This window comes from Hemiscyllium ocellatum, chromosome 30 (genome assembly GCF_020745735.1).
Source record: "Hemiscyllium ocellatum isolate sHemOce1 chromosome 30, sHemOce1.pat.X.cur, whole genome shotgun sequence".
In the NCBI taxonomy this organism is placed as follows: domain Eukaryota; kingdom Metazoa; phylum Chordata; class Chondrichthyes; order Orectolobiformes; family Hemiscylliidae; genus Hemiscyllium; species Hemiscyllium ocellatum.
The window spans coordinates 52565522-52620153 of record NC_083430.1 but is presented as its reverse complement, the minus strand read 5'-3'; the positions used below and the strand labels follow the sequence as shown (position 1 = coordinate 52620153).

General features: G+C 42.6%; 3 protein-coding genes across 3 annotated transcripts; 2 read left to right on the top strand and 1 right to left on the bottom strand.

Moving 5' to 3' along the window:
* The first annotated feature begins 24105 nt into the window (after positions 1 to 24105).
* Positions 24106 to 34209, top strand: LOC132829940 (gap junction beta-2 protein-like). Its single transcript, XM_060847365.1, has 2 exons — positions 24106 to 24195; positions 32088 to 34209. The coding sequence occupies exon 2, from the start codon at positions 32099 to 32101 to the stop codon at positions 32870 to 32872; it is 774 nt and encodes a 257-aa protein (XP_060703348.1). The 5' UTR covers positions 24106 to 24195; positions 32088 to 32098; the 3' UTR covers positions 32873 to 34209.
* A 10-nt stretch (positions 34210 to 34219) lies between these two features.
* On the top strand, positions 34220 to 38192 carry LOC132830053 (gap junction beta-2 protein-like). Its single transcript, XM_060847520.1, has 2 exons — positions 34220 to 34310; positions 37513 to 38192. The coding sequence occupies exon 2, from the start codon at positions 37524 to 37526 to the stop codon at positions 38190 to 38192; it is 669 nt and encodes a 222-aa protein (XP_060703503.1). The 5' UTR covers positions 34220 to 34310; positions 37513 to 37523.
* A 3633-nt stretch (positions 38193 to 41825) lies between these two features.
* On the bottom strand, positions 41826 to 53299 carry fabp10a (fatty acid binding protein 10a, liver basic). The gene is made up of 4 exons (XM_060847366.1): positions 53233 to 53299; positions 43857 to 44029; positions 43380 to 43469; positions 41826 to 41904 (listed from the first exon to the last, which is right to left on the bottom strand). The coding sequence occupies exons 1-4, from the start codon at positions 53297 to 53299 to the stop codon at positions 41854 to 41856; spliced, it is 381 nt and encodes a 126-aa protein (XP_060703349.1). The 3' UTR covers positions 41826 to 41853.
* Positions 53300 to 54632: the final 1333 nt, after the last annotated feature.

Genomic DNA, 54632 nt, shown 5'->3' with positions numbered 1-54632 from the left:
GGTTTAAGAGGAGAGATGAAAAAGGGTCCAGAGAGGCAATTTTTTTCGCACAGAGGGTGGTGATAGTCTGGAACAGGCTGCCAGAGGTGGCGAAGACAAATACAATTTTATAATTTAAGGAACTTGGACATAGATGGGCTAGGTATGGAAGGATATGACCAAATACAGGAAAATGGGACTAGATTAATTGTCAAAACTGGGCAGCATAGACAAGTTGGACCAAAGTGCCTGTTCCATGCTGTTAACCTCTATGACTCTATAAGTTGACAGTCAAGCTGGAACCAGTAGAATGGAGCAAATTGATGTGTGGTTTTAGATGCTTTACCTGGAAATGGTATCAGTATGATTTATGTCAAAATATTATCTGAGTAAGTCTGCAAGGCAGTGGCTTGTCAGTACACATTGTGTTTGCATCATGCTTGAGTACAATGGTATTTATTTCTACACTTCACGTTTTTCACTACATTACAAGTTTATTAGTGCTGTGCGTTCACTTGTTATTTTACAGGTTTGGGTACAGCGATAGTCTCAGGGTTACACAGTGGCAAAAGAAAGTGCATTATATTGAAAACCTCTCAGGATGAGATAAACAGATCAAAGTCATGTTTTCATCAAGAAACACCATGAATGCCATTATAGGATTAGCCATTTCATTCAGATGCTGTGATATAATGTCAGTCAGAACTCAACAGCACTGTCCCTTTGAACTTCTGGAAAGAGTTCAAAAATTTTTTCATTTTCTCTAAATAGTCCTGTTAGGAATGAATAATTGATTGAAAAACCTGCATGGACATAACAGCTTGAGCTGAGAAAATTGGTAGACGCATATAGAATAAAATGAAAATAAACGAACAATATAAATGAAAGGAGGAAGAAGTTAGTGCAGATGCTGAAATTTGTACTGAAAAGAGAAAAGAGCTGGAAATCACAGCAGGTCAGGCAACATCCATGGACGGAGGAAGCTAACATTTGGAGTCTAGATGACTCTTCATCGGAGCTAAATACAAGAAATATACAAATTAACAATATTCCTTTGTTGCCTGAATAGCTTTCCCTGTGTGGACCATCCTGGCTGTTTCCGCTCTCCACTATGGTCGCATTCCTGTCACTCCCATTTTACCTGCTGCTGCTTCTTGATGCTCAATGCCTCTCTCCACTCCTGCTCAAACCCAGATGCCTCTCTCCTGCTGCAAGCTGACCCCCCTCTCCCTTTTGGTGAATCTCTTGTTGCATTTCTTGCAATCACACTTTTGTTTACCTGCTTCCTTGCAGCAAGGCCTCTGGAGACAAACAGAAGCATGGCAAGCAAAGCAATAAGAGGCTCACTCACCTGGAGGAGATTAGGCAAAGGCAGAAGGCAGGCACTGGTGATCGAGTGGGAACTCCGTAGATGAATTGTAATGCCAGTTTATGATCCTGTTTGTTTTGGGGAGTGGAAAAAATCATATTGGGGAGTGGGAGGATAGCAACATCAGGTCTGTGAAGCTGCTTGGAGGCAGTGCCATTTCTGTGGAATTGGAGGGAGTGAGGTAGTGGCAGTAGCAAGTGAGAATGAGAGAGTATGAAGGTGGAGGAAGTTCCGTCCCTTACCTCCTAATTATTGTCTTTAGAGAAAATTGCTCATTGATTGTCACTGGTTCTAATGTCTGGTTCATCGATTTGGAGTTAACACTTGGCTCTTTATGCTCCTGTGAAGCTTCATGGGGTGCTTTGGTACACTGAAGTACTATATTATTGAAAATAGATTTTGCTATTATCTCACACATGGTAATTCATGGACAGATAACTTTTCTTGAACTGATTATTGTCAATGTGTAAGCTTTTTCTTCTGTCTTGAGACCATGATCATACATCTTAGGCAATATGCAAGAAATCAGAGCAGATAACTTCATCTTGTTATTTATCAGCTGAAGAAACGTCATGCTTTGTGATACAGGTATTAGCATGGACATATCATGCCAATCGAACACTAGGTGTCACTGTTCATTAATATAGTGCATAAGAATATAAGACAAACAGGATCATAAACAGGTATTAAAATTCATCTACTGAGTTCCAATACCTTGGAAATGTCATAGGATATATCCTATACTCTTAATATATTCCAATGAATAATCAATCAACTTTGGCCTTCCTGGATTCCATTTCATGCCTTTTCTATGTAAAGTTTTGATCATGGAACAAAATTAATCATTGCACCCGATCATTATCTAACTGGTTCCAGATGCCATGCCATTAGCTGGGTCTTTTTACTTGAAAAAGAAACGATGCAGAAGCATGACCTAATAGATAGAGGGCTAAATTGAGGTTAAACATAGAACAATACAGCACAGAACAGGCCCTCCGGCCCATGGTGTTGTGCCAAACATTTGTCCGAGCTTAAGCACCTATCAATGTACCTATCCAATTGCCGCTTAAAGGTCACCAATGATTCTGACTCTGCCACTCCCACAGGCAGTGCATTCCATGCCCCCACCACTCTCTGGGTAAAGAACCTACCCCTGACATCCCCCCTATACCTTCCACCCTTCACCTTAAATTGATGTCCCCTTGTAACACTCTATTGTACCCAGGGAAAAAGTCTCTGACTGTCTACTCTATCTATTTCCCCGATCATCTTATGAACCTCTATCAAGTCACCCGTCATCCGTCTCCGTTCCAATGAGAAAAGTCCTAACACTCTCAACCTATCCTCGTATGACCTATTCTCCATTCCAGGCAATATCCTGGTAAATCTCCTCTGCATCCTCTCCAAAGCTTCCACATCTTTCCTAAAGCGAGGTGACCAGAACTGCACACACTACTCCAACTGTGGCCTTACCAAGGTCCTGTACAGCTGCAACATCACCTCTCGACTCTTGAATTCAATCCCTTTGCTAATGAACGCTAATACACCATAGGCCTTCTTACAAGCTCTATCCACCTGAGTGGCAACTTTCAAAGAGCTATGTACATAGACCCCAAGATCCCTTTGCTCCTCCACCTTACTAAGAACCCTACCGTTAACCCTGTATTCCGCATTCTTATTTGTCCTTCCAAAATGGACAACCTCACGCTTGACAGCGTTGAACTCCATCTGCCACTCCTCAGTCCAGCTCTGCATCATATCTAAGTCCCTTTGCAGCCAATAACAGCCCTCCTCACTATCCACAACTCCACCAATCTTCATATCGTCTGCAAATTTACTGACCCACCCTTCGACTCCCTCTTCCAAATCATTAATAAAAATTACAAACAGCAGAGGACCCAGAACTGATCCCTGCGGAACTCCACTTGTAACTGGGCTCCAGGCTGAATATTTACCATCTACTACCACTTTCTGACTTCGACCAGTTAGCCAGTTTTCTATCCAATTGGCCAAATTTCCCACTATCCCATCCTCCTGACTTTCCGCATAAGCCTACCATGGGGAAACTTATCAAATGCCTTACTAAAATCCATGTACACTACATCCACTGCTCTACCCTCAACCACATGCTTCATCACCTCTTCAAAGAATTCAATTAGACTTGTAAGGCAAGATCTACCCCTCACAAATCTGTGCTGGCTGTCCCTAATCAAGCAGTGTCTTTCCAGATACTCATAAATCCTATCCCTCAGTACCCTTTCCATTACTTTGCCTACCACCGAAGTACGACTGACTGGCCTGTAATTCCCGCGGTTATCCCTATTCCCTTTTTTGAACAGGGGCACAACATTCGCCACTCTCCAGTCCCCTGGCACCACCCTCATTGACAGTGAAGACAAAAAGATCATTGCCAGCGGTTCTGCAGTTTCCTCTCTTGCTTCCCACATAATCCTAGGATATATCCCGTCAGGCCCGGGGGACTTGTCTATCCTCAAGTTTTTCAAAATGCCCAACACATCTTCCTTCCTAACAAGTATCTCCTCTAGCTTACCAGTCCGTTTCATACTCTCCTCTTCAACAATACGGTCCCTCTCATTTGTAAATACTGAAGAAAAGTACTCATTCAAGACCTCTCCTATCTCCTCCAACTCAATACACAGTCTCCCACTACTGTCCTTGATCGTACCTACTCTCGTTCTCGTCATTCTCATGTTTCTCACATACGCATAAAAGGCCTTGGGGTTATCCTTGATCCTACCCGCCAAAGATTTTTCATGCCCTCTCTTAGCTCTCCTAGTCCCTTTCTTCAGCTCTCTCCTGGCTATCCTGTATCCCTCCAACGCTCTGTCTGAACCTTGTTTCCTCAACCTTATGTAAGCCTCCTTCTTCCTCCTTACAAGACATTCAACCTCACTCGTCAACCAAGGTTCACTCACACGACCATCTCTTTCCTGCCTGACAGGTACATACAAATCAAGGACACGTCATATCTGTTCCTTGAAAAAGTTCCACATTTCAACGACATCCTTCCCTGACAGCCTATGCTCCCAATTTATGCTCCTCAGATTCTGTCTTGCAGCATCGTATTTACCCTTCCCCCAATTGTAAAACCTGCCCTGTTGCACGTACCTATCTCTCTCCTTAGGGGGCAATGCTTTCACACAGAGGGTGGTATGTATATGGAATGAGCTGCCAGAGGAAGTGGTGGAGGCTGGTACAATTACAACATTTAAAAGGCATCTGGATAGGTATATAAAAATAAAGGTTTGGAGGGATATGGGCCAAGTGCTGGCAAATGGAACTAGATTAGATTAGGATATCAGCTGAAAATGTGTTGCTGGTCAAAGCACAGCAGGCCAGGCAGCATCTCAGGAATAGAGAATTCGACGTTTCGAGCATAAGCCCTTCATCTCAGGTTGGCATGGACGAGTTGCACCAAAGGATCTGTTTCCATGCTGTACATCTCCATGAATATGACTCTGTATGGATCATAATGGAATAGTGTAGGTAAGATAGGCTTCAGATTGGTTTCACAGGTCAGCACAATATTGAGGGCTGAAGGGCCTGCACTGTGCTGTAATGTTCTGTATTCTATGTTCTACTGGAATTTTTCGAGATGTAATTAGTAGAGTTGATCATGGGGAACTAGTGGATGTGAAGATAGTGAGGACTGCAGCTGCTGGAAGTCAGAGTCGATAAAATGTGGAGCTGGATAAAGCACAGCAGGTCAGGCAGCATCAGAAGAGCAGGAGAGTCGATGTTTCAGATAGGACCCTTCATCAGGTGTAATGGATGTGCTTTACTTGGACTTTCAGAAAACTTTTGATAAGGTTCCACATAAAATATCAGTGTGTAAAATTAAAGCAAATGGAATTGAGATATGTATTGACATTGATAGAGAACTGGTTATCAGATAGGAAACAAATTAGGAATAAACAGTAATTTTTCTGATTTATTTCTGATTGGCAGCCAGCGACTAGTGGGTGCTGCAGGGATCAGCGTGATATATATTCATGGAAAGTAAATCTCCTCATCTTGCAGACACCACAAAGCTGGGTGGGAAGATGAGCTGCGGTGAGGAGACAGAGAAGCTTCAATCGGATTTGTACAAGTTTAGTGAGTGAGCAAACACATGGCAGTTGCAGTATAATGTGGATAAATGTGAGGTTATCTATTTGAGTAGCAAAAAAGGGAAGGCTGAATATTAGCAGGAAAGGGGGAGGTGTCCTTTTACACCAGTCATTGAAAGTAAGCATGCACTGCAGTAGGTGGTAAAGAATGCAAATGGTATGCTGTCCTTCATAGTGAGAAGATTTGCATAGAGGAGCAGGGATGTCTTGCTGCAACTGCACAGGACCTTAGTGGGACCACACCTGGAGTATTGTGTACAGTTTTGATCTCCTTATCAGAGGAAGGATGTTCTGGTTTTGGAATGACTGCAATGAAGGCTTGCCAGACGGATTCCTGTCAAGACTAGCACATGAAGAGAGACTCGGTTGGTTAACACTATATTCCCTGTTTAGAGTTTAGAAGAATGAGGGAAATCTTATTAAAATGATAAAATTCCAACAGGGCTCTACCAGGGGCAGAGTTTAAGGATAAGGGGTAGGCCATTTAAGACTGAAATAGGGAGGACTTTCTTCACACAAAGAGCAATGAGCTTGTGAAATTCTCCGCCATTGAATGAAGTACATGCCAAAGCATTGAATGTTTTCAAGGAGAAGCGAGGTATCGTTCTTAGGATGAAAGGGATTAAAGGATATGGGAGAAAGCAGGGACAGGGGACCTAGTTGGAGGATAAGCCATGATCATGTTGAATGACAAAACAGGCTCGAAGAGCCAGATGGACTAGTCATAGAATCATAGAACCTCTACAGTATGGAAGCAGGTCATTTGGCCCATCAAGTCCAAATCAACCCTCCAAAGAGCATCCCACCCAGACTCAATCCCCTACACTATCCCTGTAACCCTGTATTCCTGCTCCCATTTTCTATGTTTCTCATTATGTATGTTAAAGATCAGTAGATTGATGTAAAACATGTCAAATTACAACAGGGACTATATTTCCAAAACACTTCATCGGCTATTTGAGACAAATAGTTTTGAAGTGACAAGGAATTTCAGTCCGGGGTTATAATGCTGTTTGGTAACTTTTGAATGACAACACTGTGGGAGAGACTTCATTTTGCTGACATTCATAAATTGAATACTTATGACTCACAAATGCTGTAAACAAACATTTTAACTTTTTTGTTGTGATTCAATATTATTTCCAATGCTTTGGCCATGTCTGAGTAGGTCTAAAACATTTTGGTTAAACAAACACACTGAGACCTGAACAACAATATTGGATCAGCTCTCATCTAGGCTAATGGTCTAAACCACTTCACCTTCAAATTATTTATGCTTTGTGAGGAGCAGCTGAAAGAATTGTGCTTGGTGAATTACTCGTTCAGAGATCTGCTGCGAACACACTGTGCTCTAAGAATTCTGTAATTCTCTGTGATCTGATTGTAAAATTTATCCATTAATAAATGCACTGATAAGGAAAGAACCCAGGACAACTTGCCTTTGAATAAATTCATGTTATCCTGTCAGTGTCTTTTGAGAAACAAGTTGAAGTTTATATTTACTCTGATTGTTCGGGAATATAATGTTAAAGCAATTGGCTATAAAGCTTCCCCTTCGGTACATGAGAACAGGGCTCCAGGAGATGAACACGAACCTGCCATGGTTCCATGTATAATGGCCACCTCCTATGGAAAGCCATTATACTTGTTCTATCTGAGGAGTCAAGGAGGACAATTTGCAAGAAGTGCTGGTTGTCAGGGGAGTGAGGCAGCTTCATAGGGGAAACTTCCTACCAGAAGGTGTCACTAATGGGTTGTTGAATATGGCAAAACTAAACAGAGCCTGAGAGGGTTACAGGGAGATAGAGCCAAGATATTGAGTGAACCTACTGCCTAAATTCTGAATTAGAGATGGGCATTTATTTGCTAGGTAACTGATTTATAGTTGGCACAAATGCCACAACACAAATCAAAAAATTGATGCACACATTTTAAAGAGGATGCTCACATGCCTCAATGGTGTGCTTGCCTAACTCTTAGGCGATGGAACATTTGTCAGGAGAGCCAACTTTATTACATGCCAGTTGAGAGTAAAGATGCCGAAAATGAATTTAACTCATGGAGAAAAAATATTTTCGAGGTGATTGGAACAATGACAAGGTCGTTCTACGAGTAAAAATGATAGTTTTATTTAATTGTGTTTTGTTTTCCTGATCTTTGATATTCCACTTGTATATTCCATTGGATTCTTGAGAATTCATATTTGAATACATATTTCTTGAAGCTATTATTTCTTCATTCCATTTAAGTTCACCAACTGATTACAGGAATAGTATAAACTACTGACGAATACTATTGAATATTATGCCAATAAAACTGGTGTATTTGAGTACTGTCCCTTTAATAGAACATTAGGAGCAGGAGAAGACCAATCAGCCCATCGAGCCTGCTCTGCTACACAATGAGATCATAGATGATCTGTGGCCAAACTCTATATATATACCTTTGGCCCATATCCCTTAATACCTTTGCTTAACAAAAATTCTCTAAGATTTAAAATACAGATCCAGCATCCATGGTCATTTGTGGAAGAGAGTTCCAAACCTCTCCCACCCTTAGTGTGTGGAAGAGCTTCCCAGCATCTCTCCTGAATGGTCTGGCCCTAATTCTTATATCTCTAGTTCTAGAATCTCCAACCAGTGGAAATAGTTTATCTTTATATATCCTGCTTTTCCTGTTAATATTTTGAAGATTTCAGTCAGATCACTCCTGCAACCTTCTAAATTCTAGAGAAGATAGGCCTTATTTGGATAATCTCTCCCATAATGTAAACCCAGAAGTCCAGGTTTTATTCTTGCAAACCTACATTGTATTCCCTCCAAGGCTAACCTATCCTTCCTGAGGGGTGGTACCCGGATCTGCTCCCAGTGCTCCCAGTGGGGTCTAACCAGGGTTTTCTATAACTCCAGTCCTCTGTAGGTAAAGGCCAGCACTCCATTAGCTTTCCTCATTATTTTCTGTTCATAGCATTTTAAAGATCAATGCACCTGAACCCCACCAAGTCTCTTTTCTTTGATAGTTACATGTAGCTGAGGAAAGTTAATGAGATCAATGGATCAGCTTATGCAACTAAAGTTTTTACAATGTCCGCACTATTACTTACTAATATATTTCTATCCATTTCCTTCTTGGTATATCATTACCTAGTAAAAATGGTTGTTGCCTTAATTTTGGGAGTTCCCTAAATTGTAAGAGCAATCCAGGTAATTTCCCCTCTGATATTTCCTTCCTTATAAGCAGGAAGTATTTAACTTCCAGTCAATTACTTCTCCTGTTTATGCAGATAAGAGTCAAATGCAACATGGAGCATTAAATTGCCCAGATCATCTGGTTATCTGGGATTGTTGGAGACAGAATGTATGCCTCACGATGTGGGTCAGGACCTTGCAAAATGTTATACTCTGTGGGAATTGTTGCGTGAAGTTTGAACTCCAAGACAAGTCATTCCTCAGCTTCCCAAAGTATTTCACTCTGAGTTAATGCTGAAGACTGGACAGTTTCAATATTGGCCTGAATAATTACCATGGAAATGGTCAGGTAACAACCTGGTGTAACTCTTGGGTTACTGCAGAATGCATATGGATATTTGCACACACTGAACATCACAACTCCACCACCAGCACTTACTCTGTGACTCAATCTGACCTGGCTGCCCCCAACCCAACCTAACTACCTCTCATAACTATGCTAACTACCCCCTCCACCACTGACCTGACCTGATTAATCCCCCAAACTGTTCACTCTATCTTCCTTCCACACCCACCTACCCACTTACTTCATCCCCTTGCCCACCATACTCATGCAGTCACTAACATTCAAAATGGACACTTCTACTTTCCTTACAGTAGCATATTACAATGAGAGTGAGATGTCTACTTCCCCTTGCCCTGACACTCCAACACTGTGATGCAGTTTGTAGTGATTGTAACGAGGTCAGCTAGCTGGATCTTGTAGAATATGAGTTCGCTGATTGGGGCTATTAATCTGGTCCAATCAGGAAGTCCTGGCTAATATTTAAAAAGGAGATTGTCAAAGATGTTGACACTTTGAGAGCTGACTCTGAATGAAGCAGTTGAAAGTGTGGTGCTGCAAAAGCTGCCAGACCCCTGATTGGTGAGCAGCTCTTAAAGACAGAATACTTTGCCTTGAGATGGTGAAAAGCATGATCTCAGGCAACATATGACTGAGGACTGAAAATAATGGTCTGAGTTTGCTCCTGACTTTTGTTAGCTGATGGTTGAGACTACCACCTCCAGAGTGGAAATTACCTGGATTGCTCTTACAATTTAGGCCAATGTTTGGCAAAAAGTATGACACATCACCTTGCTATATATTTACTTACACCTGAATACAAAAGCTCCAATAGAGCCATAGAGAAATACAGCACAGAAAACAATGGCCCTTTCACCCATCATGTCCAAACTGATCAAAAACAAGCAGCCGACTATTCTAATCTATGTTCCCATCACCTATTCCATAATCTTGTCTGCGTTGGTATGACAAGTGCACATTGAAGTGTTTTTTAAATGTTATGTGATGTTGTGCCTCTGCCATTACAGATGGAGAGTTCCAGATTCCCACCATCTGCTGGGTGAGCAACATTTTTCTCACATCCCTTCTAAACTCCCTGTCTGTTACCTTAAATCTAAATGTTTTGCATGTTTATTGGATAAGTCCTCTACCTTCCTATCCTTGCATTGATTGGAGCACTGTATCTATTATAGTGCAGCCTGCAGAGAGCTGCAGGTTACTAGGTTAACACGGTTCACCAACAAACACCATGATTGCTGATTCTGGGATCTTGATAAGTGCAAATTGGTTACAGCAGTTTCGACAGCGACAGTTTGTACTGCAAATTTGGATTGTAGAGAACTACAAGTTGTCTCGATGTGGGGGATGGATTTGTTTCAGGCAATCGATATGTTCTTGCAAACATGGATTGTACACCCCAGTGACATAAATCGTGCTAATCAAGAAAGATCAACAGACTATAAAGGTTAAGTTTTATTTATTCTTTCATGGAATGGGGCCATCACTGGAAAGGCCAGCATTATTTACAATAATTCCATTCCCGGGGGCAGTTAAGAGTCAGCCGCATTGCTGTAAATCCCAAGACACATCTGGGCCAGACCAGATAAGGATGGCAGATTTCTTTCCCTCAAGTTTATTACTGAACCAGATGAGTTTTACAACAATGGATCTGTTTTATTGAAACTAACTTTCATTCTAATCTTTTTGATAATAATCAACTAATTGGTTGAATTTAAATTCAACCAGTTGACTGGCAGGTTCTTTGTATGACACTGGGCCTCAGTGACATCATTACAATATCAGCATCTTCCCAAGTCATAACACTGAGGTTGTCAACTGGGGATGGAATCTATTCCCAAAGGTTTCACCTCATGATCTGTCTCCATGCTCTAACCATTAGTTGGCCAACACATCCATTCTTGTGACTCATGACCTTCCTACTCCAATTGATTTGATTTTGCAGTGGTTGGACCAATGTCAGCCAGATGGATTTCATAGAATATGAGTCCCCTGATTGGGGCTGTTAACCTGATCCAATCAGGGAGCCCAGGCTGACAGATAGAAACAGGTGTATCGGGGGGTCTGTTCACACTTGGAGCTGGCTGGGCCAGTGTTGTGTACTATGTGATTTAGTGACAGGATACTGACCTTCGTGGAGTTATTCCAGGTTTGATTTGTTTATTTATAGCCACTTGTATTTTGTTACAAAAATTGGAATGCAGAAAGTGTCATTATCTAATTGCACATCATCTGACTGTTAGCCAAACAACACATTCACCCATTTTCCAATATGTTTACATCTGGCAAGGAGAAATGTTCAAGGAAGATGACAAAAATGTCTTTTTGAATATCCCTGTGATTTTCCTCCAGGGTTACCTACAGCAGGGTCCAGGAGATTGACTTTCATTTCCTGAGGTCAATCCTTGAGAGAGACAATTCAAATAGAATCATTATTATGCAATGGCTCCAATGGATGAAGCCAGAAGTCGCACAACACCAGGTTATAGTCCAACAGGTTTATTTAAAGTGCACTGCACCTGAAGAAGGAGCAGTGCTCTGAAAGCTTGTGATTTTAAATAAACCTATTGGACTATAACCTGGTGTTCTGTGACTTCTGATCTTGTCCACCCCAGTCCAACATCAGCATCTCCACATCACGCATTCCAATGGATGAATGGCAGGCAGGAAAAATATAGCTCATTCTCTCACCATCATAAATGTTGTTACCCATTGCTTCAGAACTATTTTAGTAAGAAATCTGTGATGAGGCAAGGGCACTCATACAGGATGTCATCCACTTCAACAAGAATAAAAACTGAAAGATAAATCAGGAAATTAGAGAAATTACTTCAGATGTTGGAATCTCAAGACAACAATTGCTGAAGATCACAGCAGGTCAGTCAGTATTCATGGAGAGAGAGCAAGCTAACGTTTTGAGTCTAGGTTACTATGATAAAGAATCATCTAAACTTAAAATGTTATCTTGCTGTCTCTCCACGGATGCTGCCTGACCTGCTGTGATCTCCAGCAATTGTTGTTTTCCATCAAGAAATAGTGTTGAGGTCTGCAATTCTCCCTGCATCTATGTGGGTTTCCTCCCACAGTCCAAAGGTGTGCAGGTTAGGATGGATTGGCCATGTGAAATTATCCATAATGTTCAGGATGTGTAGGCTAAGTGGGTTAGCAAATGTGGTCAGGGTTATGAGGACAGGGTGGGAGGTGGTAGGTCACAGTAGGATGATCTTCAGCAGGTCCATACAGACCTGATGGGCCAAATGGCCTCCTTCTATACTATGCGAATCTAGGTAGATTAAACTTTAGTAAAGGTTTTAAGTCTGTGGAAGAGGGAAACACTGACTGAGCAATTCCTTTAAATAGAATTAGCTCTTCCTTGTGGTAATAAGCAACAATGCAATGTCATTCCTCCGGCGCAGATACCTTTTATGAGTAAGCTATTGTTAGCATATTGACAGACTTTTGTTACGTGACTATGGGTCATAGTCATGTAATGATTAATGATTACAAGATAAAAATGGATAAAGTCACCTTTAAACTATATGCATGCCTTACTGCTGAAAAAGAACCTCTCTTATAAGAAGACAAACTTGCTTTGTCAGAATGTTAGTACAACAAAAAAAAAATGTGGTAAATATTTTTCAGGCACAGCTGATACTAATATTAACTGTTCTTCTCAAATTGACATGTTTGACTGCAAGGCAAAAGTGAGGACTGCAAATGCTGGAAACCAGAGTTTAGATTAGAGTGGTGCTGGAAAAGCACAGCAGGTCAGGCAGCATTCAAGGAGCAGGAAAATCAACGTTTCGGGCAAAAGTCCTTCATGATGAAGGGCTTTTGCCCAACAAACATCGATTTTCCCGCTCCTCAGACAATGTTTGACTGCAATGTGACCCAGTACATAAAGCTGAGTGCATATTAATGCATTCAACCATCTAGAAATTGCCTTACATAGGTGATACAAAGTAGGCCTGGGCTGAATCCCTGCACTGGAACAGGTTGCCCTGAGGTATATCTGAACCTTATGACACCAATCTACAGATACTCAAGTAACTCACTGACAAAAAGATTGAGATGTCAGGCCACTGCATAGCCAGAGCGTCTTTTGGGTCGGACAAGGAGGAGTTGGGATGGTTAAGAGTGAGAGGTGGTGGAAGTAACTATGAAGGTTAAGAGAGTGTTGAGATAATGGCGCGGCATGGTGGCTCAGTGGTTAGCACTGCTGCCTTACAGCATCAGGGCCCTGGGTTTGACTGTGTGGAATTTGCACATTCTCTCCGTGTCCGTGTGGGTTTTTTTTGGGTGGTCCAGTCTCCTCCCACAGTCCAAAGTTGTGTAAGGTAGGTGGATTAGCCATGCGAAATACAGAGGTTAGGTTGGGGAGGTGAGTCTGGGTAGAATGCTTGGGGTGGACTTGTTGGGCTGAATGGCCTGTTTTCACACTGGAGGGATTCTATGCGCAGTGAATGGTCTTCAGTCATCTACATTTAGGTTATTTTTAGATGGATTCCCTCCAATAGTTTTCACATTTGCTGTATTCAAGTCATGTCCAATTTTACAAAAAGGCTGATGACTAGATGTTAGGTCCCCCTATTTGCGCATGCAAATATTTCCATATATTTGTTTCAGGAATGATTACTGAAAGCAACAAATGCTGGAGATAACAGCGGGTCAGGCAGCATCCATGGAGAGAGAGCAAGCTAACGTTTTGAGTCTAGATGACTCTTCATCAGAACTGAAGTGAAGTGGGGAGGGGCTAGCATTTATGTTATAGTGGGCGGGGAGGGGTGGAGTGCTGGGAGAGGAAGGCTGCTGATAGACTAAGTGATCAGAATATGAGAATAGCAGAATAATGGTGTGTCCAACTGACAAACAGAATAGTTACTCCCATTGGGGGGGGGGGGGGGGAGTGGAGGGGAGGGGAGAGTGGAAATAGTGACAGAGAATTCAACAAGTAAAGCAAAAAGAAAGGGGAGGAACAGGAGTGGGTTCCCAATCTGAAGGTGTTGAACTCAATATAGAGACCAGAAGGTTGTCCTGGGTGAATCAGTGGTCTGACCATTTTACTGCTGGTATTCAACAAAGTGTTTGCCAAAACTGGCTTTCATAGCCATAGTTCCTTTCTCTGCAACTCAGATGTAGTCCACATGAATTTCACCTCGAGTTTTACCGTTCAGGTTTCAACCACCTATCCTGTAGTTAGACACACCATTGTTCTATCATTCTCACAGTCTGATCACTCAATCTACACTGTCAGCAGTCTTTCTTTCCCAGAACTCCACACCTGCCACCCCCAGCCACTGTAGCACAAATGCTGCTCCCTCCACACTTATTACCAGCTCTAAAGAGTCATCAAGACTTGAAACATGAGCTTGCTCTCTCCCCATGGATGCTGCCTGACCTGCTGTGATCTCCAGTATTTTTTGTTTTCAGTACAGATTCCAGCATCTGCAGGAATTTGCTTCTGTTTCAGGATTGGGCCCAGGATACTGTTTCCTCTGCCTTTACTTTGATAATGAGCACCGAATGCCCACTTTATAACAAACACTTGTCTCTGTTGTATTGTCTTAGATTGTGTCTAAAAGTGACTGTCCAACAGCCACTGCAGTTATTGTCCAGACCAATAAATCTGAATGTAATAACTATTTATATCATAGCCAATGCCAGAAGGGAGCATTGTTATTACAGGTAGGTGTTCAACAACACTTTACATTTATTTACAAAACACAACATTTTTTTTAGATTAGATACAGCATGGAAGCAGGCCCTTCAGCCCAACAAGTCCCCACTGACCCGCCGAAGCACAACCCACCCAGGCCCCATTCTCCTAAATTTATCCCTACACCTAACACCACGGGCAATTTAGCATGGCCAATTCACCTGACCTGCACATTTTTGGACTATGGGAGGCAACCGGAGCACCCGGAGGAAACCCACGCAGACACGGGGAGAATGTGCAAACTCCATACCGTCAGTCACCTGAGGCGGGAATTGAACCCAGGTCTCTGGCACTGTGAGGCAGCAGTGCTAACCACTGTGCCTCTGTGCTGCCCACTTTTTTTTCTATAAAATAAAAATTGAAAGAAATTACATATGGTGATGTAATTTGTGTCACTTGCTATTTTGTGCAACATCCATCCAAAACTGCTCTCATCTATCATCACCGTTCCCAGACAGAATAACTTCCTTCAATTTATAAAAGTGGCTTCCACCATGGCGACATATTAATGATTCTTCATTCTATTATTTTATATTGTTATCATTTCTGACATTTAACTATATTCTGTTTCTAGTCTTGCGCACTGCCATAGTGCTAATGGTTTTGATGGAGAGGAATTTCTTAAGTGCGTACAAGACAATTTTCTGATTCAGTATGTGGATGTACCTACTAGAGAAGGTGCAAAACCTGACCTACTCTTGGGAAATAAAGCAGAGCAGGTGACTGAGGTATCAATGGGGGAGCACTTTGGGGCCAGCGACCATAATTCTATTAGTTTTAAAATAGTGATGGAAAAGGATAGACCAGATCTAAAAGTTGAAGTTCAAAATTGGAGAAAGGCCAATTTTGATGGTATTAGGCAAGAACTTTCGAAAACTGATTGGAGGCAGATGTTCGCAGGTAAAGGGACAGCTGGAAAATGGGATAACAAAAATCCAGAAATGAGATAACAAAAATCCAGAGAAAGTATATTCCTGTCAGGGTGAAAGGGAAGGCTGGTAGGTACAGGGAATGCTGGATGACTAAAGAAATTGAGGATTTGGTTAAGAAAAAGAAGGAAGCATATATCAGGTATAAATAGGACAGATCGAGTGTATCCTTAGAGTATAAAGGAAGTAGGAGTAAACTTAAGAGGGAAATCAGGAGGGCAAAACGGGGACATGAGATAGTTTTGGCAAATAGAATTGAAGAGAATCCAAAGGGTTTTTACAAATATGTTAAGGACAAAAGGGTAACTAGGGAGAGAATAGGGCCCTTCAAAGGTCATCAAGGCGGCCTTTGTGTGGAGCCACAGAAAATGGGGGAGATACTAAATGAATATTTTGCATCAGTATTTACTATGGAAAAGGATATGGAAGATATAGACAGTAGGGAGATAGATGGTAATATCTTTCAAAATGTCCAGATTACAGAGGAGGAAGTACTGGATGTCTTGAAATGGTTAAAGGTGGATAAATTCCCAGGACCTGATCAGGTGTACCCGAGAACTCTGTGGGAAGCTAGAAAAGTGATTGCTGGGCCTCTTGCTGAGATATTTGTATCATCGATAGTCACAGGTTGGCTAACGTGGTGCCATTGTTTAAGAAGGTTGGTAATGACAAGCCAGGGAGCTATAGACCAGTGAGCCTGACCTCGGTGGTGGGCAAGTTGTTGGAGGGAATCCTGAAAGACAGGATGTACATGTATTTGGAAAGGCAAGGACTGATTAGGGATAGTCAACATGGCTTTGTGTGTGGGAAATCATGTCTCACAAACTTGATTGAGTTTTTTGAGGAAGTAACAAAGAAGATTGATGAGGGCAGAGCAGTAGATATGATCTATATGGAATTCAGTAAGGCGTTCAACAAGGTTCCCCATGGGAGACTGATTGGCAAGGTTAGGTCTCATGGAATACAGGGAGAACTAGCCATTTGGTTACAGAACTGACTCAAAGGTAGAAGACAGAGGGTGGTGGTGGAGGGTTGTTTTTCAGACTGGAGGCCTGTGACCAGTGGAGTGCCACAAGGATCGGTGCTGGGTCCTCTACTTTTTGTCATTTACATAAATGATTTGGATGCGAGCATAAGAGGTACAGTTAGTAAGTTTGCAGATGACACCAAAATTGGAGGTGTAGTGGACAGCGAAGAGGGTTACCTCAGATTACAACAGGATCTTGACCAGATGGGCCAATGGGCTGAGAAGTGGCAGATGGAGTTTAATTTAGATAAATGTGAGGTGCTGCATTTTGGGAAAGCAAATCTTAGCAGGACTTATACACTTAATGGTAAGGTCCTAGGGAGTGTTGCTGAACAAAGGGACCTTGGAGTGCAGGTTCATAGCTCCTTGAAAGTGGAGCCGCAGTGGAGACCTAGGATAGTGAAGAAGGCGTTTGGTATACTTTCCTTTATTGGTCAGAGTATTGAGTATAGGAGTTGGGAGGTCGTGTTGCGGCTGTACAGGACATTGGTCAGGTCACTTTTGGAATATTGCTTGCAATTCTGGTCTCCTTCCTATCGGAAAGATGTTGGAAACTTGAAAGTGTTCAGAAAAGATTTTCAAGGATTTTGCCAGGGTTGGAGGATCTGAGCTACAGGGAGAGGCTGAACAGGTTGGGGCTGTTTTCCTTGGAGCGTCGGAGGCTGAGGGGTGACCATATAGAGGTTTCCAAAATTATGAGGATAGCATAAATAGACAAAATCTTTTCCCTGGGATCGGGTATTCCAGACCTAGAGAGCATAGGTTTAGGGTGAAATGGGAAAGATATAAAAGAGACCTAAGGGGCAACTTTTTCACGCAGAGGGTGGTACATGTATGGAATGAGCTGCCAGAGGATGTGGTGGAGGCTGGTACAATTGCAACATTTAAAATGCATTTGGATGGGTATATGAATAGGAAGGGTTTGGAGGGATATGGGCCGGGTGCTGGCAGGTGGGACTAGATTGGGTTGAGATATCTGGTCGGCATGGACGAGTTGGACTGAAGGGTCTGTTTCCATGCTGTACACCTCTATAACTCTATGTATTTCCATTCGTGTGTGTATGTTTTTGAGATATGTTTTCTGTATACATGTGTGACCATGTGTACTGTGTCCATATGAGTGTTTCTTTGTGCTGTGTTTGTGTATATATGTGCATGTGAGTTCTTCTGTGCGTTCAGGTCTGAGTGACATCCATGTGTGTGTTTGTGAGTTTGTGTTCATGTATGTATCTGTTTGAGAGGATCTGACTGCATCTGTGTTTCTGTATGTGTGTCCATTTCTGTGTTTGCATTTGTACTGTCGGTTTGTTTGTATGTATTTGTGTAAATTCACCAAGGATCCTGAGACAGCACTTTCCAAACCCACGACTACTTCTGTAAAGCAGGACAGCAGACATGTTGGAACTCCTCCGTCTTCAAGTTCGCCTCTGAGCCACACACCATCCTGACTTGGAAATATATTGCTGTTCCTTCACTGTTGCTGGGTCTAAATCCCGGAATTCCCTCCCTCAGGGCATTGTGAATCAACCCACAGCAGGGGAACTGCAGCAGTTCAAGAAGGCAGCTCATCCCACCTTTTCAAGGGCAACTAGGGATGTGCAATAAATGTTGGCCCAGCCAGCGATACCCACATCCCGCGAATGAATAAATAAAAAAGAAGTTTCTCTGTGATTGTTGTTCTCACCTCTGTTCTGTTCCTTTTTAAATTGTGTTCATCTGTAATATTCTGTTTGTCTCTCATTACTGCTCTTATCCATCTCTTTACTGAGGAATGGCATCCCCTTTTTCCTCCTCTCTGGGTATATTACCCTTCCTCTTTATTTCCTTTGTATTACTATGCCTAACCAGAAAGTTACGATTTAGAATTGTGTAAAAAAATACCTTTTCCTGTATTTTTAGTTGTGATTGAAATGAGAAAATGACCTCTAAAAACAAGGGTTGTCAAATGTTTTCAAAGCAAGTCAACTGATGGTCATTGCACATCGACATCAGAAAAAAAGAATGATCTGATTGACTCTGGAGAACTGTGAAATTGACAGCTATCTTCCAAGGAGGTGTTTAAATGATATATATCAAAATAAAAGACAAGGTAATGAGATTTTGTTTGAGCTAATATCTTCTTAGATAGGTGTAAAATAGCCCTCCCTATGCTTCAATTTCTATTTCTAAACTTTCTAGTTTTCACTAGTGTCAGAGGCTGAGGGCAAACTTTTAGAAGTAAAATTATGAGGGACATGGATAGTTGAAGTCTTTTTCCCAGGGTGAAAATGTCAAATACTAAGGTTTAAGGTGAGAGGTAGAAAGTTTAAAGGAGATATATGAGGCAAGTGATTTTTCCACAGAGGATGGTAGGTGCCTGGAGTCTGCTACCAGGGGAGGTGATAGAAGCAAAGATGATAGCTAAGTTTTAGACAGACATGTGGTCAGGCAGGGAATAGAGGGATATGGACCATGTGCAGGCAGATGGGATTAGGTAACAATGGTGTCATGCTTGGCATGGACATAGTGGGCCGAAGGGCCTGATCCTGAACTCTAATGTTCTATGATATGACCATGGAGCATTCCTTCAGAGGTGGGCAATGGAGTTCTGTGTGAGAGAACTCACTAGAACTCACAGAGAGAAACCCTCCATGGAAATGCCCGAAACTGACACTCAGCTGATTTTTGTCAAAACTCAAACCTACAAGGTTGATGTGAAAACATACCTTTTGGTAATTTTAATCTGCTATGCACTAAAGTTGTAGTGATACTGCAATAATCACTAACTGTTAATGTTTGTGCGTTAATAGCAATGATGTTTGGTTTGCTGTGGTACCTGACCAAGAGATGGAGAACATTTTCTTTCTCTATATGATTGAATCTTGGTGCATGCTGCAGTTAGGCTGCAGGCCCTTTTTAATCCACTACATCAACATTTAGGAACCTGTAAACAGGTGATTACCCAGGACCTCCATTGCAATCTTTGTTGAGGTTTGCAGCCTGTTCGTCTCAGATGAGTGAAATCGTATGAAAATATCCTTCCCATAATTATCTCACATCAACAAATGCAACACCGTCCAGTATATCATTGCACTTGACACTGAGACTTGGCTCACAAAGGATCGGCCGACAGAGGACTTCAGAATGCCCAGAAAGCTGTGCAGAGTTGACAGCTATAAAGATTATACAGTGAGCAGGGCAAGTCTCGTGGCTGATCACATGAGCTGGCAAGCAAAATTCTATTCAAAATCCACCTCTGTGATGAACTTTTGGCCGGGAGTCCTTTGCCCTGGTTACTGATCTTACTAGTGATTACGCCTCTGGAGAGCCGTGTGATGTTTTTTGATGTTAAAGGAAATTTAGATTTGTATATTACTGTGTCATCCTGTAAGAATCAGTGCTAATCATAGCAAAAGGTATGAACAGTAGACAGGGTCTGACCCCAGGCAAAGTAGAATCCATAAAATTTGTTACTTTGATAGGCATTAGAGAGGTCTTCAAGACTCATCATTTGTATGTTGTTTGTCTTTCCAATGAGCACCATCATCTTTAAGCTAACAACTGTGACCATCAACACAGGCATAACTGATCCAAGGTGAATAATTTGCTCACTTTAGTGAAACTCTCCATTAAAACAATTTTGTACCATACATTATTCTGGGAAAACCACCTCAATGAGTCTAAACCTTGAAAAGCATCAGTCTTTGTTTTAAAATCCAGTAAAGGTCACTGTTTGTCTTCCAGTTCCCCCCAAAAACCACTAATACCTTGGTCTTGGATCAGGAGAGGTTAATGCATCACACAGCTCGGCACCAGTACCAAGCTCTCAAGGAAGTTGAATGTCATAAATAGATATATGCTAAATCAAGTAATTTTGTGTTTTGAAGTGTATTCAACAGATGTTTGGAGGTTGGTTTGTGATTGGATACCAGGTTCTTATTATAACTCTTATCTGAACCATTGGCTTCTGAGACATCATCCAGGGAAAGTCTGTGGTTTCAGAAGGAAGAGTTTCTGGAATTGGTGACTTTCTTTATTATTGTAGCTCTCATTTTCTCTTCTTCATATTTCTGTGACCCCCCCCACCATTCTCCCAACATGCGTGAGAACATTGATTCACAGCCCTACATTATACACATGGTTAAAGGAGGGTGGAGGTGAGGAGTTTCCTGTCTGAGATTGATGAAAGACTTTTGGATATTTAACCTTCTTGGTTACGCAACTGAAGAAATATTTTTCTAATTGCTTCAGTCAAAGCCTGGCAAACCTTTCTGGTTTGACAGGTCCTGTGGGTGATTCACTGTTTAGTGCCAGCATTTCACAAGCTTAAAATAAGAATTTTAGAAATTGTACCATTTGTTTCCATCATTCTAGTATTTCTTTCCTTCTACAATTGCCCTGTTTTAAGTCAGCAGTCTATTTGAGCAGAACTTACTGTTCACCTTTAGATGTACGAATCAAAATTATGTTCCAGTATGCCAGAAATACCTGCTTTTGCACCAAATGGGAGGTGGAATCCGGACACACATCGGTTTGATTTTCCAGGTGTCTGTCCTTTTCCATTTGGACAGCAGCAAAAATCTCTCAATGTAGGTACAGGTCATAGGGTCATAGAGATGTACAACACAGAAACAAATACTTTGGTCCAACTTGTTTATACTGACCAGATATCCTAATCTCACTCTAAACCTATGCCCTCTAGTTGTGAACTCCCCCACCCCAGGGAAAAGATCTTGTCTATTTATCCTCTCCGTGCCCCTCATAATTTTGTAAACCTCCATAAGGTCACCCTTCAGCATCTGACGCTCCGGGGAAAACAGCTCCAGCCTATTCAACCTCTCCCGATAACTCTAATCCTCCAACCTTGGCAACATCCTTGTAAATCTTTTCTGAACCCTTTCGAGTTTCACAACATCCTTCCGGTAGGAAGGAGAGCAGAACTGCACGCAATAACGCATGCTTCATTAACGCATATTTGCTGTAACATGAATACATCGCCAACGCTTTAAGTGCTGTTTCTAAAGTATGATTTTTCTACAACATGGGGCTGCACAAGAATACAACCATCATGTTATAGAAGAACTACTTGTATTTAAATAATGAATTTGAACAGCTGAACTCACTTGATAGGGTAAATATTAACTGTGCAAGTTAATCTTAACAATACAGCGAGATGGTATTTATTGGATAATTACTTGAGCACACTCCCCAAAATGGTATTTTAATTTGATAGGTTTTCTTTAAAGCTTGTTTTTGTTCTAGTGCCCTTTAAGTGGCTGTCAATTGGTTAATTTTATTCTTGTTTACGCAAACAAGTATAAAGGGGCACTTATGGACAATGGTATTCGCAAGTCGAAATAGGAGCTCCACACTCGTGATGTTTCCACTTCGTGAATACAATCAAAAACAGTTAAAAATTGACGACTGGTCGCTTCCTTCTCCAACTGGCTGCCAGGAGTCAAACAATAAAGTTCTATGTCTTTATTAATAATTATTGTGATTGAATATCAACTGCACAGTATCCTGATAGTCTATTTTCATCCATGTCAAAACAGAAACTTTGAAGTTGCCAACAGGAAATTTTCCATTCACATTATTGGGTACAGTGTGGGGTTGCTACGCCACTCCCAAATATGTTCTTACATCAGCAGTCCTGGCCATTCCTTACTCTGCATTTAAAAGGATGTGCAATCCATCCAAATATCTTAGTAATATTTACACTCCAGTATCAAAATATCACAAAGATGTGTTTGTGATATCAAAGACCCTGATGCTTTTTAAAATTTATTCTGAACCATGTTCAAAATCTATCACAACATCAGAAGAAGAAATTGAATTGTTCATAGCTGGTTGATCTACATTCTTCCTTTGTGGATGCCTCTTTTTGTTTTTACTTCACCTGGATCTGCTGCTGATTACAGCCACAAGATGAAAATCTCTCTAGTTTCAGTCTAGATATCAGCCTGGGATAATTTAGACAGGGTTTCCATGTATTACTTTCCACAGTGAAATTGTCATTCTAAACATAGAACAAGGTAAGCTGAATTTATCCTTTGTGCTTTCTGGATTAAAAATGCAATTCATAGTTGAAGGAAAATTGATTTTCCCATAAAGTTTTGCCTTTAATTATCTTTGAAAGGTCTGCAAGGGTGCCATCAGAACTGAGAGGTTAAAACTATAAGGAAGGATTGAATACACTGGCATAGCAACAGAAAGTGTTGGAGGAACTCAGCAGGGTCTGGTAGCATCTGTGGAGAGAGAAACTGAGTTAACTTCTGAGTCTGATTTAACTCTTCATTGGACTAGAAACATTAACTCTCTTTCTCTCTAGGCAGAGGCTGCCAGACCTGCTGAGTTTCTGTTTTTGTTTCAGAGTTCCAGCATCCAGAGTATTTTGCGTCTGTTTGAACAGCTGGTGTTCTTAACCTGACTAAAATGGAAGCAAAGGATATTTAAAGTTAAGGAAATGTTTCTTATAAATATGGAGAAGTTACTTAGGGACTGGCCAAATGTATGAATTGAAAATATAAGATAGTTACTAATAAATCAAAAAGAAATTCTTTATAAAAGGAATTGTAGAATCACAGAATCCCTATAGTCTGAAGTACGCTATTTGGCCCATCGAGTTTACTCTGACCCTCTGAAGAGCATCCCACCCAGACCCAGCCCCTTACCACATCCCTGTAACCGTGTACTTCCTATGGTTAATCCATCTAGTCTACACATTTGGGCAATTTAGCATGGTCAATCCACCCAACCTGCACATCTTTGGACTGTGGGAGGAAACCAGTCCACCTGGAATCAACCCATGCAGACACCAGTGGGGAATGTGCAAACTCCACACAGACAATCACCCGAGGATGGACTGCAAGGCTGGAGGTATTCCCCCGAGGGAATAGTGAGACTATGGAATGCACCATCACAGGGAGCAGTTAAGGCAAATTGTGTGGAATTATTTAAAGGAAAGCTGGATAGACACAAAGGGGAGAAAGGAACAGGATGTAACCCGGATAGGATTAGGTGAAGGTTTGTGGGAGGAGACTCATGTGAGTATAAACGCTCACCTCGATCAGATAAACTGAATTGAAATTGAGAGATCTTAGCAAAGAAATGTCATAGGTTTGTTTGTTAAAAATATGTATGCGAGATACATGAATAGTGGAGGAATATAAAGAATTCTGTAACATCAAGCTCTTGTGTTAGCATTGGTGTCAGAGACAAATTTGGAGTTTATACAGTGGGAATGCAGGGAAGAGGAAGTTAGTGTAGAATGATGTCTTTGTCACTCTAGAGGAACAATAGAAGACCATTTAGTGAAACAATGTCCCTTTATAGCCAGTCCACCTACATTCTTCATTTGTCCTTGCCACTTTATGTTTTATTTCAAACTGTTTCTGCCTCTGATTATAGGCACATTGGAGAAAAACTGCCTGGCTGTGGTCTAATTATCAATCTGGGATATCGCAGACAGGACTTCACCTTCAACAGTGAATGTATAATTCTAAATATACAACAAGGTAAGCAGAATTTATTTTATGTTCTGTGGGTTTTATAGATTCAAGATACGTTTCATCTTGTTTTAGAAAGAGATATTTCTCATGTATTTTGCTTTTAATTACATGTTAGAAAACAATTGCATGTTTGTATTGGTAGGGAGAGTTTATAACCAAATTTACTGAGCTGCGATAAAAACAGAATTGCTGAGAATACACAATAGGTCAGGCAGCATCTTTGGTTTCATTCAGGAACAAGTCAGATTTCTTTTCTCTCTAATTTCAAATCTAACATTGATTTTCCTGTGCAGCTGCAAGCTTGTATGCCTCACTCTGTCTAAGCACCCTTAGATCTGTATGTCCTTTTTTGGTATGATCTGCTTGCATTGCTCACAAAACAAAGTTTTTCACTGTACCTAGGCACATCTGATGACAATAAATCAAATCAAATCACCAGGGAAGGGTAGACTGAGGGATGGCTTGAGCGAGGTCTTTAAAATGAAGGTGGTTTGATAGGTAGACACAGAAAACATGACACCACTTGTTGGCAACCTAACAGTGGGAATCATAAATTTAAAAAATGTCAGTAATAAATCCAATAGGGAATTCAAAGGAAACACTTTTACCCAGAGAGTGGGGAGAATGTGAAACTCACCACCACAGAACTATTTCCATTAAAGTTGTCAAAATGTGGAAAGACATTTAGAAGAGAGCTTTAATAGACAAGATACAGTTAAAAGATGTTCTAGTATTTGTTTTATTTAACTGATTATTGTCAGAGATCTGATTTTTTCCTTTGTTTTTCTTAATTCAGAGGTTTGTTTTTACTTCTGTGATTATTGTTTGTTACCTCTCATTATATTGTTCTCAAACTACAGCTTTCAGTGCTGCCTTGGCAATGCCAAAATACCCCACCCCCACTTTGTGATCAGTGTGATGAGATTGGGGGAAGGAAGCCCTTCTATGGGTTAAAAAAAACAAAAGAACTGCAGGTGCTGAAAATCTGAAACCAAAACAGAAAAATCTCAGCAGGTCTGGAAGCATCTGTGGAGAGAAATCAGAATTAACGTTTTGGGTACAATTGACTCTTCTTCAGGTATAATGGTAGCTAGAAAAAAAAGTTTTTTTTTCTGCAGAAGAGAGGATAGGGGTAGAGGGGTAAGGACTAAATGATATGTGGAGGTAGAGAGCAAGGACAGGTGGATAGAAAAATGAATGGATAACGATCAGCTTGGGAGAATGAATAGCTACTAATGGGGAGTACTCATGGCTACCAATGGGCTGTGTGTAATAGCAGGTTTAGAGTAGTGCTGGAAAAGCATAGTAGATCAGGCAGCATCCGAGGAGCAGGAAAATCAACTCCTCGGACAAAAAACCCTGATGTCATTTTTCTTGCTCCTCGGATGCTGCCTGACCTGCTGTGCTTTTCCAGCACTACTCTAATCTTGACTCTAATCTCCAGCATCTGCAGTACCCACGTTCGTCTGTGTGTAATAGCAGATCATGTGATAACAAGGCCTGGTGTGTGGGGGTTGGGGTAAGGAGATGGGAGAAGGTTGAACTTGATATTGAGTCCAGAAGGCTGCAGGGTCCCCAAGCAGAAAATGAGGTCCTATTCTTCCATCTTACGCTGAGCTTCACTGGAGCACTGCAGCAAGCCTGAGACAGAGATATTGGCCAGGGAATAGGGTGGGGTGTTAAAGTGGCAAGCAACTGGAAGATTAGGGTCTTTTTGTGGGACAGAATGTAGATGGTCTGTGAAGCAGTCACCTAGTTCCATGCTTTGACTCCTCAATGTAGATGACACCACATTGTGAGCAGTGAATACAGTTGGCTAGATTGTGGGAAGTGCAGGGAAAGTGCTGCTTCATCTGGGAAGTGTGTTTGGGCGCATGGATACAGAGGAGGGAGGAAGTAAATGGGCAGATATTACACCTTCTGCAGTTATAGGGGCAAGTACCATGGGCTGTGGGGCGATGTTGGGAGTGAGGAGGAGTTGACCAGTGTGTCCCAGAGGGAATGGTCCCTGCAGAACACTGACAAGGGAGGGGAGGGGTGTGCCTGCTAGAGGCATCTCATTGGAGGTGACAGAAATGGCAACTGATCATCTGCAGTTTGTGGATTTCTTAAAAATTCATTTCAGAACGTGGATGATGCTGGCTAGGTGAGCATTTAATGCCCATCTCTAATTGCCCAGAGGACAGTTAAGGTTCAACCACATTACACAGTCAGGAGTCACAAGTAGGTAAGGATGGCAGTTTCCTTCCCTGAACGAAATTAGTAAACCAGAAGGGATTTTCCAACAATCAACAATGGATTCATGGTCATGATTAGACTCTTAATTCCAGATATTTATTGAATTCAAATTGCACCATCTGCCATGGTGGGTTTCCAACCTGAGTCCCCAGAACATTACTGGGGTCTCTGGATTAATGGTTAGGTGATAATGTCTGTAGGCCATCACCTCCCCTGTAGATGCTGGTTGGTGGGTAGGAGAAGATGAGGAAGACCCTATCACTGCTTTGGAAGGGATGAGTGGCGGTAGGTGTGGAAGTGCGGGATAGGGGTCAGACCTGGCTGATGGCCCTGTCAATATTGGTGCTGGGGAATCCTCAGATGAGGAAGAAGCTGGACGCTTCAGAATCCCCCTTGTTGAAGTTGGCCTTATCTAAACAGATGTGACAGAGACAGAGGAACTGGGAGAATGGAATGGAGTCTTTACAGGAAGCAGGATGTGAGGATGTATAGTCAAGGTAACTGTGAGAGACATTGGGTTTGTAATGGTTACTGGTGACCAGCCATCCCCAGAGATGGAAAACAAAAGGTGTTGAGGAAGGGAAAGGAGGAGTCAGAGATGGATCAGGTGAAGGTCAGAGCAAGGTGGAAATTGATCAACCTTTCCAGTTCCGGACGAGGGAGGGAATCAGCGCCGATGATGTCACTGGCATCCCAGAGAGAGAGTGTTGTAGATGGGGGCCGGAGTGGGACTTGAAAAAGAAATGTCTCATATACCCGATATACCACATTACTGGGACCTGTGCAGTTACACACAGCCACCCCTCTGCCCTGAACCAACTTAAATAATGAATTTGTTGATGCTGTAGTAGTTAACGTTGAGATGGTATTCACACCTCACATCAACATGTTAACGATTGTTGACAAAAATCTTTTGTCTTATTCTGTGTTAGCCACTGACAGTCCCCATTAATAGCTATTCATCATCCTGGGCTGATCATTATCCAGGAAAAAGTGAGGTCTGCAGATGCTGGACGATTCCTGATGAAGGGCTTATGCCTGAAACGTCGAATTTCCTGTTCCTTGGATGCTGCCTGACCTGCTGCGCTTTTCCAGCAACACATTTTCAGCTCTGATCATTATCCACTCCTTTGTTTCCCTTTGGGCTGTCCCCACCTATCATTTACTCCTATCTGCTTTCCCCCATCCTATCTTCTGCACTAAAACCAGCATTTTCCTAACTACCTTCAGTTCTGAGGAAGGATCATTGAACCTGAAACGCTAGCTCTGATTTCCCTCCACAGATGCTACCTGATCTGCTGAGCTTTTCCAGCAATTTTTGTTTTGTTTCTGATTTCCAGAATCCGCAGTTCTTTCAGTTTTTGTTTTGTCTTATGATGCCACCTTTTAAAATAAGGAACATCATAGTAAACTTATTGTAAGTTGTATTATTCCTTTAAGTTAGATATCATGAATATTAATAATCTTCAAGAATGTTAGTAGGTTTTTGTGCATCTGACTACAATCAATAGACAATAAACAATAGACAATAGGTGCAGGAGTAGGCCATTCTGCCCCTCGAGCCTGCACCACCATTCAATATGATCATGGCTGATCATCCTTAATCAGTATCCTGTTCCTGCCTTATCTCCATAACCCTTGATTCCACTATCCTTCAGAGCTCTATCCAACTCTTTCTTAAATTAATCCAGAGACTGGGCCTCCACTGCCCTCTGGGGCAGAGCATTCCACACAGCCACCACCCTCTGGGTGAAGAAGTTTCTCCTCATCTCTGTCCTAAATGGTCTACCCCGTATTTTTAAGCTGTGTCCTCTGGTTCGGCACTCACCCATCAGTGGAAACATGTTTCCTGCCTCCAGAGTGTCAAATCCTTTAATAATCTTATACGTCTCAATCAGATCCCCTCTCAGTCTTCTAAACTCAAGGGTATACAAGCCCAGTTGCTCCAGTCTTTCAGCGTAAGGTAGTCCTGCCATTCCAGGAATTGACCTCGTGAACCTACGCTGCTCTCCCTCAATAGCCAGAATGTCTTTCCTCAAATTTGGAGACCAGAACTGCACACAATATTCCAGATGCGGTCTCACCAGGGCCCTGTACAGCTGCAGAAGAACCTCTTTGCTTCTATACTCAACCCTCTTGTTATGAAGGCCAGCATGCTATTAGCCTTCTTCACTACCTGCTGTACCTGCATGCTTACCTTCATTGACTGGTGTACAAGAACACCCAGATCTCTTTGTACTGCCCCTTTACCCAAATTGACTCCATTTAGGTAGTAATCTGCCTTCCTGTTCTTGCCACCAAAGTGGATAACCACACATTTATCCACATTAAACTGCATCTGCCATGCATCTGACCACTCACCTAACCTGTTCAGGTCACCCTGTAATCTCCTAACATCCTCCTCACATTTCATCCTGCCACCCAGCTTAGTATCATCAGTAAATTTGCTAATGTTATTACTAATACCATCTTCCATATCATTAATATCTATTATAGAAAGCTACGGTCCCAGCACTGATCCCTGCGGTACTCCACTGGTCACTGCCTGCCATTCCGAAATGGAGCCGTTTATCACTACTCTTTGTTTCCTGTCAGCCAACCAACTTTCAATCCAAGTTAGTAATCTGCCCCCAATACCATGCGCCCTAATTTTGCTCACTAACCTCCTATGTGGGACTTCATCAAAAGCTTTCTGAAAGTCCAGGTACACTACATCTGCTGGATCTCCCTCGTCCATCTTCAGAGTTACATCTTCAAAAAATTCCAGAAGATTAGTCAAGCATGACTCCCCCTTCATAAATCCATGCTGACTCTGACCTATCCTGTTACTACTATCCAGATGTGTCGTAATTTCATCCTTTATAATAGACTCCAGCATCTTTCCCACCACTGAGGTCAGACTAACTGGTCTATAATTTCCTGCTTTCTCTCTCCCTCCTTTCTTAAAAAGTGGGACAACATTAGCCACTCTCCAATCCGCAGGAACTGATCCCGAATCTATCGAACTCTGAAAAATAATCACCAACGCATCCACGATTTCCCGAGCCACCTCCTTCAGTACCCTGGGATGTAGACCATCAGGCCCAGGGGATTTATCACCCTTCAGACCTAACAGTCTCTCCAACACCAATTCCTGGCAAATATAAATTCCCTTCAGTTCAGGTCCTTCAGCCACTGTTCCCTCAGGGAGATTGCTTGTGTCTTCCCCAGTGAACACAGATCTGAAGTACCAATTCAACTCTTCTGCCATTTCTTTGTTCCCTGTAATATATTCCCCTGTTTCTGTCTTCAAGGGCCCAATTTTAGTCTTAACCATTTTTTTTTGCCTTTCATATACCTAAAAAAGCTTTTACTATCCTCCTTTATATTTTTGGCCAGTTTACCTTCGTACCTCATTTTTTTCTCTGCGTATTTCCTTTTTATGATTTGGAGATGCCGATGTTGGACTGGGGTGTACAAAGTTAAAAAACACACAACACCAGGTTATAGTCCAACAGGTTTAATTGGAAGCACACTAGCTTTCAGAGCGACAATCACCTGATGAAGGAGAGTCGCTCCGAAAGCTAGTGTGCTTCCAATTAAACCTGTTGAACTATAACCTGGTATTGTGTGATTTTTAACTTTGTATTTCCTTCTTAGTTATCCTCTGTTGTTCTTTAAAAGCTTCCCAGTCCTCCGTTTTCCCACTTATCTTTGCTATGTTTTACATTTTCTCTTTTAACTTTTAATGTTTCTTAACTTTCCTCATCAGCCACGGCCACCCATGCCTCCTCCTAGGATCTTTCTTCTTTTTTGGAATGAACTGATCCTGCATCTTCTGCATTATACCCAGAAATACCTGCCATTGTTCCTCCACTGCCATCCCTGCTAAGGTATTGCACCATTGAACTTTGGCCAACTCCTCCCTCATAGCTCCATAGTTCCCTTTATTCAACAGAAATATTGTCACTTCTGATTGTACCCTCTCCTTCTCAAATTGCAGATTGAAGCTTATTGTATTATGGTCACTACTTCCCAATGGCTCCTTCACTTCGAGGTCCCTGATCAATTCTGGTTTGTTGCACAACACCAGATCCAGAATTGCCTTCTCCCTGGTCGGCTCCAGCACCAGCTGTTCTAAGAATCCATCTCGGAGGCACTCCACAAAGTCTCTTTCTTGAGGTCCAATACCATCCTGATTCTCCCAGTCTACCTGCATGTTGAAATCCACCATAACAACTGTAGTAGCATCTTTGCGACAGGCCAATTTCAGCTCCTGATTCAACTTACATCCGACATCCAGACTACTGTTTGGGGACCTGTAGATAACTCCCAAGAGGGTCTTTTTACCCTTAGAATTTCTCAAATAGATTGCTGTCACATATATACAAGATGATCCTTTGGGCACAGAAATGGAGAGTTACTAACACCTCCAGCCCCTTACCCAGCAAACTCCATCAGCTTCACAGCCAAAAAACCATAAACCATAAGATATAGTCACAGAATTGGGCCATTTGGCCCATCAAGTCTGTTTCACCATTCTATCACGGTTGATATACTTCTCAATTCTATTCTCCTGCCTTCTCCCTATAATCTTTGATCCCATAACAATCAAGAACCTATCTATCTCTATCTTATATACACTCAGTGACTTGGTCTCCATAGTCTTCTGCAGTAATGAGTTCCACAGATGCCACACCCTCTGGCTGAATAAATTCCTCCTCATCTCAATTCTAAAGGGTTGCCTCTTCAGTCTGAGGATATGCTGTTGTGTACTAGTTTCGCCTACTAGTGGAAACATCTTCTCCATGTCCACTCTATCCAGGCCCCACATTATTCTGTCAGTTTCAATCAGATCACCCCTCATCTTTTAACTCCATTGATTACAGACCCAGAGTCCTCAACCACTCCTCACATGATAAGTCCCTCATCCCCGGGATCATTCTTGTAAACCGCATCTGGATCCCATCCCTCCAATGCCAGCACACCTTTCCTCAGATATAAGGCCCAAAACTGCTCACAATATTCCAAATGAGCAAAGAAGTTGGAAGCAAATAAAGTTTGGAAGATATGCAAGAAAATAACAAAATAAAAATTTACAAATTCCTGAAAGAAGAAAGGAGATTTGCTAATATTAAAAAGAGAATTAACTGACATTGTGTCACTTACAGAGATTATCACCTTTTATTTTGTTTCTCATATTTTTGTGCTCCAACCTCTCAGTGAGAAAGTGAGCAGTTCTCACTAACATGGTTTGTCAATGAGATTGTAAAGCAGCACATGGTGAGGCAGCACACCTGAAAATAGGGTTCTCTTCCCACTGCTACATTTTCCTCTCTACTGTTTATATAAAATGAAATTGCCCAACTTACAGTGGGAATTCCTGGTTTCCTCAGGAGATGGGAACAGTTAACATGAATCCAGCCAGGAATGTGTTCCACAGTGCCCCCTATCATCCACACTCTGTATCAATACTGTGACAGAAAACTGCTTACATACAGAATTTCGATTGTAAATGTTAGACTGTGGGCAACTTCATTACTGGATTCCGACATGAAAGTGTGGCTACAGGTCTTCATGAGAAATTTACAAGAGGGACATGTATGCCCAATTTTTAACAGTAATCAGTGGATAAATAGATTTTCTGTTGCAGTAAAGTAACTGGTGCTATTTATTTCTAGAGTGATCAAGAATGGGATGGTATTTCCTTCATTCTCTGCTGAATGGGGTCAACAAGTATTCCACATCCCTGGGGAAGGTGTGGCTCTCGGTCATTTTCATCTTCCGCCTCCTGGTCTTGGTGGTGGCAGCCGAGACTGTATGGGGAGATGAACAGAGTGACTTTGTGTGCAACACACAGCAGCCTGGTTGTAGGAATGTGTGCTACGACCGTTTCTTCCCCATCTCTCACATCAGGCTGTGGGTTTTCCAGCTCCTCTTTGTGTCCATTCCATCATTTCTCATCGGCATGCATGTTCATCAAAGGAAAAAATCCAGGAAGAACATAAAAATCTTTAATCAGAATGCAAATTTGCAGAAAGTAAAAATCGATGCCCCTCTTTTACGAACTTACTTGGTCAGCATTTTGTTTAAAATGATGTTTGAAGGCATCTTTATGTTCTTATTCTATTGGATTTATGAAGGCTATAAGATGCTCAGACTGGTGAAATGCAGTGAATATCCCTGTCCTAATACTGTGGACTGTTTCATTTCTAGACCAACCGAGAAAACAATTTTCACTCTTTTCATGTTAGTGATATCAGCTGTCTGCATCTTGTTGAATGTTGCTGAACTTTGTTACTTAATTGTAAAGTATTGCATAATGCAATGGAAGAAAAATCTTTTTGCAGCAGCAAGGAGCAATGAAAACAAAGAATTAGCGGTTGCTCACAGTTCATCGAATATCAGCACAGCAAAGTTTGACAATGAGCAAAAAAGCAGTTCTGATATCACTTCTGTATTTTAAACAAGACAATCGTCCCCGAATTATTTATAGATACACAATATGCATGTGATTCTGGGCCCCTCAGTTATCTTGTGACTTTGCAATAAGATTCTATCAGAAGAGATGCCGTATCAATTTATGTGCAATCTATTTATTTTGATTTCTGAGTATTCTGATTGTCACTGTTATACATTACTGCCACTTTAATTTACTCATTCCTGGGTTCCTTATGAACATATAATCACTGCCTTTTGTTGAAGACAATTGTAAACCTCCATGAATAAAGCCTCAATAAGATCAAACATAGAAGGAATATGAATAAAGTGACACATTCTAAGAAGGAAAGGATCTGACATACATTATCACATAAGCTGTACACTGTGTTTTGAATAGAAGCTGAATATCAGAATATCAAAGAATTGGATTAAGTGCAATATTTTATTCAAAACAAGATATTGGTGCCTAAAATACCAAATAAGCTAAGAGTTGGCTAATACTTCTGTAAATGGGCAAGACTTAAAATACCAAAGAGTGGACCCTGCCATGAGCCATGCTTGCCAAGAAGCCCATGATCTCAATGCACCACTGTCTCCTAAAATAGAACAAAGTATTGTGGATGCTGGAGATCTGAAACAAAAACAGAAATTGCTGGAGAAACTCAGCAGTCCTGGCAGCATCTGTGGATAGAAAACAGAGTTAACATTTCGAGTCACTGGATTAAAAACATTAACTCTGCTTTCCTCCCACAGCTGCTGTTAGACGACTGAGTTTCTCCGTTACTATTTCACCATAATCTCCTGTTTGTGAGATATCCTGATGCTATTTCACATAAAACTATCAGAGGTTAAAACCCATAGTTTTTGTGGGAATCTGGCTGCTGAGAGTAACTTGTACTAAGCTACCTGCTGGAAATCTGGTCTGCGTGACTTTTAGATTTTCAGAGCTTCAGGTCTTTTATTTGAAAGGTGCTGCCAAAGGTGTGAATTGCTGTTTGGAATGTTCACAAGGTGCAGTATAATTTGGGCTTGGTTCTCCATGGTATGTTGTCATGCTGCTTATGTTCATCAGCACTGACTGGTTGTGGAAGAGTGAATAACAGGTGAAAGGGCAGTCTTTAACATAGCATGTTATGAAATGACAAATTTTACTTTCAGCCAAGCTTTGTTATTTTACTGACTCAATGCAAAACTGTGCAGAAGACTGAAGCATTGGGTCTCAATGGTTACATGTTGTCTTTGTCTCTGTTTGAATATAAACTGTCAACTGTTATTTTTTGAGGATGTCTAAAGAAATCTTAGAACCATATTTAAGAATGGATTTTCATATCCCATGCCCTTTCTTTCTTGTTCCTGGAGAATGGATCCATAATGTCTTCGCCCCATGATGCTGTAGCACATTCAGGTTGTCCAGTTGCCTGGATATTGAACTAAGAAACTGAATGACTAACTCCTAGCTTAAGGTATAACTGGAATGTGCAATTCATTTGTTATGTTTGTTAGGATAATGGCAGCACAATGACTGTTTTGGAATATAAAAAATGTATCTCATGATATGAAGCTTGATTATATGTTACAATAAATCACTTATGTTTGAACTAAGCTGTGTCTTGGGATAAATTTGAACAAAAATGAAGGCACTGATTTCAATGCCCTGCCCTCAGGTGAATTTGGAGAACATGGAAATAGCCTTGAAGCTTTTGGGTAACATCTATACTTGCTTACTGTCACTTTCTGATTTGATCTGCGATCATGGGGCTTGTGAAGGCCGACTGACCCCACTGTCAAGTGGAGGCCTTAACTGACCTCATCCCATGAGCAGCAAACAGGGAACTAGCTGTCCATGGAACCCAAGAAGAAGAATCCAATCTGGCTTGTTTGCTGGCTCCCAGAGAGGGGTCTTTCATTCAAAGAAACTCTCTAAATTATTGGACATCCCGGAGTTGGGTTGGGTAGTACATCACCACTGACCTCCCTCAGGACCCTCCTATTACCCCAATCCCACCTTTAACCACGTGTGAGTCTGAGGTCCTTCATGAACCTTGGCCCCCTCCAGGTGCAATACCAGCAGCTGCCACCTGTCCTGATGGCGCTGCCTGCACGAGTCAATTGCTGGACTCCAGTTGGCTGGTAGTTCTTGTGGATGTTGATTGATGGTTTGTCTTTCTCTGCAGTCTGGGGGAAGATTCAATGCTAACCACTTCAGTCAGTTTGTCACTTTATCCCGCTGACCCTTCCCCAAAGAGATGACTCAGGGAGGAGCTGGGCTCCTCTGACATACAAGTCCCCATTGTCTTAATTAAATATCATCCAAGGAATCAGGAGAGCACAGAATAAGAATGAGCTGGGACAGACATTATGGGTATCCAAAAGACAAGTAAAGCTCAGTTTAATTGTTGGGTCATGGTTGGAATATTTTCTGTCACGAAGATTCATTGGTTACCATGTAGGATATCTACAACACAAAGGTCATTGGCTTTGTAAACTTCCTAAAAGCAAAATACAGGTCAATGTTTGGCTGATTCAACTCGTATACAAGGAGTTAGTTAATAGTCAGGTGCCAGGTGTGGCTAAGGGATTCAGGTGAACTTTGTAGGCATGACCTGAATTAGTTCAGTTTGATTCAGATTTCTTTAAAGTTGCGTTTGTCGAATTCAACTATGACGCCCCCCACCCCCCCGCATTTTTAAAAAAAAGCACCCAGTACCTGTAATGGAGTTTAATTATTTGGCACAAATGTCAGTCTTCATCATGTAAGTGTAGATATAGGTGTAAATTTTCTCCTTTTACAATATTGGTGTGGCAGTGGTTCACTTACATGGGTTATTTATTGTATTTGTACCAATGTTTAAGTTTGCAAATTTATTGCATTACTTTTGGTGTTGGTTTGATAGACAAATAGCTATTTTCTTTTGCGTATTGGATATAAAATTAATATTCTAATAGCGGGCATTTTTCTGGAAGTCTGGTGTGGTAGTTACCTGCTTAATTCTATCCAGTGTGAGCAGTTTGGATGTGATTCCTGGTGAAGTTCTTGTTGGTTTGACTGAATTAAAGCTTCCAACTGAAAGGATCAGAATGTGAACCCTCTGATTTAGAATTGACGGAACGACCAATCTGTTACCTGATCTCCATAACCACAGCCAAACAACTAGAATAGAATCACAACAGTTCTGCTGATGTTCTATCTCCCACTTACATAAAGCATTTCACCTTTATTTCATACCACCTCCTGCTAAGACTAGGAACTCACATGGTGGCAAATTTTACACTTTAACCTTATAGCTACAACTATGCACCAATAACTGACCAATAGGACCAATCAGAAAATAGACTTCAGGCTAATTAATTTGGAAAAGTATGAGATGATGATAACTAATCATGTAAACCATTGTTTCTTATTGGCATTTCAAAGTAACAAGGTAGATGTTTTAACAGTAAATTAGTGTCTGGGTGGAGATGAGTTACGTTAAATTAAAATTTTTGCAAGCATTCCAAACATAATTACAATTAGTGTACGAATCACCTGCCAGTGCAATTTTATGTTAATTTCTATAATTAATAGCAATATTGCCAGGCAATGATTGTCTCCAGCAAGAGACAATCTAACCATCACCCTTGACTTTCAATGAGGTTGTCATCACTGAATCCCCCATTATCAACATCCTAGAGTTACCATTGACCAGATCACTGGAGTTATCAGACAAACACACTAGCTACAAGAGTAGGTCAGAGGCTAGGAACCTTGCAGCAAGTAGCTCCTCTCATGACTCCTCAAAGCCATCATCTACAAGGCACAAGTCAGGATTGTGATGGAACTCCCCCTACTCACCTCTCCAGGGTTACAGCACCACCACCACTCAAGAGGCTCGACACCATCCAAGGGAAAGCAGCCCATTGATTGACATTATATCCAGCAGCATCTATTCCCTCCAACGCCGATGCTCAGTAGAAGCAGTGTGTACTACTACAAAGATGCAATGAAATTCAACAAAGCTCATTCGACAGCAACTTCCAAACCTACAGCCATTTCCATCCAGAAGAACATGGGGAACAGGGGAACATCACCAGCTACACATTGGCCTTCAAGCCACATATCATCCTGACGTGGAAATATATCACTGTTCCTTCACTGTCGCTGGGTCAAAATGGTGGAATTCCCTCACTAATAGCATTGTTGATCAACCCACAGCACATGGACTGCAGCGGTTCAAAGTGGGGGCTCAAGGGCTTCTAGGGATAGTTAATAAATGCCACATCTCATAGAGTCACAAGATATAATTATAACAATTTGGGAAGCAAATATTTTGGGTGTACTTTATGAGCAAATTGTGACAAAACAGAGGCAAGTGTACCTAGCTTAGCAGAAACAGGGAGATTAGTTCAGAATAAAAGCAAAATACTGCAGATGCTGGAGATCTGAAATAAAAATGGAAACAGCTGGAGAAACTCAGTAGATCTGGCAACATCTACAGAGAAAAAACAAATTAATGTTTTGGGTCTAATTTCTCAGAGAGGCACCGAGATAAAAATTGATTGTGGTGCTGAATCAATATACCCTCACGACTAACAAGATGGAACCAGGCAAACTGAAGGCACCTTTTTAAAAGTAATTTCTATGTTCTTGCCAGATCCTAACTTGTAACTGGTTCTGTTTATTTCTAGGGTGAACGAAAATGGATTGGCATTCCCTTCAATCTTTGTTGGGTGGAGTGAACAAGTATTCCACATCCCTGGGGAAGGTGTGGTTCTCCGTCATTTTCATCTTCCGTGTGCTGGTGTTGGTGGTGGCAGCCGAGACTGTATGGGGAGATGAACAGAGTGACTTTGTGTGCAACACACAGCAGCCTGGTTGTAGGAATGTGTGCTACGACCGTTTCTTCCCCATCTCTCACATCAGGCTGTGGGTTTTCCAGCTCCTCTTTGTGTCCATTCCATCATTTCTCATCGGCATGCATGTTCATCAAAGGAAAAAATCCAGGAAGAACATAAAAATTTTTAATCAGAATGCAAATTTGCAGAAAGTAAAAATCGATGCCCCTCTTTTACGAACTTACTTGGTCAGCATTTTGTTTAAGTTGCTGTTTGAAGGCATCTTTATGTTCTTATTCTACTGGATTTATGAAGGCTATAAGATGCTCAGACTGGTGAAATGCAGTGAATATCCCTGTCCTAATACTGTGGACTGTTTCATTTCTAGACCAACTGAGAAAACGATCTGTACGATTTTCATGTTAGTGACTTCAGCTGTCTGCATGTTGCTGAATGTTGCTGAACTTTGCTACTTAATTGTAAAATACTCTATTTTTCAGTACAACCTGTGGATTTCCAACAAAAACCAATAACAAAAATAAAACTGACTTTTTTCAAAAATTGATAAAAACTTGAATGAAGCTAATCGGTATCTGAATAGTTTATGATTGGTATGGATTCATTAGTGAACCATTAGTGAACATTTCCACAAAATATCAAATTCATTCAATCTGTAAATGCATTCTTCAAAATTTGAATGGGGGTATGAATTTAGGAATATTACGTTGAGAAAAAAAGAAATTTGATTTGTCTTCCTGATATTTTTCTCCACCAATTTCTTTTCCTCCTGTCTCTGTTGCACATTTGAATTCCTTGGGCTTCACATCTGTGATTGTCCAGTGTACCTCATCCACAAGTTTAGCATTATTCACCAGGATGCATGATGGTAGGCTTTTTGAGTTGCCTCAGAATGCCTGATCTGTGCTCATCTCATGTGCAAACAACGCAAGATTTACTTACTAATGGGTGAATGTGAACAATTTTCAGGACTATTTTTTCATCTTCATGCCCTTTATAACCAATCTGGCTAAGATCAGCTAACATTACATGCCATTGCTCAGATATTGCATAATCCATATGACACAGCTACTTTCTGAAAAAAAAGACCAAACAAACCAACCCAATCTGGTCACTACAGGAACTTCTTCACAAATATTTCATCCACAATTCAAGAACAATTAAGTTCTCATGCTTTTGCTGGAATTTAGAGTTGTGTGTTACAAAGTCTAATATTTCAAATACCAGACTTATAAATAGAGCTTCAGGTAATTAGATGCAAATTCAAGAAGAATTGATTGTTGATTGGTGTAAAGTACTTGTCATTTACTGCCATGAGTGGAATGTGGACAATTGGGAAGATGAATGTGATCTAACCTCACCCAGAAATATTTTACTCCATTGTCTCCAACTGACACAATGATGGACTGAGCAAAGTCACTAATAAAGAGACATTTGTTTGTCAGGTTTGACAAGAAGCTAAAGGTCATGTTTTATAAGCATTCATTGTGTACTCCAGTGCCATGGAGATTAAAACATTGATACATAGAAACTAGGAGCAGGAGTAGGCCATTCAGCCCTTCCAGCCTGCTTCACCATTCATAATGATCATGGCTGATCCTCGATCTCAGCGCCATAGAGCTGTTTCTCTCTCACACAACTCAGTGCTGTTTAGATATAAAAACTTTGCAATATCTTTCTTGAATGTGACCCACCCTCCACAGCTTTTTATATTAGAGAATTCTACAGGTTGACTATTTTCTGAATGAAGTAATGTTTCCTCATATAAAACTGGAAATCGCTGGAAAAACTCAACAGGAGTTTCTGCTTTTGTTTAAAAGTTCCAGCATTTGCAGATTTTTGATTTAATTGAATGTTTCCTCATCTCAGTCCCAAATAGTTATCCTGAGATTGTGGCCTTCACACCCAGGGGAGACATCCTCCCTGCATCACATCTGTCCAGTCCTGTTAGAGTTTTATACATTTCAATCAGATCCTCTCTCATCCTTCTGAACTCTACTGAGTTCAGCTAGGAGAAAGTGAGGACTGCAGATGCTGGAGATCAGAGCCGAGAGTGTGGTGCTGGAAAAGCACAGCAGGTCAAGCAGCATCCGAGGAACAGGAGAGTTGACGTTTCGAGCATAAGCTCTTCATCATTCCTGGTGAAGGGCTTATGGCCAAAACATCGATTCTCCTGCTCCTCGGATTCTGCCCGACTGGCTGTACATTTTTAGTGCTACACTTCTTGACTCTAGCGAATTCAAGCCAGTTGAAGCAATCTTTCCTCATATGACAGTCCTGCATCACTGATATAACTGACCCATACCCTCTATGCAAGTTTATACTTTTTCAAGTAGGGAGACCAAAATTGCACATAATATTCCATAAGTATAATCATGAAGGAATATTCAATCTAAAACAAATTTCAATAAAGCAAATGACATTAGCTTCGGGTTTCTGCAGCTTATTGTTGAGTCTGGCTGACTGATTGTAATAAGAGTGTCCCCAAATCACTTCAGCTAATTTGGAAAATATTTCTTTACTGAGGACGACTCTCCATGATTTTGTGACATGACCTTGGTGATTATGTGGCTGATGCTCAGTGTTAGTGTGAGATTAATGTAGCATGGAGCCATATTGCAACATGTTCACCTCCTGGACCAATCACAGCTAACAGCCAGGACAAGTTGCCTGGCTTCACATCTGTGCTAAAAGGGAAGGCAAGACAGATGGACTGTGAACCCATTAACTCCGGCTGAACAGGTAAAATGCAAAAAGGGCAATGCAGAGACACTGTCAGCATTGAAGTGGTTACAAGGTGAGTGAGTTCTAAGGGAAGCCATGGAATGGTTCAGTCCACGAGCTCGGTGCATATCCCTGCACAAAGTGTCCTTGCAGTATCATTACAATGAAAGATATCAGTGAGTATCATTGTACTTTAAATGTAGAAGTGCGCTGTAGTTCGAGTGCAGATGTATCATGGGGACAGTGAGGTTATATATATCCAATGTTCCACAAAATCCACTCCCTCCAACACCAACACTCAGTCGCAGCAGTGTGTACCATCTACAAGATACACTGCAGAAATTCACCAAAGATCCTCAGACAGCACCTTCCAAACCCAGGACCTCTTCCATCCAGAACAATAAGGGCAGCAGATCCATGGGAACACTACCACCTACAAGTTTCCCTCTAAGCCACTCACCATCCTGACTTGGAAATATACTGTTATTCTTTCATTGTTGCTGGGTCAAAATCCTGGAATTCCCACCCTAAGGGCATTGTGGCCCTACCCAGAGTGCATGGACTATAGCGGTTCAAGAAGACAGCCCAGCCCACCTTCTCAAGGGGCAACTAGGGACAGACAATAAATGCCAGCAATACACATGCCTCAAGAGTGAGTTTTAAAAAGCTGCCATGGTCTGTGAATGAATGGTGGGTGTGGGCCCTGCCCATTGAACTTGCACTGAGATGTTGGTGCTGAGTGTCTGAGATGGAGGTTTAGGGGGGCAACCAGAGAGTCCTAAGCTCCCCAATCAGACTTTCATGTTGGGAATTCTTGGCATCTGGTTTCTGTCCAGGGCCTTGGTGAGACCACACAAGTGTATTGTGTACATATTTGGTCTCCTCAAGCAACGAAGGATGTTCTGACTACGGAGAGAGTGCAAAAGTTTCTTAGACTAATCCTTGGCATGGCAAAACTGACATATGGAGAGAGGTTGGATCATTTAAGATTATATTCACTGGAATTTGGAAGAATGAGGATGAAACCTGTCGAACACGAAGAGGTCTAGACAGAGGAAAGCACAGAATGGAAGGACGAGAAGCTGCCTATCAATGAGGTGATATGAGGTCATCGCAGTGAGAATGATAGCAAGCAATGATCCCTGCTAACAGACATCTCACTGTCACTGGTGAGAATCTGGTCTCACCATCCCAACACTTGGTTAAAAAACAGAGCGTTTTGATCTCAATGTCGAGAGGGTTCTCGCTGGACATTTTACGACCTTCTTGCGTTGGCAAGACTTGAACCCACAGCCTCTGACTAACAGGCAAGAACTGAGCTACTTTGTCAAGATTACCCAGTCTCCTGACTCAGGCAGAATGGCAGATATTCTATTCATACAGGCACATGCAAAGTACAACAGGTTGTATTTCATTTATTGTGATAGATTGCAGAATATTATTCCATTCTGGTTAAGATCGTCGGCTTTTCCGAATCATAGTGGTGGTGCCTGCAGTGAGTTTCTGTTAAAAGACAGAAAGAGATGAGTATACTGAGTGACAACGTGGCAACACAGTGTTATCATACCTTAAAATAGAACGGAACCACTTGGTGACAATGAAGATTAATTTATCACAACATAATATAAATGAGAAACATCAATCATTTGATGCATTTATTTTAAACCCTTTCTAACACTGAATGACATATGAGCCTCAGGCATCAAGACTTGCTCGATCCCTGGGGTAGAGAGAATGCCTTTAAAGATTATCACACTGATTTCAGCTATTGAAGAATTCTACTATGAACAAAACAAATTAGTCTTTGAATAATTTATACGCCGCTCTCCCATAGCATCAAACGTCACACCCACCCACCACACAATCTCAATGTAATTAGGTGGGGATCCTAGGTACATTACAGATGGGTGCATTCACTGCTCCTCGCCCTGGGATTCGGGACTGATCCTGGATTTTGATACAGGGTATCAGATGGCCTGCAGGGCAAAGGTGAGGACTGCAGATGCTGGAAATCAGAGTCTAAATTAGATTGGTGCTGGAAAAGCACAGCAGGTCAGGCAGCATCCGAGGAGCAGGCAAATCGACGTTTCAGGCAAAAGCCCTAGGTGGCCTGCTTCATTCCAAATCTCACACTGGATCTACCCAGGAATTTCAGGGCCAATGTGCTTTACATCCAGCTTCTGTAATCATTTTCTTTTGCATGATCAGCAACCCTTTATCACAAGCTGCCTCAAGCAGTTCACTATTTGGGTGTTTTTTTCAATCTGGGCTGCAGTGACTTGCTGAGGTTTTCCCGGATATGTTGGTGAAGGAGTGAAGTACATCAGCCTAAGTTCTGAAAATTTTAGTTTTAGCTCAGCTGATTATGAGTTTAACATGCATTTAATGTTTGGTATGATCCAGAATCCATCATGAATTGAGTTTTACCAAATACAATTTCTCAGGAGAGTTTTAAGATAAGTTTAAGAAATTTTTGTTTTTGCAAAAAAAAATTCTGGGACCATTTGCTGGAATCCAGTCAATTGGTTCAGAGTAAATTTTAGAAAAGAGTTTAATTTTTAGAAAGACCATCAGGGCCATGTTTCCAATGTTAGACCTCACCTTCGCTGAGAAAGAAACACAGGGAACTTGTGTTGTATGCATTCACATTAGTTTAAGAGGTTCATGGATGCAGTGGATTACAGGGCTGACACTTCCAGACCAATGTTTCTAGTTAGTGAAGCCACACAATATTCACATCGGTATAAGACAAGCAAAAATTAATAGGCAATGCCAAATATTTTCCAGAGTTTTCCTGAAGCTGCTTGATGATGTTGGTAAAATATCTTTATTTCAATTATAATTTACTCTAAATCATTTATGTGTACATTTTATATAACTATTTCCTTTTAACTTTTGGCTATTATGCATACCGGGGTGTAGCTGGTCACTTGTATGGATCAAAAGCTACAAAAGAAATAATATAATCAAGTACTTACTTCAATCATTTCAGAGCCATGCACCTCCTGCACATGAACAAAGTTTTTCAACCTGCATACGAGCTTCCCATCTTCCATGATGACAGTACACTGTGAGAAATAAAATTATTGTGAATTTATGTAAAAAAGTTCGATACTTTGACTTTAAATCAAAAAGAAAATGAGGAGTTAAAAATGTCATTTACAATGAGATTAGGGAGCTGTAGACTCATTATTGGGTTCACTTACAGGTACACTGAGGGACAGGAGAACCAAGTACCTGCACTCACTGAGAAAAAGAAGCTCTGTAACTTAAAGCTGTGCATGTTGACAAATTTGATATATTTCCCAGTGTATGGGTTATAGAAAAAAATTCTGAAATGCATTTTCTATCCTGGGGCAAAATTTGAAATACTTTGTGGGCTCATAAGGTACTGTCTAGTGTCTGATAATAAGCAGCCGCACAGGGGAGAGTGAACAAATAGAAACTGAAAATACCTTTAGCTTTTTCCCATCCATGGAGGTAATCTCAGCCTCTTTACCAAGAGTAAATTGATTTGTTACTGAATGACGTGGATTTTTTGTCGTAATGACAAAGTTGTCTCCAGTTTGTTTGATTTCAATGGTTGGCTTGATATCTTTTCCAACTTTTATCACGTCTTCTGGAAGAGCTGAAATAGAATAGAATGATTGTTCCTGAAATGGACTAATATCCAGGCACATGGAAAATGCAATGTGAAGGGGTTTGTGTAGGTGGCTGAAGCTTTCAAGTTAACTGAGGTTACAGGTTGAATTACATAAACATTTACATTTATCAGTTAGTACCTACCCTCTGCTCTCATAGACCAGTTTCTGTGGGAGGAGCAGTAACTTCACATTCATGTATGTACGAATCAGCATTTTAAATCAAAGTGCTACTAGTAACATCCAACAACAAACGCTCAGCAAGTTTATTCAATGAGGAGCTGATTAATACAGACTAAGAATTAGATTTCCCCTTACCATAGCCATCCTGTGCTGAACTGACCATTCCAAGTACACAAATGATTGTAAAAATAGGATGGAAATAGGTTATGGAATGCTGGCATTTATGTTTCATAGATGAGAGAGTAAGAAGTTAGAGGTCAAAAACGGGCTTGTCAGTCTTTGAAATTCTCCTCCTTAGAAGATGATGGAAGCAGAGTGCTACTTACAGATGCTATTAAAGCAGAGCTTGGCAGGTTCTTGATAAGTGAAGGGTTGGTCGGTTATCAGGGAGTAGATGGAAGTGTGGAGTTAGCAGAACAGTCATGGGTTTGTTAAATGGCGGAGCAGACTGGAGCATCGGAGTGGTCTCCTCCTGCTCTTCATGTTAATGTTAAAGCTGCAGGTGTACCGAATACTAGCTCATCTACCTTGGGAACACTGGGTTCAGTTCCGAGCATAACAATGCAGGAAGAAATACTTTGACTTTCGAGAAGATGCGTTCATTGGAATGATTTCTGGACTCCAAAGGTTAATTTCCAAGGAAGGATAATGCAAATTATTTCTGTGAAATTATTTCTGTGCAGATTGTTTAAGGAGCAGTTGTTGTGAGTGATGCACAAATTTGTTCCTGAGACAGGCAAGAAGGGGTAAGATTAAGGAGCCTTGGAATGACGGAAACAGAGGAGCTTCTCATCAAAAGGAAGAAGGCAGCTTATGTAAGGTGGAGGAAGGGTCTAGTACAGCTTTAGAGGATTACAGGCTTACTAGAAAGGAGCTCAGAAATGGACTGAGGAGAGCCAGGATGGGGCATGAAAAGGGCTTGGCAGGAAGGATTAGGGAGAACCCAAAGACATTTTACTCATACATGAGGAATAAGAGAATGAAGGTAGGGCCAGTCAGGGATAGCATTGGGAAATTGCGCGTGGAGTCTGAGCAGATAAGGGAAGCCCTAAATGAATATTTTGCTTTGGTTTTCACTAAGGAAAGGGACCTTGTTGTGAATGAGAACTTTGAGGAGCTGGGATACAGACTTAAATAGATCAAGATTGAGGCAGTTGATGTGCTGGAAACTTTGGAAAACATTAAGATTGATAAGTCACCAGGGCTGGACCAGATTTATCCTAGGTTGCTCCGGGAAGGGAGAAAGGTGGTTGCTAAGCTGCTGGCAAGGATATTTGCCTCCTCACTCTCCATGGGAGTCGTACTAGAGGATTGGAAGGAGGCAAATGTTGTTCCTCTTTTCAAGAAGGGTAATAGGGAAATCCCTGCCAATTACAGACCAGTCAGTCTTACGTCTGTGGTCAGCAAAGTTTTGGAAAGAATTCTGAAGGATTGGATTTATGACTATTTGGCAAAGCATAGTGTGATTAAAGGCAGTCAGCATGGCTTTGTGAGGGGAAGGGCATGTCTCACAAATTTTGTTGAGTTCTTTGAGGAGTTGACGAGACAGGTCAACGAAGGTCGAGCAGTGGATGTGGTGTATATGAACATCAGCAAGGCATTTGATAGGGTACCCCATGGTAGGCTCATTCATAAAGTCAGGAAGTATGGGATACAGGGAGATTTGGCTATCTGGATTCAGAATTGGCTGGCTGACAGAAGGCAGAGAGTGGTTGTAGATGGAAAGTATTCTGCCTGGAGGACAGTGTTGAGTGGGGTCCCGCAGGGCTCAGTTCTTGGGTCTCTGCTCTTTGTAGTTTTTATAAATGACTTGGATGAGGAGGTTGAGGGGTGGGTTATTAAATTTGCAGATGACACAAAGGTTGGAGGTGCCGTTGATAGTATCAAGGGCTACTGCAGGCTGCAGCATGACATTGACAGGATGCAGAGCTGGGCTGAGAAATGGCAGATGGAGTTCAACCTGGATAAACGCGAAGTGAAGCATTTTGGAAGGTTGAACTTGAATGCTGAATATAGGATTAAAGACAGGATTCTTGGTGGTGTGGAGGAACAGAGGGATCTTGGTGTTCAAGTGCATAGATTCCTTAAAGTTGTCTCCCAAGTGGATAGTTGTTAAGAAAGCATATGGTTTTTTGGCTTTCATTAACAGGGGGATCGAGTTTAAGCACCACGTGGTTTTGCTGCAGCTCTACAAGACCCAGGTGAGGCCACACTTGGAATATTGTGTCCAGTTCTGGTCACCCTACTATAGGAAAGATACAGAGGCTTTGGAGGGGGTGTAAAGAAGGTTTACCAGGATGCTGCCTGGACTGGAGGGCTTGCCTTATGAAGAAAGGTTGACTAATCTTGGACTTTTCTCTCTGGAGAGAAGGAGGAAGAGAGGTGACCTGATCGAGGTATACAAGGTAATGAGAGGCATGGATAGAGTCAATAGCCAGAGACTGTTCTCCAAGTCAGGATTGACTGGTACGAGGGGTCATAGTTTTAAGATATTAGGAGGAAGGTAAGAGGAGACATCAGAGGGAGGTTTTTACGCTGAGAGTTGTGAATGCATGGAGTGTGTTGCCAGCTGTGGTGGTGGAAGCAGAGTCATTAGGGACATGTAATGACATTAGGCTTGCTGGAGAAGCACATGGACAGCAGTGAATTGAGGGGTGTGGAGGTTAGGTTATTTTATTTTAGATTAGGAATAATCCTTGACACAACACTGTGGGCCAAAGGACCTGTTCTGTGCTGTACTTTTCTATGTTCTACATGTCTATGTTCTAGAATGTTAATTTGATCAAAATTCTCAAGGTATGAGAGGAAACTGGGTTTGAATTAAATTTTATATTGTCAAATTATTTGAAGATCAATTCTAGATTGTGTATTGTGAACACAGGCAGACAATGCCACTTGCACATTCCCCTCCAAGCCACCCATCATCCTGACTTGGCAATGTGTTACCATTTCTTCATTATCCTTCCAACCAGCATCGGGTGTACCTGTTGAGCAGGAGCTGCAATGGGCCACGAAGGCAGCTATCACCTTCCAAGTTAGGGATAGGTAGCCAGTGTTGGCCTTGTTAGCTGATGTAATGATGGACATGTGCATTTGGATATCTTTTTGTGTCAGTTTCAACAGAGCTCATCCAACTCCATTGCAGCTGAATCCACCTGGACTTAAGAAACTTGCTAGTCCCTCCTTTAGCTCAATGTTTTTGTGTCTTAATGAAAATCAAAACATCTTTGAGCATTTATCACTGGAAAAAGATGAGCAACGTCTTCATGTTAAGCTGAAGCAAACTTGTGTTCTGCTCATTCCCAAAGAAGCAGCTTGCAAATGATTGAATTTCCCGCTCCAGTTATGTTCCACTCAATCAAATTATTGAATCCCCGTGTCTGTGTGGGTTTCCTCCGGGTGCTCCATTTCCTCCCACAGTCCAGAAATGTGCAGGTTAGGTGAATTGGCCATGCTAAATTGACCGTAGTGTTAGGTGAAGGGGTAAATGTAGGGGAATGGGTCTGGGTGGGTTGCTCTTCGGAGGGTCGGTGTGGACTGGTTGGGCCAAAGGGCCTGTTTCCACACTGTAAGTAATCTAATCTAAGTATGGAAACAGGCTAGTTGGCCCAACAAGTCCATACTGACCCTCCGAAGAGTAACCCACCCAGACCCACTCCCCTCTTACTGTACAATTACCCCTGACTAATAAACCTAACCTGCACATCCTTAAACATTGTGGGCGATTTAGCATGGCCAGTTCTCCTAACCTGCACATTTTGGGATTTTAGGAGGAAACTGAAGCACACAAAGAAAACCCACACAGACATGGGGAGAACGTGCAGACTCCACACAGACAGTCGCCCGAGGCTGGGATCGAACCCAGGTCCCTGGCGCTTTGAGGCAGCCGTGCTAACCACTGTGCCACCATGCAGACCCTTTGATCTTTTGTATTTTTCTTTAAAAAAAGCACGAAAAACTCGCCCCATCGTCAAAACTGATGAAAGAATCTTACAGGGGGCTGAACAGAGTGAGATTTCTGGCAGAATAACCTGGGAAGTTCGGCAAAGCCATCATCAAGAGCAACCCCCTGCATCTTGTCTGTGTCTGCCTCATGATAAGGTGATGTTTCTCACTTGCTTGTTAAATGCTTTATTAATGGTCTAATTCACCTCATTTATATTCAACTTCCAATTTCACTGAGTGCGTTAAGCAAACGAGTGAACTCTCGAGATGGAAGGTCAGAGCAGGAACCTTCAGTTACCGTTTGCTGGGAGGAGGCTTCACGTTGTTGAGCACCAACCAGGATTGTAGACCTCCTTGCCCACCAGCCACGCACACCCCTTGCCAATGGGCATTGGCATTTGACATTGTCCAACCCATGGCATTTCTCAGATCCACTTGTCATTCATGATCTGCCCAGCTGGGGAATGCTGTGTTGGCGGGCACATGAGTTGCCAATCTAACACTGACAGTATGTACCAGCTGCCATCATGGGAAACACATTGCACATTTATTTAATAAAATGGCCACATCCGAGTTTGGGTGGGGCCTGATCCTCACTCCAGACAAGAGGAGGCCCAGAGAGCAGGAACCACCTGCATACAGTCGGTCTGCATACAGTCCTGGTGCCTGGTGAGAGTGTCCAGTTGGGGTGCTCACGGTCAGGGGATATTTCTGACTACAACCTGGGTGATGGGTAGCAGTCAGTGTTGGATGGTCAGTGGCAGGCAGGGAGAGGGCAGTGGTCAGTGCTGGATGGTCAGTGGCAGCAGGCAGGGAGAGGGCAGTGGTCAGTGCTAGATGGTCAGCAGCAGGCAGGGAGAGGGCAGTGATCAGTGCTGGATGGTCAGTGGCCACAGGCAGGGAGAGGGCAGTGGTCAGTGCTGGATTGTCAGTGGCCACGGGCAGGGAGAGGGCAGTGGTCAGTGCTGGATTGTCAGTGGCCACAGGCAGTGAGAGGCAGTGGTCAGTGTTGGATGGTCAGCAGCAGGCAGGGAGAGGGCAGTGATCGGTGCTGGATGGTCAGTGGCCACAGGCAGGGAGAGGGCAGTGGTCAGTGCTGGATGGTCAGTGGCCACAGGCAGGGAGAGGGCAGTGGTCAGTGCTGGATTGTCAGTGGCCACAGGCAGCGAGAGACAGTGGTCAGTGTTGGATGGTCAGCAGCAGGCAGGGAGAGGGCAGTGGTCAGTGCTGGATGGTCAGCAGTAGGCAGGGTGAGGGCAGTGGTCAGTGCTGGATGGTCAGTGGCCACAGGCAGGGAGAGGGCAGTGGTCAGTGCTGGACGGTCAGCAACAGGCAGGGAGAGGGCAGTGGTCAGTGCTGGATGGTCAGCAGTAGGCAGGGTGAGGGCAGTGGTCAGTGCTGGATGGTCAGTGGCCACAGGCAGGGAGAGGGCAGTGGTCAGTGCTGGACGGTCAGCAACAGGCAGGGAGAGGGCAGTGGTCAGTGCTGGATGGTCAGCAACAGGCAGGGAGAGGGCAGTGGTCAGTGCTGGATGGTCAGTGGCCACAGGCAGGGAGAGGGCAGTGATCAGTGCTGGATGGTCAGCAGCAGGCAGGGTGAGGGCAGTGGTCAGTGCTGGATGGTCAGCAGCAGGCAGGGAGAGGGCAGTGGTCAGTGCTGGATGGTCAGTGGCAGCAGGCATGGAGAGGGCAGTGGTCAGTGCTGGATGGTCAGTGGCCACAGGCAGGGAGAGGGCAGTGGTCACTGTTGGATGGCCAGCAGCAGGCAGGGTGAGGGTAGTGGTCAGTGCTGGATGGTCAGTGGCAGCAGGCAGGGGGAGGGCAGTGGTCAGTGATGGATGGTCAGCAGTGGTGTTGTCAGCCGGGGAGCAGCAGACACAGTGAGCAGGGCTCTGCTCTATCAGCTCTATGGTTTGCTGGATAGCATCAGGAAGGGTTTGGGATAACTACTGTCCCTGGGGTGGGGGGTGGGGGGTGCAGGGTGGTTGTGGTGTGTGCTAATGAGGGAGGACGGTGTATGGTGCAGCTATGGGGGATTCTAGGGAATCACTACCAAAGGGTGAGACATTCAAGGTGGAAGGGGAGGGTGCCAGAGACATATCTGGATCTGGGAATGAGGATAGTGATCGGACAGTCTCAAGGAGATTGGGGAGGAAATGCAGAGCGGCATCAGAGGGTATGGCAGGCACCGGGAGGTGGGTAACGAGCACTCATTGCCACCCGGATGTCCAATAGGGGAGTGAGGGGTAGTGTAGAAGAGCAAGATGGATATCATTCAGGTGTGATGTTGGATTTCGGGGACATGGAAGGGGCAGTTGGAGGTAGCTGGCTCTCTATGTGGGCGTGTGGGTGGGGTGGGGATGAACTGCCGGGTCAGAGCAACGTCAGGCTCTGAGGGAGAGGGGGAAGGAGGAGAGCGGGTATGTGGTTGGCTGGTGATGCATGGCACCCAGTGCTGATGGTGTTCACCGTGAGCCCTCTCCCTGCTCTCACCTCCTGTTTTCTGGATGAGAAATACAACTGAAAAACAATCAGGATCACACCCAGAAAGGGGCCAGGTGGTGTCAGTTTGAGGGATAGTTTGCAGTGACCGTGTCTGCTGGACCAATCACACGGATACCCGCCATTTGTGGCAAGGCCTATATGATATAACAATCCACAAAGCAAAGTTGAACAGAATCACAGGCAACAGGACACTCCTACCCAAGGAGCTCAATGCTTTCTACTCTCACTTTGAACAGAAGGTCAGTGAAACGATGTCACTTGTCCCACCAGTCTCAGATGAATCTGTACCCATGGTCACCACCGCAGATGTCAGCTCGGTCTCTTGAGGGTGAACCCAGGTGAAGTGACTGGACAGATGGAATCCCCGGCTGTGCACTCAGATCCTGTACGGATCAGTTGTTGGGAGTATTCGCTGGTTTCTTTTACCTCTCCTTACTCCATTTCGAAGTCCACACCTGCTTGAGGAAGATCACCTTCCCAGCATGCCTCAATGAGTACCGCCAGCGGCTCTGACCTCCAGCATTACAACATGCTTCAAGCAGTTAGTCATGGCTCACATCAACTCCAGACTCCCAGACTGCCTTGATTCTTTACAATTCACTGACCACTGCAACAGGTCCATGGCAGACACCATCTCCCTGGCCCTACACTCACCCCTTTAACATCTGGACAACAAGGATACCTACGTCAGGCTCCTACTTTATTAATTAAAACTCCACCTTTAACACAGTAATTTCAAATAAACTCTTCTCCAAACTCTGAGACCTAAGTCTAGGCTTCCACATCTATAACTGGATCCTCAGTTCCCTGACTCATAAACTACAATTAGTAAGGACAGGTGACAACCCCTCCTCCACCATAGTCCTCAACACCAACATCCCACAAGGCTGTGTATTCAGTCCCCTACTACACTCTAATTCACTCTTAACTTTGTGGCCAAATCCTTCCTCAGCTCCGTTTACAAGTTTACTGACAACCCCACCGTAGTAGGTCAGATCTCAATCGTTGATGAGACAGACTACTGGAAAGAGATTGAGTGCTCAGTGGATGGTGTAACGATAACAATCTGTCCCTCAACATTAGTAAAATGAAGGAGCTGGTCATTGACTTCAGGAGGGTGTGCCCCTGTCTGTATCAATGATACTGAGATGGAGGTGGTCAACAGCATCAAATCACTGGGTGTGTGATTGCCAATAAACTGTCCTGGTTCATCCATGTCAATGCAATGGTCGTGAAAGCACAACAATGTTTCTACTTCCTCAGGAGGATAAGGCAATTCAGCATGTTCTAAAGGATTCTCACCAATGTTCAAAAGGACTCTATCACCAATTTTTATAGATGCACCAACTGTAAATGAAAGCATGTGTTTGGAATTGTCTAATTATTTACCTGTCTGTGATGTTCCCCGACTGGATAGTGACAAGCTGCAGGTCTCCAGTGGGTAGTGGGGACAGAGTAGCGGTGACTTGAAAGGGTGTTGATACAGGCTGTAGCTAAGACAGATACACTGTGTGGCCTGGCTAGGGTGTTAGACAGGTTAACTGTGTGGCCTGGCTAGGGTGTGAGACAGGTTAACTGTGTGGCCTGGCTAGGGTGTGAGAATGAGGCTGTATGTGTGAAGGAATGTCAGCCTGTGCCGCGGGCAATGTGGCTTTCTGGCTGCTGTGTGGTGATATTCCTGGTGAGGGATAACGCCAGAATGTTAACATTTCCCAGATGCACAGCAGCCTTCCAAAGATAGTGCAAGTGCCATAAATGCTGGTCTCTCCATGAATATCCAGGTGAGCTGTTCCAGGAATAGGCTGTGGTAAGACAGTGCTAGAATCGGATGCAAGGTGTGATGTATGTAGGTAGTCGGTCAGGTGAATATGGTGAGACATGGTGAGAAATCTCATTAGGCCTGTAACTAAAAAACCCTCCAAAAAACAAAAGCCAGCCTAACCCTTACTCTAATCCTCAAAACCTTAGTCACCAAAAAAACAAGCTTCAGACCAATGTCCCTGGATGGAATTAATCATGACAGAATGCTTCCACTAATTGCACCAGCCTCTACCTCTTCCAAGAGATTCATAAAATGAAGCTTTTCTTTGAGATGCTGGGACGCTATAGGCACCTTTTAAATATTTAAAGCTTTCTGTTTTTTCTTAAATTTACTAAGAATTTGACAACTGTATTCCAATATAACTAATAACTGTCTCCATACAATTATTTTAAAGTCATGGTGTCATTTAATATTGGGTGACTTGGAGCAGTACAGGACACTGATTAAAATGCTTATTTCTGCAATAATGTTCTCAGCTGTCAGAAAATTCCATCAGGTTGACTCTTAAATATGTTTTTAAAGCATTTTTAATGAAATTTAATTAACATTAACCCCTAAAAAGCTTCTGGATTAAACTGCAGATTATTATGGCAGATTTGGTGATTGGTAGATAGATTTAAGAGGAAATAAAATCATATCAGAAAGTCAGCAGCATTTTCAAAACAATTTGTGACCAGATCCCCAATTACCAGATCTTCTTCTTCCACTATTACTCACAGTCATTCCTTAAACTTACAGAGAGCGCGCATAAAATCTTCAATGTTCTCCTGGGAGTAGACATGCCATGTTCCAGAGAATGCCATTTTTTTGGGATGAGCTTCCCCTTGGTCTAAGACAATTGGCAAAGTAGAGTGTGTTTTTTTTAACCAGTATTTATGCCAGAGATTGCATATTGGTAAACTCAGATTTGTTAACAATTCGTCTAATCATTAACTGAAAAATACCCAATGAAAGGTCTGTCTGAGCAAACCAAAAAAAATTGTTCTTTATGTAGATAGCCTTGCATTCAATATTGAAAGCCATGTAATATTGGGTGACTTGGCGTATCATCTGCCGTCATTTCCGCCAATTCCAAATGGACCCCACCACCAGGAATATATTTCCCTCCCCACCCCTATCAGCGTTCCGCAAAGACCACTCCCTTCGTGACTCCCTCGTCAGGTCCACACACCCCACCAACCCAACCTCCACTCCCGGCACCTTCCCCTGCAACCGCAGGAAATGCAAAACTTGCGCCCACACCTCCTCCCTTACTTCTCTCCAAGGCCCCAAGGGATCCTTCCATATCCGCCACAAATTCACCTGCACCTCCACACACATCATCTATCGCATCCACTGCACCCGATGTGGCCTCCTCTATATTGGGGAGACAGGCCGCCTACTTGCAGAACTCTTCAGGGAACACCTCTGGGACGCCCGAACCAACCAACCCAACCACCTCGTGGCTCAACAGTTTAACTCTCCCTCCCACTCCACCGAAGACATGCAGGTCCTTGGACTCCTCCATCGCCAGAACATAACAACACGACGGTTGGAGGAAGAGCGCCTCACCTTCCGCCTGGGAACCCTCCAGCCACAAGGGATGAACACAGATTTCTCCAGTTTCCTAATTTCCCCTCCCCCCACCTTGTCTCAGTCGATTCCCTTGGACTCAGCACCGCCCTCCTATCCTGCAATCCTCTTCCTGACCTCTCCGCCCCCACTCCACTCCGGCCTATCACCCTCACCTTGACCTCCTTCCACCTATCACATCTCCATCGCCCCTCCCCCAAGTCCCTCTCCCCTACCTTTTATCTGAGCCTGCCTGGCACCCTCTCCTCATTCCTGATGAAGGGCTCTGGCCCGAAACATCGAATTTCCTATTCCTTGGATGCTGCCTAACCTGCTGTGCTTTAACCAGCAACACATTTTCAGCTCTGATCTCCAGCATCTGCAGACCTCACGTTTTACCTCAGATTACAACAGGGTCTTGATCAGATGGGCCATTGGTTCGAGGAGTGGCAGATGAAGTTTAATTTAGATAGTGTGAGGTGCTGCATTGTGGAAAAGCAAATCAGGGCAGGACTTATAAGCTTAATGGGAAGGTCCTGGGAGTGTTGCTGAACAAAGAAACCTTGGAGCGCAGGTTCATACTTC

Excerpts from the sequence above, each read along its gene's own strand:
- LOC132829940 (XM_060847365.1), top strand. The coding sequence starts at position 32,099 with ATGGGATGGTATTTCCTTCATTCTCTGCTGAATGGGGTCAACAAGTAT.
- LOC132830053 (XM_060847520.1), top strand. The coding sequence starts at position 37,524 with ATGGATTGGCATTCCCTTCAATCTTTGTTGGGTGGAGTGAACAAGTAT.
- fabp10a (XM_060847366.1), bottom strand. The coding sequence starts at position 53,299 with ATGGCATTCTCTGGAACATGGCATGTCTACTCCCAGGAGAACATTGAA. Across the intron at positions 43,470-43,856 it reads TGGATGGGAAAAAGCTAAAG|TGTACTGTCATCATGGAAGA; the intron begins GTATTTTCAGTT and ends TATTTCTCACAG. Across the intron at positions 41,905-43,379 it reads ATGGCTCTGAAATGATTGAA|AAACTCACTGCAGGCACCAC; the intron begins GTAAGTACTTGA and ends GTCTTTTAACAG.